This window comes from Lolium perenne, chromosome 5 (assembly GCF_019359855.2).
Source record: "Lolium perenne isolate Kyuss_39 chromosome 5, Kyuss_2.0, whole genome shotgun sequence".
Lineage (NCBI taxonomy): Eukaryota > Viridiplantae > Streptophyta > Magnoliopsida > Poales > Poaceae > Lolium > Lolium perenne.
In genome coordinates, this window is record NC_067248.2 from 370,063 (window position 1) to 441,911 (window position 71,849).

At 45.6% G+C, this 71,849-nt stretch overlaps 2 protein-coding genes, 1 long non-coding RNA gene, 1 other non-coding gene and 1 pseudogene across 5 annotated transcripts; 2 read left to right on the forward strand and 3 right to left on the reverse strand.

The window, feature by feature from the left end:
* The first annotated feature begins 23,622 nt into the window (after positions 1-23,622).
* LOC127319749 (uncharacterized) lies at positions 23,623-27,553 on the forward strand. Its single transcript, XM_051349715.2, has 3 exons — positions 23,623-24,900; positions 26,974-27,074; positions 27,198-27,553. The coding sequence occupies exons 1-2, from the start codon at positions 23,711-23,713 to the stop codon at positions 27,056-27,058; spliced, it is 1,275 nt and encodes a 424-aa protein (XP_051205675.1). The 5' UTR covers positions 23,623-23,710; the 3' UTR covers positions 27,059-27,074; positions 27,198-27,553.
* Positions 27,554-36,296: 8,743 nt separating this feature from the next.
* LOC127319745 (deoxyuridine 5'-triphosphate nucleotidohydrolase-like) lies at positions 36,297-37,232 on the reverse strand (annotated as a pseudogene).
* A 1,826-nt stretch (positions 37,233-39,058) lies between these two features.
* Positions 39,059-45,582, reverse strand: LOC127319765 (uncharacterized). Of its 2 annotated transcripts, none has more exons than XR_011745852.1 (3): positions 45,368-45,582; positions 45,129-45,220; positions 39,059-39,370 (listed from the first exon to the last, which is right to left on the reverse strand). It is a non-coding gene; the product is annotated as an uncharacterized lncRNA (long non-coding RNA). The 2 variants fall into 2 exon arrangements; XR_007862668.2 differs by having other exon boundaries at positions 45,129-45,224.
* A 448-nt stretch (positions 45,583-46,030) lies between these two features.
* On the reverse strand, positions 46,031-46,103 carry TRNAR-CCU (transfer RNA arginine (anticodon CCU)). The gene has a single exon. It is a non-coding gene; the product is annotated as a tRNA-Arg (tRNA).
* Positions 46,104-47,884: 1,781 nt separating this feature from the next.
* LOC127319771 (malate dehydrogenase, glyoxysomal-like) lies at positions 47,885-48,985 on the forward strand. Its single transcript, XM_051349752.2, has 2 exons — positions 47,885-48,120; positions 48,670-48,985. Exons 1-2 carry the CDS (start codon positions 47,905-47,907, stop codon positions 48,931-48,933), a joined length of 480 nt encoding a protein of 159 aa, XP_051205712.1. The 5' UTR covers positions 47,885-47,904; the 3' UTR covers positions 48,934-48,985.
* Positions 48,986-71,849: the final 22,864 nt, after the last annotated feature.

Genomic DNA, 71,849 nt, shown 5'->3' on the forward strand with positions numbered 1-71,849 from the left:
AGGACGAACAGCAAAATGGGGCATAGAACTATCAGCCTTCGACATCAATTACAAAGCTAGGACTACGATCAAATCTCAGATTTTGGCGGATTTCGTCGTTGATTGGACAGAAGCTCCGGACGCCAAACTTGAGCCGGAACCAGAAACCTGGGTCATGCACTTCGATGGATCCAAGCAGCATCAAGGTTCAGGAGCCGGAGTCACACTGAAGTCCCCTACCAGAGAAGAGTTGCAGTACGTTCTGCAGATTCACTTCGAAGCTACAAACAATATGGTGGAATACGAGGCTCTACTACACGGTCTGCGCATCGCTAAGGAAATTGGTGTCAAGCACATAATATGCTGCGGAGATTCCGACCTGGTGGCACAACAAGTAGCCGGAACCTGGAACGCTAGAAATTCTATCATGGTGGCTTACAGTGACGAAGTTGACGAGATCACCAAGTGCTTCCTCGGATATGAAGTCAAGTACGTCATGAGAGATGATAACACAGCGGCAGATATGCTATCCAAGCTCGGATCCGGCAGAAAACCCATTCCTCCCGGAATTTTCCTTGAGCACTTACGGATACCCTCGGTGAAGGGTGCTAACCCTGAGAACCCAGATGTGGCAGTGTCTCCGGCTAAGAAGGTGATGGTAATCACTTCGGCTTGGACCAAGCCTTTCCTGGATTACCTTATGGACCGCAGTAAGTTGCCAGAGGATGAAGTCCTCGCACGACAGGTCGTCAGACGAGCAAGATCCTACACAATAGTTGATGGACAACTCTACAAGCGAAGTGCAACTGGGGTATTTCTGAAATGCGTCTCAAATCAAGATGGCATTGAAATCCTCAGAGAGATCCATGCTGGTGATTGCGGGCATCACGCCGCTCCCAGATCCCTCGTCGCAAAAGCTTTTTGGCAAGGATTTAACTGGCTCACAGCTAAAGAAGATGCTGAGAAAATAGTGAAAACCTACCGAGGCTGTCAATATTACGCTACCCAACCAAATGCTCCAGCTCAGGAGATCAAGACCATCCCTATCACTTGGCCGTTCGCGGTCTGGGGGCTTGATATGGTTGGAAAGCTGAAAAAATCATCTCCTGGCGGTTTTGAGTACCTCTTGGTTGCTATTGACAAGTTCAGTAAGTGGATCGAGGCAAAGCCAGTGAGAAAAGCCGATGGTGCTACGGCACTAAAATTTGTCTGCAACCTCGTAGTGAGATACGGCATCCCACATAGCCTAATCACAGATAATGGTACGGACTTCGCACAAGGAGAACTGAAGGATTATTGTCACGACCTTGGGATCCGGCTTGACCTGGCATCTGTGGCACATCCACAGTCTAATGGCAGGTCGAGCGAGCCAATGGTCTCATACTAGCCGGGGTCAAACCTCGCCTTGAAGAACCGCTGCGACGCGCAGCCGGAGCTTGGGCTAAGGAGTTGGATTCTGTTCTGTGGAGTTTGCGAACTACCCCTAACAGATCAACAGGGTTTACCCCTTTCTTCCTAGTATACGGATCTGAAGCTGTGCTCCCCTCCGACATCATCCACGACTCCCCGCGAGTTTCCGCCTACAACGCAGATACAACTGACGAGGCCAGATAGCTTTCTGTGGACCTGATTGAAGAAGCTCAGAACTTAGCTGACCAGCGTTCCACTGTTTACCAGCATAAACTCCGATGCTACCATAGCCGTCGAGTTCGGAATCGCTCGTTTACGACAGGTGACCTGGTCCTCCGCCTTCGACAGGTGAAAGAGCATAAGTTGCAATCTCCATGGGAAGGACCCTTCGTCATCAGCAAAGTGCTGCATAATGGATCTTATTACCTCGTTGATTTCCGTGAGTTAAAAGATAGACCCGCCAATTGGCACCGGAAACGTAAACGGGAGGATCCGGGTGACATATACGATGAAACATACTGCCCTTGGAATATAGCACAGCTACGTCCTTTCCACACTTAGCAATTTTTACATACTTTGTAATAGTTATACATGATCAATGAAATAAAGCATATGGTTCGCTCTTTGAGTCTTTTACCTCCTTTAGTTGTTCATTTTTAGATCGTGTAAAGTTTTCCGACTAAAACCGCAGAGCTGGATGTTTCCGCCTAGGCGTGTATGAAAGTTGTGATTTTTCAAAATCGTCCTTTAGGACGTAAGCTTAAGTTTTCTGGTGGACAAGTTTTTCGTTGTGAACTCATGGATTCCTGGTAGCGACTTCCGGCACCTTGGCTGGGGGCTTGTTTCCGCGGTTATTGATGGATCGCCATTGGGCTTCGTCGCCGCAGGCGAGCGTTTCAGGCTAAAGGTCTTCCGGCTCGTGGAAGGTCAAGTGAGCAAGCCGGAAACTTAGAAACTAGCACTTGCTTTTTTCAGTGAAAGAAACATGCATTCATAAAAAATAAAGGATCGCAGGATAAGTTTTCCGCCCACATGCAGTTGTTTCGTTCCTAGCTACTTAAGAATATTTAAGTTATATTACAAACCCTCGATGGGGCCAAAATGATGCATTGTTTTCCTCCCGCGGGAATGATTTTTTCACTTCTTGGTTGGAGAAGAAGACGCATCATCATCATCGTTCTCCTCATCCTCTTCAGTCGGAGACGCTGTGCTGCCCTGGGACTTGTTTTTCTTGGCCTCCTTGGAGCTTGTCCAGGTGTAGTGGCTCCTGTCGCCGGATCCGGAGGGTCGCGCTTCCGCCTCATGTTCCTTCTCAAGTTCTGCTTCAAGAGGCTCATCAGCAGAAAGCACAACCTTATCGTAAAATTTGTCGTGGCGGATTCGTCTGGCGATCCGGGTGTCATAACCACTAACTGCATTCAGGAGTGCACCAACATCTGCAGTCGGAGGAACTCCGGTAGTGACTCTGTTTATATCAAGCTCCGGGTTATGAGCCAGGCACATGGTCAAAGTCATTGCAGCAGCACCTCGAGCTGATGAGGCTTGAAGATCAACAACCAGTTCTGGAAGAATATCCATTCTCTGAATAAGCCCGCGGACGTCGCAAGTACGGCTGTCCTTGAGTGCCAGATTATGGCAGATTTTTCGGCAGGTTGAGATCAAATCTTTGCAGTCCTCTCCGATGAGCTGGAGCAGATCATCGCGGAGAAACTATTTGCGGCGCTCTTCATCATATCCAAATGGCTCTGCATGTGATGATCGGAGACAAGCGTAAGATTGAATTCAAGGATAAGTTTGACTTGGAAAGTTCCGGACACCTACCAAAGACATCTGCGTCGAGAATGTCCCAAGCTTTCTCCGCGATATCCATATATTTCCGGAGCCCATTGACTTCCTTCTGCAGCTTTTGTATTGTGTCGCTATTAACCTTTCGCTTCATCGCAAACTCGCATTCCTTTTTGATGAGCTCAGAGTTCTTCTCCGCCAGCTGCTTCTCCGCACGCTATCGTTTCTGTTTCGCCTCCATGAGCTTTGTCTCTAGATCTTTATAAGAGGAGCGCAGGTTCTCTAGCTCGGAGGAGGCAGCAGCGAGGGAAAAAGAAGTACCTGTCCAAGTTAAGTTAAAAAATTAATTCAATAGTTGGAATCTAGACTAATGACAAGCTTGGCTGGAAACAAACCTTGGGCTTCTGCCAGTTGTTTCTTCAGTTCTGCATTATCATTCTTAGCAGCACGGATTTTCTCGGCCTGAGTCAAGGTGACACGGCGCTGCAAGGCAATGTTCTTGTGGAACTCGTAATGCAGCGCTTGTTGTTCCTATAACAGAAGCAGAGCAGGAATAAGTTCCGATTATGCTTTAAATATGTTGACCTTTCCGAAGCATTATTGCCGGAAACATTTCTGCCATAACGCTTGTGGGCTACTACATCACTTTAAAAAGTTCTTTCTTCAGTTCATTCTACTCTAAGTATCCAGGTGCTAACTTTTGCTAAGTTCCTGCCTAGATACTTGGGGGCTATTGGGAGATACCTTGCACTTGACGAGAAGCTTGTCGCAGAATTGTCCGACCTTGTCCTTCGTCTCCTTCTTGACTCGGAAAAAGAATTTCCATAGGCGGATGTCGGGGCGAATTCTGAGATGCCCTTCGCAGAGCGTCACAAAGTTTGAGAGGAGGAGGTAAGAGTTAGGACATATGTTGTGTGGTTGGAGGCCGTATGTGGAAAGGACGGAGAGAAAGAATTTGGAACAGGGGAGCGATAGACCGCGCTCTACCCAGGCCTTCGTCAGGACGCGTTCTTCCGGATCTGGTTTGGGGGTGATGGAGTCTTTCATGAAACTCCAATGCGAAGAAATCATACCCTCGTTCTGGAGGTCTCTAAGTTCTGAGTCTTTGACTTCGCATGGCCACCATTGCCCCTTTTCACCTTCGCGATTCCGGGGTTTGGAAGCCTTCTTCAGCTCTGCTTCCTGCACTTTTGCGGCCATCCTAGCTTGTCCTTCGAGTTCTTCTCGGATCTCTTGGAGAGTTGGGATCCGGCCTAGTGCGTTGCTGGAAGATGCGGAGAAAGGTTGAGCTAACCTAGTGTTGGAAATATGTGGTGGTAGGAAAGCTAATGGTTCCGGACAGCTTGGTTCCAGCGAACTTGGTTCGGGACTATTCGGAGAACTACCAGTACATTTAGGTGAATTAGTGGACATGTTTCCGGCTGCATGCATATGGCGAAATGATCTGAGTAGCCGAAATTAAGCTAATCTACACTACTTCTTCTTCTACGGGTCCGACAAAGCTTACCGTTAATGGTGTGGCGGTTCCCCGTCGCACCGGCGAAGTTGAGGTCGCCGGACTTGGCGTGCGAAGCCCCGGATGACCACGAATCGGCGGCGGGAGAGATTTCCCGATCAACCGCGCGTAGCTCTGGTCGAAATCGGCACTGGAGCGGTGGCGGGTGAAGCTCTCTGTGGAGGAGCTCGCCGGAGATGAGATATAGGGGGCGGCGCTATCGGGAGGAAGAAGATGAAGAAAGGATGCGGTGAAAAGAATGGAAGTTACTGAACGCGAGGGGTATTTATAGTCCCCGCGCGGAGATTCGTGAGCCGGATCCAACGGCGAAAACGGAACGGTCACACCGTTGGATGACCGCCACGTGTCTTAGGTTAAAGTGGTGAAATCGAGGCAGCGGTAACTTGAACTGAGCAACTCCGAACTTTCCAGCTGAAGATTCGGATCTCCGAAAATTTAGCGCGGGAAAAAAGGAAGTTTAGCGCAACGAAGGTGAAAAATCTGTCAAGATACCGTTATAGAAAGGCAAGTGATTTCCGGTTGATTGGAGTCGGAAATGAGAAAGTTTTGGAAGCTCTTCAAGATTCTCTTTGGATCCGAGCTAAATGAAGCCGGAGGAATGATGAATCTCGGAGAACTTTGGGGGCTACTATTGTAGGTATACTTTATGGGTATATGAACGGCATGGCCTAGATCCGGCAAGCTCGGGTGGCCCACAGATGGTGATGTGGCATGTGGCCCATCGGGCGGCCCACTTGCTGTAGATCAGAGAGGATGAAGTCCAGCCCAGGAGTAAGGAGCCGGATCTTAACCAACCTACGAAGGAGGCCGATCCGTGAAGGCCCATGAAGTATCTGGATCCAGTACAACATTGATGGAAGGCGGATCCTTGACGTGCACAGCAATGTAATGTTCCGTAGTTAGGCAACTTGTATTCCGGCTAGGACTCTCCATGTAAACCCTAGATCCGTGCGCCTATATAAGCCGGATCCCGGGAGCCCTAGAGGCACAACCGCAACTTATTGTAACAACGCGAAAGCGGCCAGATAATTCCAAACAAGCAGCAGTAGGCCCTGTCCTCGAGCAGGTGTTCCGAAGCTGGGTAAATCGTGTACCACCATCCCGAGGACTCTCCGCCCAATGGCCCCTACTTCTTCTCCCCCTCGTGAGGATCCCTCCTCCGAGGTACCGTCGAATAGGCAACATCATTTAGTGTTCACATGAAGCCGTGGTCACGCTCTAAGGAGGAGTTGTACGAGCAGCTGCGTCTGCTTGGATTCCATGGGCAGCACCAGGAGGAGGAGGCGGCCACTGATGACTACGCCGCGCATTACACAGGGGCGTCCTCGAGTTCATATCAGGACGAAGGTGATTCTTCGGCGTATTACGGAGGCACCACTTCTTGGCCTGCCTAGGATTGATCTACATGTAGGCCAAAAGCCTAAGCTTGGGGGGAGGTATACCGACATCTCACTCATCGATACATCATATTCCGTCGGAACTTTGTATATCCATGTTTCGCTTTCTTTTTGTTCTTGTTTATTTTATTTCTATAATTTCTTTTTTATTGAATCTTGGAAGTTGTTACTACTGTAATAACCTCTCCTTAGCTTATTTATTTCATTTTTATACCAAGGATAGCCTCTAATAGGAAGGAGGTAAGAATTGGGGAAGTTGCTGTCCAAAAATAGATTCTGTGCTGTCAGCGTAAAAATTCGTATTCCCAGCCAGAAGTGAATTTTGAGCTGCCAATTTTTGAGCATATGCCCCAGGTAATTATCTAACTTTCGTTAGTTGAGCACTTTTCGATTTGAGCTACAGAACATTTCGTAAAAATCAATCTTTGCCTGTTGTTCTGTGTTGGTAGATTTCTGCCACTAGTTGCATTTGCGTGTCTATGTTAGTTTTTCTTTCTTTTGTTGTTCTTGCTTTTGTTTCTACTTTCCAAAACACAAAAAGACTAAAAATATTTCTGTTGTTTCTCTTCATTTGCTCCTTAGTTTGTTTCATTTTCTCATTATGGTTTGCTATTCGAAAATCCAAAAAGATTTTGCTTTGTGTGTTGATTAAAAATCGAAAACCCAAAAACATTTGTTGTTCTTCTTTAGTTTTGTAAAGTTGCTGCAGGGTTCAACGGTCTTTCGTGACTCCATTGGAACTTGGTTATCATTTCATATTATTCAAGCCACACAAGTGAAGAGTAATAATGGCGGTCACGACAATTCGAGATGTGGTGAGAGGCTGGTATGAACTCTATTTGTTTTCATTTTTGTACATATACTCATTTATGTGGGCATGCTTAGTTTGTTTGTGTAAGGTGTATGCTACTTAATGATGCTCAGTATTTTATGCTCTCTCATGATTAGTTCCAATTTACTAATAGTAGGTAACATGTCATATAGATGTTTGCTTGCATTGCTCTATTCATCTAACAGTATGACATTGTGGTATCCTCCTCTGAATGCTTCATTTGAATCGACTTGGCACATGCTCGAGCATGCATAAGACTAAACAAAAGTCATTTAAGCCATGATGATTTATCTTGCCTCGGAGTTCTTGTATTAATTTTATGCTTCCGTTAATTTTGTCCGTCGCAAGCACGATTATGACAGCTACTGCTTTCTTGATTGTCGCTTCCCAGTCTATTGCTAGCTTTCACTTGTACTGAGTATGAGCTCTACTCGTGCATCCAACCACCAAAAACCAAAGTGCCAATTGTGTCCACCATACATACCTATACGTGGTATTTCACCGCCACTCCAAAGTGAATTGCTTGTGTGATACCTTTAAACCTTCAAAATTACCACATGTTTTGTGTTTTGTTTTAGCTCATGAGGAAGTATTAAGTGCTTTATTGTCCTTTCATGACTTCATACCATGACTAGCATGCATAATGTGCTGGTCCATAATATTGCAAAAAGAGCAAGGCAACCGGGTGCCCATCCCAAATAAAATATAAAATGAACAAATAACCAAATACTGCTCCGCACATTATGTACTGGAGAGATCCTAAATAATGGTGTGCATTGGAGAACTACATGGGAGCCGCTCTTGAGGTCACTATATGAAAGGATGATAAATCACTTAATGCCAATCGTTGACATAGACATGCATACCTCTCAAAATATATATATTCAACACTCCTATTGCATTTAAAATCAAAAGCTCTAGCACATGAGTAATCTTGCTTCCCTCTGCGTAGGGACAATCTTTTACTTTTTTATGTTGAGTCACCATCCTTTCTTTGAGCACCTTCTCGAAAGCATAGCTGTCATTCTTAGTGTAATATGCTTGTCCCGGAATAAGATTAATTGTGGTATAACTGTGATGCTTGAATCTTTCGATATTATTACTTCTAGTCTTCTCTTGAACTTCAGAGGTGCCCTGGCATTTATGTTTTGCTCCACAAATGAGGGCAAGCGAGATACCACTTTATCATATCATGTTATGAGCATTGCAATCCTGCAGATACTTATGTTTCATGTTGCTTATTATTGTGTTGGTATCTTTTCATAGCTTGCATAACTATTGAGTAGCCTTAGTTGCATACTTCTTATTATGAATTGCCTAAGTATTTGATCATGTAGTGAGAATATATACATCATATGAAGCAAATAGGTTCGTGAAAGTTCTTTTATGCACTCAGTTGTCACTGAATTGCTTGAGGACAATCAATAAGCTAAGCTTGGGGGGAGTTGATACATCCAAAACATATCTACTTTCCTGAACACTTTTGCTGTTGTTTGCCCTCTAATTTATGTGTTTTGAACGCAACTAACACGGACTAACGCTGTTTTCAGCTGAATTGCTCTGGTGTCTCGTTTTTGTGCAGAAATCCAACTTTCAGGAAAATTCCCGGAAAATAGAGCAAAGTTCATATTTCACCCGAAGACTCACGGAGCCAGAAGACGAGACGGAGGGGGCCACGAGGCGCCCACACCTGCCCCAGGCGCGGGCCAGGATTGGCCGCGCCTAGGGGTGGTCTGGCCGCCTCGGCCACCCCCTCGACCTCTCCTTGCGACTATATTAAGCCTCTGGCCCTAAAAACCGAGGGGGGTTCGACATTTTTCCAGAAAGAGTTCCGCTGCTCCGCCGCCACCAGATACCCCAATCCGGGAACCAGAAACTCCGTTCTGGAGCCATGTCGGGACGGGGAATTGGAGGAGATCATTGCCATCGCCATCACCGATGTCTCTCCATCAACCATCATTAGTAACAATTCGCTAGTTCATAACGATTTTAGTTCATCAACGAATGTGCAAAATCCGTCACGGAGACCTCATCCTGACGGTTTGCAGGACCGTGGCGGACCTCACGTCACAGATGGACCGGATGACGATTAGGGAGGCGCATCACAGATCCATGACGGCAGTGCCCAAACCCGAAGCCCACCCGGCCCGGTCCGTCGTGACGGACATATCCGTCATAGCACTGGTCCCCTCTGCCAGCGACCGTTGTGTCAGACTGTCAGGTCAATGATTAACATGTCAGTCCGGTCGGGTGACTGTCGTTTTTGTCGTCTCGCGAGGAGACCATGACCCAGCTTCCTGCGCGTGGACTAATAAAATGCAGACACGTGGCCCAGTGAAAGAGCAGCCACGTGGACCAATAAAAATTTGCATAGCTGCAACCTGCACCGTATGTGATGTCCATCCGGCTTTTGACACGTGCACCGATGTGGACGTGTCGCAACGCGACACGTGTCGCATGTGGAGGTGCCACATGGCACACCACAAATGGGCCATCTACGGCCCATCGGTCCAACTTGGCTATGATTTCCAAGGCCCATGTTACGGCCTTAACTGCTACAGGTTAAGCCAACCCATAAATGGTGGCCCATGATGTTGTCGGTTTTTATTGGGCCGTCTACAGGACGCCAAGAAAGGCCTATCGTTATTCTTGGCTATGATTTTCAAGGCCCATGTTACGGCCTTACTGCCATAGGTTACGCCAGCCCATAACGGGCAGCCCATGATGTTATCGGTCATTATTAGGCTGTCTACAGGTCGCCAAGAAAGGCCTATCTTTATTCTTCTTGTTGGGCCCATTATAACATCATGCGTCCACTTACAATGAGGCCCAAGCAAGGATTCGAGGGTTTACGGACCCAATTATGGGCTTGTACAGGCTAGTGGCCTGCCAGACATATAGCACCTGTTAAGGCCCAGAGAAAAAGTACTGGGCTAAATTTGTTTCAATGCATCCGATAACGGCCCAGTGGGCTTTACTTGACACCGTTACGACCTAGTCGTCAAAATGAAAATTACAAACGACATAATACATGACATAATTACAGGTATAATTATAGGCAAATAATTTAATCATAAAGCACCATTGACACTGTCTAAAACTACCTATTGTGGTGGACCATGGCAGGCCAGTCCGCAAATCGAAATAACAGTTATCTGGCACCAGCGGAAATACAACAGTTCAATTCTTGACCATGGCACCACCAGATCAACACGTTTCTGAGTTCGAATCACTAGCTTTGCTGCTATATAATTTTAATCAACGTATCAATTGTTCCTTCCATGTCTACCAGCTTTTTTTCTGCTTCTTGTACCTGGCTGGTCAGCTCAACCATTTGATCATGCTGGTTCTTAACAACATCTTGTAGCTTTGCACTACACCTCTTCTCACTCTCCAGTTCTGCAGCCATATTCCTTATTTTCGATCCAGATAATAAGTCCCACATTCCGAAGAAAGCCAGGTTTTGCTGTATTTTTTTAGAGGACCTCAGATAAAACATGGATCTCCGTCTTGCGTCCTCCATCTTTCTTAGGTATAGTTAGCTGCTTTTCCATCTCAGCCTTCATTTGCAATGAAGCAAACAGGTTACCACATACACCAAGATACATCAACTTAAAAAAGGTTGTAGAATTCAGTGGATGTCAACCTGATGGGATCTTGTGGCTTCCGGTATCCATCAACAATGATCTCCCACATCTCCACGCTGCAGCTGCGAATATGAGACTCCATGGAAGATTTCCAAAAGGAAAAGTGAGTTCCATTAAAATGGAGAACGTTCCCACTATGGTTTATATGAGGCATGGGTGAAGTGTTTTTAGGGTAGTCATGGTTAACTTGGTTGTAGGACTCCCTGATACGTCCCAAACGTATCTATAATTTTTGGTGCTCCATGCTTGGTTTGTTACAATTCTTATATGTTTTTTGTGCACTTTTCCACACTTTTTAGCATTTTCTGGGACTAACCTATTAACGCAGTGCCGCAGTGCTAGTTCCTGTTTTCTGTTGTTTTTGTGTTTCAGAAAAGTTGTACATGAAAGTTTCTCGGAATTGGACGAAACAAAAGCCCAGAGTCTTATTTTTCCGGGACGAAGACGGAGCCAGAAGGACACGCGCAGGAGAGCTGCCACGTGGTAGTACAAAGGGCAGGTGCGGCCCCACCCTTGGCCGCGCCTGGCCCATGTACTGGCGCCTCGTCGCCTCGTTTGCTCCGCCCTTCCGCCTATTTATTCCTCGTATCGGGAAAACTCCAGAGACGGGAGCCTCCATCCACGAACAGTTTCGACGCCGCCGTCAACTGAAACCCCAGTTCGGGAGGGTTCTGTAGTCCATCCTGGCACCCTGCCGGAGAGGGAAATCACCGCCGGAGGCCTCTACATCGCCATGTCTTCATCCGAGGTGATGCGTGAGTAGTCCTCCACGGGACCATGGGTCCATAGCAGTAGCTAGATGGCTGTCCTCTCCTTGTGCTTCATGTATAGATCTTGTGAGCTGCCTAACATAATCAAGATCATCTATTTGTAATTGCTACATGTTGGTTTGATGTGGATCCGATTTATAGAGAGATTGCTTTGGTTGAGATTATGTATTATGTTATTATGATCTTGCATGCTCTTCGTTTCTAGTGGATGCTCTGGCCAAGTAGATGCTAGCGACTCCAAGAGGGAGTATTTATGCTCGATAGTGGGTTCATGCCTCTATTTAAACATGGGAAGTGACCTTGTTCTCTACGGTTGTAGATGTGTTGTTGCTACTAGGGAGAAAACAGCGGTATTCTATTCAAGGGTAGTTTCATCGTTTACTTTACACACATTGCTTAAAGCGATAGTCCGTTGCTTGCAACTTAATACTGGAGGGTGTCGCAGATGCAATCCTGAAGGTGGATTATTAGTCATAGATGCAGTTGGATTACGGTCTATGTATATTGTTGTAATGCCCGCATACTTTCATAGCATGTATTCTGCACCAACCATTAGCGTAGAATCTCTGTTTATCAATTGCCCATCTGTAATTTGTTTACCCAGCATATTTATTTATTGGGGAGGCGCCTCTAGTGAACTGTGGACCCCGATCCTTCTTCTTTTAATTGCAATCTTCTACAGCATTTTTCTGTTCTGTTCTCTACAAACAATTCTTTTTCCACACGGTTTGTTTAATCCTTTGTTTTCAGCAAAACCAGTGAGCTTGACAACCTCGCTGAAAGTTGGGGACAAAGTACCTGGTTGTTTGTGTGCAGGTCTCCATGTTACTGCTGACGCCGGCAGTGCGCCCTGCCACGAGTTGGTTCGCAACACCTCGGGAGAGAACGTTTTTCTCCTACTGGTCGATAAACCTTGGTTTCTTACTGAGGGAAAACTTCCTGCTGTGCTCATCATACCTTCCTCTTGGGGTTCCACTCAACGTTGCGCATAAATTCTCCTTCATCAACTTCCTTTTGGAAGGGGCTCATGCGGATAAAAAACGATTTTTTTACTAAAGGATATTTTAAAATTGGTAATGGTACATCGACAAGATTCTGGGAAGATATTTGGTTAGGGGAATCCTCGTTAGCTAGTCAGTACCCATCTTTATATAATATTGTGAACCATAAGAATGTGTTGGTGGCTCACGTATTAGCACACGTACCACTGAATATTGGTTTCAGACGTGTACTATCTGGTAATAAGTGGACAGCGTGGTTACACTTATGCCAAAGATTAATGATGGTTAATTTAAATAATGAACCGGACTGTTTTATGTGGAAGCTAACAACTAATGGGTTGTTTACAGTCAAATCTATGTATGAGGATCTTATGAATGATCATACAACGTACTTGCGGAAATATCTTTGGAAGATGAAAATCCCCCTAAAAATTAAAATTTTTATGTGGTTCCTAAGTAATAAGGTGCTATTAACAAAAGATAATCTAGCAAAGAGACAATGGAATGGGTGTACTAAATGTGTTTTTTGCGGAGAACAAGAGACGGTGGAACACTTATTCTTATCGTGTCCCTTTGCTAAACTAATATGGCGAACTGTTAATTTCACTAATAATCTCCCTCCGCCAACCAATATTACAAATATGTTTGGAAATTGGTTAAACGGTGTTGACAAACAATCCAAGGTTTTAATTCGCATTGGCGTATCAGCCTTATGTTGGTCAATATGGAGATGCCGCAATGATATAATTTTTAACAACAAGAAAAATTTCAATTTTTTACAGGTGATCTTCTCCATGGTGCATTGGATCCAACTCTGGGCTCTCCTTTCACCGCAAGAGCAACAGGATGTCATGGCTTCTGGATGCACACGGCTCCAGATGGTCGCTCAGGATATCTTGTGCCGGGCTGGTGAAGCATATTAGTCGACTAGAGGATGCTTAGTCACTTTGTGCTGTTTTCCTTTTTTCGCTGGTTGATTTTTGTATCAACTTTAAGCGAACCTTGAGATGTAATAAGTACTTCTGAACAAAATATGCTGGATGTTAATAAAAGGCTGTGTGCATCATCACGATGCAGAAGCCGGGTTTATCCCTTTTCAAAAAAAAAAAAATCAACTCCGAGCTCAGCAAGACCTTTTCTGGCGCCGTTGCCGGGGAGAAAAGCATCTCTTCTGCGAGGGGAGTCTCTCACTCTCAACTCTTTTACTTTGTTATTGTTTTGCTTGCATACTTTATTTTTATCTTGTTTGCATTTTATATCGAAAATCCAAAAAAAATTAGTTTAGCTTTTATTTCTGTTGCTTGCATTATTTTTGTTCAATGGATAGTCCCATTACTATGTCGCCTGCGGGCATGATTTTCACTTTCAAGCAAGGGAGTGAGGAAAGTTTTAAGGAAGATTTGGGTAGAATTAATAACTATTATGATAATACTGAGCCTAAAATGACCTTAAGTTTGCTTCTTAGTAGCTTTTATTTTGGACTTGTTCTTCGTTATAGGTATGCTTTGGACACTGTAGTTGGAGGAGATTTTCTCAATTGTGATGGAGACCAAGCTTTTAATGGTGTTAAGAAATTAATTGCAACATATAGCTCACCTAGTGATTATGATTCGTCTCTTATAAGTATTTGTGCTAGGTTAAATACCCTCGAAACAAGCACAACTAGTTTGAAGGAATGTTGTGTTATGCTTAGTGAAAGTTTGTCAATAAATTCTAAGCCATCAAGCTGGTTTCCTACAATGAATGTTGCTATAAATAATAAAACTCTCCAAGCTCGTTGTGATATTATGTCTGAGTTTTGCCTTATGCCAAAAGATATTTATGAGTCCCTGAATCTTTGGGAATATTCTAAAGGGGTAGAAGAAGTTATTTTAGCTGATAATACTATTTTATTACCTCTTGGAAAAGCTGAAGGAGTACATACAAGTGTCTTGGGAAGAGTGGTATCTACTGATTATCTTGTTATTGAATGTGCAGGAAAAGGACAAATCACACTAGGAAGGTCCTTGCTAGAATGCTTGGGAGCAAAGATAAATGTGGGAAAAGGAAGTATAACTTTTAGCACTCCACCAGGAGGGTCTTATTGGTTCCCTACGAAGAAAAAGAGTAGGAGCAAGAGAGGTAAACGTAATGCGCATGCGTATGCTTTTGATGAACCACCTCTTGACAATACTTGATTTGCACCCTTTCTGCGCCTAGCTCAAAGGCATTAAAGAAAAGCGCTTATGGGAGACAACCCATGTTTTATTTCTGTTATTTTTGCTTTGTTGAGTCTTGGAAGTTATTGCTACTGTAATAACATCTCCTTATCGTTTTTATTTCATTTTTGTGCCAAGGGTAGCCTCTAATAGAAAGAAAGCAGTGTTTGGGGTATTTGCAATTCTGAAACAGATTCTGTGCTGGTCACGAAGAAAATTCTTAAAAATCTCCAGAAAGTTATTTTGAGCTGAAATTTTTGTGCTTATGCCCCAGTATGTTAGATAACTTTCGTTAGTTTAGAATTTTTAGATTTGAGCAACAGAACTATTTATTTAATTATGATCTCTGCCTGCTGGTCTGTTTTGATAGATTTCTGCCATGTTTTGCATTTGCGTCTTATGCTTCGTCCTTTTGAGTTCTTTTGTGAAAAATAGCTTTGGGAAGAAGTAGCTACAATAGCATATGTTAAAATGAGTGTTTGATATGTGCCATTACTGAAGCCTTGCTGGTTTGATATATTTTTATTTGCACTAATGTTGCTAATCAATTGTGCTGAGTTTTGTGTGAAGGAAGTTTTCAAGTGTAGGGAGAGAAGAATGATGCAATAAGATGAAGCATGGAAAAGAGCTCAAGCTTGGGGATGTCCCCTGGACCCCCCAAGAAATATCCAAGAAGTACAAGCGTCAAAGCGGACATCCCCTCTTCATCAACAAAAAGCACCAGATCATTTTTCAACACGCTATATTTTTATTCCTTCATGTGATATGTGTTATCCTTGGAGCGTCTTTACTTTTTGCTGTGTGTTTACTTTCAATAAAGTTGGATCCCATCATTCATGTTTACTTTGGAGTGAGACACGCTCCGGTGTTTTGCATGTTTATTTTGGAGTCAGACACGCTCCACTGTTATGCATTTTGCGTTGGAGAGAGACACGCTCCACTTTTACATTTATTTGAGTTTCAATAGCTCTCTGGACATTTACTTGTTTTTCATATATGAGAGTTGTTTGGTTTCATTTGGTTGGCGTTGGAAGCATGAAAAAAGTTTTATGTGTATGTGATGCAAATGGAAGCATTTTTAAACTGTGGCATAGTTATTTTTGCATATCTTGCTAGATGTTATTCTCATGATGAGCTTGTTAATTATGCTTTCATTATGATTAGTCTCAAATACTGAGAGTGTTTAGTGTGCCATTCAAGGTTTCATGCATTGTTTTTAGCATACAATAGAAAAGCATATTATTGTGGTATATATTCTCCTACGAATGTTTTTATTTGGGTCGACTTGGCACATGTTTTGCAACATGTTATGACTACATTCCAGTCAATTCTTGCCTCTATGATCATTTAGTTTGCAACTTGTGTATCACTTTATGCTTTGATTAATATATTTTGTCGTTGTGCATGATTATGGCCATTATGCTCTCTTAGTTGGTCGCACCCGGTCTTTTTCTAGCCTCCATTTGTGTGAGTATTTTATTCATGCATCCAACCACCAAAAACCAAATATGCCAAAGTGTCCACCATATCTACCTATATGTGGTATTTCATTGCCATTCCATAGTAGGTTGCTCATGTGCTACCTTTAAATTTCAAAGTATTATATTTTTGTTGCTCATGGGAAAGTAGTCAAAAATGATTATTGTGCCTAGCGTGTGTTCCTTGTGTAACCGTAGCTCTTTTAAGTTGCTTGTTGTGTGATAACCATTGAAATACTGGGGACACCTCAGCGTGCTTTGCCGCTGAATATCATGTGGGTTGCTATGCATGTTCATCTTGTCTGAAATGGAGGGGATTATCCATGAAAAATAGTTTGAGTATACATTTTTGTTAGAGAAGAACATTGGGCCGCTAACCGAAGCCATGTATCATGGTGGAAGTTTCAGTTGGACAAATCCTCAATCTCTTATGAGAAAGCTTCTAGCAATAAAAAATAAGAGGAGTCCATTTATCTGTTGCTCGTGTCGTCCCGGTATGGATGTCCCAAGTTGAAGATGCTTTAAAAATGAGAAATCAAAAGCAATGCATCTCCTAGGACCTTTGTACAGGAGGCGCGGGGGTACCCCTTTGTGATACTCGGTTAAAACAACTTGTATGTGATGAGAGCTAATGGTGATCCGAGGTGAGTAGGACGAGGTGTGAGCACTAGTAGCAATTATGCATGAGGCTTCCGATTTAGAAGTAGCACTTTTGCACAACCCATATGCTTTGTACTTACCGTTGACATCATCCACCTCTCAAAAGTGCATTTTATACTCTTGTTGTTTCAATAAAAAGCTCTAGCACATGAGTGATCTTACTTGCCTCTCAAAGAGAGCCCTTCTTTTACTTTTATGTTGAGTCTCCACCTTCTAGTTTATGCACCACTTATGAGAGGATAGTTGTCATTCTTAGTTTTATGTGCATGGTCCCAAGATTTTATTGATTGATTCATAATTATGGTATTGCTTGTTCAAACTTTTTGTTTCTAGTCATCCTTATAATCTTTTAAAGGTGTCCAAGCATTTATGTTTTGCTTCCACTTATGGGACAAGCTGAGTACCACTTTATTATGTATCTATGCTATGCTCTTGACAATCACTTTGCTTTCCATGCACGTTATACATTTTGTTTTGTTTGATTACTATTCATGTTTTAGCATGGTTATTAAGTTTCATTGTTTGATTATATCTATCATGCTTATGTTAGGATTCTATGATTCCAGCTATGTTTGCTTTTACACCTAGATTGATCAAAGTAGTGTGACAACATGTCACCTAAAAAATTATTTGTTTGTTATCACTTTCCTACTCGAGGACGAGCAGGAGTTAAGCTTGGGGATATTGATACGTCCCAAACGTATCTATAATTTTTGATGCTCCATGCTTGTTTTGTTACAATTCTTATATGTTTTATGTGCACTTTTCCACACTTTTTAGCATTTTCTGGGACTAACCTATTAACGCAGTGCTGCAGTGCCAGTTCCTGTTTTCTGCTGTTTTTGTGTTTCAGAAAAGTTGTACATGAAAGTTTCTCGGAATTGGACGAAACAAAAGCCTAGAGTCTTATTTTTACGGGATGAAGACGGAGCCAGAAGGACACGCGCAGGAGAGCTGCCACGTGGCAGTACATAGGGCAGGCGCGGCCCCACCCTTGGCCACGCCTGGCCCGTGTACTGGAGCCTCGTCGCCTCATTTGCTCCGCCCTTCCGCCTATTAATTCCTCGTATCGGGAAAACCCCAGAGACGGGAGCCTCCATCCACGAAAAGTTCCGACGCCGCCGTAGACCAAAACCCCAGTTCGGGAGGGTTCTGCAGTCCATCCCAGCACACTGCCGGAGAGGGAAATCACCGCCGGAGGCCTCTACATCGCCATGTCTTCATCCGAGGTGATGCGTGAGTAGTCCTCCACGGGACCATGGGTCCATAGCAGTAGCTAGATGGCTGTCCTCTCCTTGTTGTACTTCATGTATAGATCTTGTGAGCTGCCTAACATGATCAAGATCATCTATTTGTAATTGCTACATGTTGGTTTGATGTGGATCCGATTTATAGAGAGATTGCTTTGGTTGAGATTATGTATTATGTTATTATGATCTAGCATGCTCTCCGTTTCTAGTAGATGCTCTGGCCAAGTAGATGCTAGCTACTCCAAGAGGGAGTATTTATGCTCGATAGTGGGTTCATGCCTCTATTTAACCATGGGAAGTGACCTTGTTCTCTACGGTTGTAGATGTGCTGTTGCTACTAGGGAGAAAATAGCGGTGTTCTATTCAAGGGTAGTTTCATCGTTTACTTTACACACATTGCTTAAAGCGGTAGTCCGTTGCTTGCAACTTAATACTGGAGGGTGTCGCAGATGCAATCCTGAAGGTGGATTATTAGTCATAGATGCAGTTGGATTACGGTCTATGTATATTGTTGTAATGCCCGCATACTTTCATAGCATGTATTCTGCACCAACCATTAGAGAATCTATGTTTATCAATTGCCCATCTGTAATTTGTTTACCCAGCATATTTATTTATTGGGGAGGTGCCTCTAGTGAACTGTGGACCCCGGTCCTTCTTCTTTTAATTGCAATCTTCTACATCATTTTTCTATTCTGTTCTCTGCAAACAATTCTTTTTTCACACGGTTCGTTTAATCCTTTATTTTCAGCAAAACCAGTGAGCTTGACAACCTCGCTGAAAGTTGGGGACAAAGTACTTGGTTGTTTGTGTGCAGGTCTCCACGTTGCTGCTGACGCCGGCAGTGCGCCCTGCCACGAGTTGGTTCGCAACACCTCGGGAGAGAACGTTTTTCTCCTACTGGTCGATAAACCTTGGTTTCTTACTGAGGAAAAACTTCCTGCTGTGTTCATCATACCTTTCTCTTGGGGTTCCACTCAACGTTGCGCATAAATTCTCCTTCATCAACTCCGCGCTCAGCACTCCCCAGGGGTAGCAGCCCCATTAGTAGTCCCACCACTTAGATTCTTAAGCATGGCACTCATTTCTGCCATTTGGTTCTAGAGATCATCCTCTTTTTTCTTTTTCTCAGCTTCATATGCTAAGAATCTGGATTTCATCTCCTTAACCGAAAGGTTAAAGTCTTCATTTGCTCTGATACCAATTGAAAGATCAGAGATTGTAAACCTCGAGGGGGGTGAATAGGTTTCTACAAATTTAAATTCTTTATTTGCAGTATTAAGCTTTGCAGAATATAAATGTGAGCCTAATACAAACTAGGTGAGGCAACCTAGATGATAATGCAAGTAACTCAAGCACGAAGGCTCTCACAGGATATATAACACAAGTAAAGAGATAGGTTAGGAATAATCGAAAGCATGCGGAGACGAAGATGTATTCCCGTGTTCCCTTCCTTTGCAAGAAGGTACGTCACGTTTGGAGAGGTGGGGATCCCACGAAGGATTTCCTAATGCCACGAAGGCTCACCTTATTCTCCGAGCCTATCCCACGAAGGAATATCTCTTTCACTTGTGGTAGACTTTGAGGCAGCCTCCAAACCTTCACAATCCTTGTCGGAGCAAATCCACATCCCGGATGCTTCCGGACGATTCTGCCCACCTAGGGTTCCCAAGATTTGGCTCGGTGAGACTATAGATCAAGACCTCCTCTAGCTATTCCCTAGAGGGATTTGAGTTTTTGTGGAGGAGGAGGGAGATCTGAAGCTTTTGGTGTTTGCAAGAATAGAGTATGGGAGAGAGAGAGCTCAAGAACAGAGTATAGTGTAGTGCCTAACTGTTCTGAGGTAGGTGAAGGGGTATTTATAGTCCAAGTCAAAATCCAGCCGTTGGGGAAGTGTCCAGCTTAGCATTTGGTTGAGGTGGCCAGTCTGCCGGGCCAGGCGCCGGACCAGCCGGTGAGACGCCCGGTCGTGCAGGGCCCCATGCCGGGCCGGCCGGTAGCTGCCGGACGTGGTGTCGGGCAGACACCGGGCGAGCGTTGTTCACTTCCTGGAATGTGTCTGGTGTGCACCGGCATAGGGGCCGTCCTGCGCCGGACCGTCCGACGGGAGACCCGGTCCTGCTGGCACGTAGATCGGGACAGCCGGCAGCCGCCGGGCGAGGCGCCGGATAAGCACCGGGCGAGCGTTGTTGTCTTACTGTAAGGTGCCCGGTGTGCACCGGCGCCACAGCCGGCCTATGCCGGGCCGGCCGGTGCCACACCCGGTGCCGCCTGACCAGAAGCCGACTAGAGGAAGAAAACTGGTGTTCCCCTTTTCATCGAAGTGGGGGTCTTCCTTCACCTTCTTGTTCTACTGATACACCATTATGCTCGATGGACTAAAACCTAGGAATAATCTTGTAGGCAAGCATTAGTCCAATACTGTAGCTACGGTGTGATTGTTACCAAAATAATGGATAAGGGTAAAATACCCTTACACTTGCCCAACTATATTTTGTTCTGTGGATGAGTCTGATGCGGTTATATATCATGTGAAGTGGAGGAAGATGAAGCTGTGTTGACTGTCCTACCGAGGCATGTCCTGAATATTAGCGTGTGGAAGATGGCACTTGATCAACATCAACAGAAAAAGGAGAAAGGGTTGGGGATATAGTATAGAGAGTTTTATGAACTAACCTCCACACGTATTCGCTAGTTTCACTTCTACGTCAATACTCAAGCTGTAATAGATGGGCCTTTGTGAGATAGTGTAACAGGTGACAATTGGTGCCAGCAACGACCACTATGGCCGCGTGGAACTCCACACTGGGGAATAAAATGTGAAGAACTTTCCCCCTTATCCATACTGATATGATCATAAACAAAATTATTAGAAAACACGCTAGAGGGTAATTATAGGTGAGAATGAGAATTGTTTAATTATGGGAAGCAACAGACCATGGCAAACAACATTATGTAAAGTACAAATAGAATGGTTCGCAGATGCATGTTGGGGACACATACCATTTTTAGGTGCGTGAGTCCAAGGTCTTGGTTCATTAATCGCCTTTGTGCATCGATGCTTTTCATCACCATAATCAATTCATGTGGGAAGAAGTCAAAAAGCACTAGTATATGTCTAATCTTTGAGTTCATATATATGTTAATTAAGTTATTTGTAAATTGTGGGCGCAAATAACGTCGATGCTTCCTAGGTCCCAAAGCACAAAAAGGATAGTTGCTGACTCTGATTAAAATGCTGGTAACTTGAGATTGTAACAGAGAAAGAAAATGATGGCCGAAATCCTTCTGACACTTAGTGATTAGCATCTCACAAGAAAACACACGGTTGCTTGGGATAACAAAAGTTTTAAGCATTACACCCGGCCTCTGAATAGTTAAGATGCACACAGCCATCCAAGATCCAAGACACATCGAAAAGAAATACAAAAGATCGTATCTATAAGTGTAATCAAACTACACCGTATGAGGCAAAATCCTACGGTTATGCAGCCACCCATGTTGGGTAATAAACTCCTTGGCCATTTCCTCCAACTGTGTAGACACCTCCGTAAAGAGGTCGCGGTCCTCCAAACGCTGAAGCGACGACCATAAACGGAGTAAAGTTATACACCGGTAGATGACCTACATAAGAGAAGAATTTTCATTGTCAAAACCTTATCATTTCTACATAGCCAAAGCGACCATATAACAGCAATCGCTCCCACTCTGATAAGAGTCTTAAACCTAGCATCCACCCATTTAGCCAATTGCCAAAAATATTTGCAATGTTTTTTGGAGGGTATAAGTTAGAACCTATCTGAATGATTGACCATGTAGACCTAGCGAACCGACACTGGAAGAAAATGTGTTTTATTATCTCCTCGTCGTGACAGAAAACACATTTCGTACAACCATGCGAGTTGCGTTTTGGAAGGTTATCTTTAGTAAGAATAACACCACGAGGAAGGTACCATGCAAAGACCTTAGTTTTTAATGGTATCTTCATCTTCCAAATGGATTTATTATTAAAAACCGGCTGAATTGGTTCGATTAATGCCTTATACATGGACCCAACCGAGAAAACCCCATTTTTGGTAAGGCCCCAGTGGAACTCATCAGATCCCTGTAACAACTAGACTGGAGCTAATCTTTGTTGTAGCTCATTCCAAGAAGCCAACCGGGGTCCAATAAGGTCACACCTGAACGTCATAGACGGAGGAGATGTTTCCATCACCTTATGTAAGGTATCACCTTTATGACGTACTATATTGTACAAGGCTGGATATTGTTCTCGAATGGCGGTTGCTCCCAACCACTTATCCTCCCAGAACCTAATCTCAGACCCATGTCTAATGGAGAAGGAAGCATATGCAAAGAAGTACTTCTTAGTTGCCATGATACCAGCTCAAAAATGAGAATCCCCGGGTTTCCAGATGACCTGAGAGATTGCTTTTGAGCCAATATACTTTCTCCGCAACAAGTTCTGCAATATACCATCCTCAGTTAGCAACTGAGCCAGCCATTTACCTAGCAATGCTCTGGTTTTAACCTCTAGATCATGAACACAAAGTCCACCTTGATCTTTTGGATGGCAAATGACACTCCATTTTGTCAACCGATATTTCTTCTTCTCACTATCTCCTCTCCAAAAGAATCTTGATCGAAAAAAAATCAGGTCTTTTTTTCCTAGGCCTTCTTGAACGGCATAAAAAAATTCAGGTCTTTTTTTCCTAAGTTTGGTATAATATTTGCCCCCAACAACTTGGTTGATGCCTTCTGTTGGAGTAAAAATTAAAATTTAGACTACAAAAACTGAGATGAGCACTTGTTGGCAGAGCCGAAAATGATTTTCAGTGTTTTGAAGACTCATTCCAAACCCAGGCATTGATACAATTGATCTAGAGTCCTCTGTGACAACATTATTACAATTGACCAGAAAACTTCGATGCAGCACACCAAGCTTTTGAGGGAATTTCTCATCATGCTTTAGGTTTGAAAGATGTAGAGGATGATAGCACGTTACGGTACAACTTATTTTAAGTCCGTCAGTTCTTTTTTTACAAGTATTTATATAGTTTTATTATAGCACTCAAATTTATGTTGTGTCATTTGATGGAAGATGGCTTTGTGTTGTCTTTTGTTTGTGGATTTTTCCGTCCCGTCCCTCCCCCATGTGGAGGACCCGATGACTTCCACCACGTGCCTCCCTAACTCGGGGCAACGACGTTCTTTACCTACGCACCGCATCTTGCCGAAAAGTTGAGCCCTGCCACGGCGTTGCACGAACGCACTGTGCCCTCAAACACCCCCCTCCCCACCCCGGATTCACCTCACGCTCTAGTAACGAGACGCCTGATCGGAAGGAGCAGCTAGTGGGGCGCCGCATCCCTCATCCGACGAGAGGAACACTTGGAATATATGCGAAGCACGGGTGTTGTCCTAGTAATAATAAAAAATAAAAATGCATTCATACTACTACGTGTTACTCAAAGACGTACACCTTGGAAAAGAATGTTTTGTTTTTTATATATGGATGGATCGCACTGGTTCAAGCAACGGTCGTTGGTGTCCATACCAACCGAATCGCATCAATCAAACGTGTCAGCTCTCAGCTCTCCATAGCGATCGACTGGATCCACGTACGTATTGATCGTTGGCAAAGAATCCGTCGCGGCCACGTCTCACTTCCATAAATACCAAGTCTACCCACGCGGCCGGCCCTATTTATCTTCCTCGATGATCGCCCTGTACCGCCCCGATCAGATCTCCACAAACCCTAGCTAACCCCACGCCAGCCAGCCAGCCATGGACTTCTCCTCCGACGACGAGTGGATCGTCCTCGACGCCAAGAACCCCGCCGACTCCTCCGACGACGACCGCGGCGTCCTCGCCCTCGGCTCCCCCACCTGCTCCGACTACGAACTCGACCTCGACCTCTCCTCCGACGACTCGGACGACGATGACTCCGTCACATCCCGCCGCGCCGCCGTCCCCGACGACGACGACTACATGTCCTCCGATCCCTACGAGCTCGAGTGCGACGACGACGCCGACCCCTACGCGGCGCAGCCCCTCACCCGCCCGCTCTCCGGCATGTTCCACCACACGCCCTGGGACTCGGTCGCCTACGCCGCCTTCGACCCGCTCCGCGCCGCCAACTCGGCCGCCAAGCGCCTCATCCCGGACCCGGCCTTTGCCGTCTTCCCGGAGACCGTCACCGTGCTCGCCTCCACCCGCGGCCTCGTCTGCCTCCGCGGCAACACCTCCGGCCTCTACTACGTCGCCAACCCGGCCACCTTCCGCCGGGTCCGCCTCCCGCCCCACACCCGCGACCACCGCCTCGACGCCGAGCCCGCCGTCGTCATCACCTTCGAGCAGCCCCCCCATGCCTCCTCCGCCGGCTTCCACCACTACAGCGTCGTCGTCGCCTTCCAGGTCCACGACGGCGTCTGGGCGGTCGAGTCCTTCTCGTCCCGCACATGGGACTGGACCGTCGGATCCGACATCTGCGCGCCCGAGACCGTCATCGCCTCCTCGGGCGTCGGCGCACTCGGCCGAGCCTTCTGGCGCACCACCATCGGACACATCCTCTGCGTCACCCCCGAGACGGGCACCGTAGACCTCATCCCGGCGCCGCACGAGGTGGACGCCAGGCCCGACTGGGAGATCGGGGAGATGGAGGGAAACTTCGCCGTCGCCTGCGCCGACAACGCCAGGAAGGAGGTCGCAGCGCTATACCTCGTCGCCGGGGAGGCCGGCGCCACGCAGTGGCAGTGGGCGGGACAGTTCGACGGCGAGAAGGCCGGCTGCCACCCCGGGATGACCCTTCTCCGCTCCCAGGGCGCTGCCGAGGTCGTCGTCTGGGACTCGGTCGCCGATCTAGTCATCGCCTTGGACTTCGACGGCAGGCAGACGCGCAGCATCGGCCCACTCAACGGAGGAAACTACTACACCGACTTCATACCCTACATCGGCACGGACACCGAGATCTACAGGTATAAACATCGAACATATCCTCATATTCTCTCTGTTCTGTTACTAATAGCAGCAACGTGTGAGATTAAATTAATCATGACATGCAAAAGAACTGCGCTTTGCTCTGTTTTCAAGAACAGAGGATTTTCTTGTTTTCCGTCTGCAAGTCGATGTGGAAATTGTAGCGCTTTGCATGACTAGATAGCTGCAAGTTGAGATTAATATGTTGGTCATTGTTCTAGATGAATTTGGCTGTTTGTTTGGTAGGCACGCCTGAAAATATGCAGTCTTTGCTGCAAGTCTTTTGAGTCCTAGTCAACTTAACGTGTTAATTACGCGCTGTATATGGATGGTGATATCAGCATGCAATTGCATATTGACTAGACTTGTTGGAGTGTACTACATGTTTGTCAATTGGATCGTGCTTCTTTAGGTTTCATTGGTCGACCTGTCTATTTCCTTGTGGATGTGGATGGTATTTGTGTGTCTGCCTGATAATGACCTGTAATTTTTGGTTTATCTATTCTTTACCTTAAAGTTGATCTTACCCGTTGATCTTACCCTTTTCCAATAGCAGTGATAAGAAATAAGGGTACTGCTCTTTTGTGCATTTTCTGGTCCATTTGATAATATGATCGCAGTTTTCACCTTCCTTTCATTGCATGCTGAATTTGTCAGTATCAGAATTGAATGAAAAGATCTTTCTTTGTCATCCTAACAATTTTTTTGTCGAACTTGAATGCTGCCATCACCATCTAGTAAAACTGACTGAATTGGTCTTTGACCTAACTATGCTTGAACTTGAATGCTGCCATCACCATCTAGTAAAACTGATATGGACCTGTAATTTTTAGTTTAACTATTTTTTACCTGAAAGTTTATCTTAAGAAATAATGGTAGTGTTCTTTTATGCATATTCTGATCCTTTTAATAATAGGATTGCAGTGTTCATGTTCTATTCATTGCATGCTGAATTTCTTCCCTCTGTTCTGTTACTAGTATTGCACTATTAATCTGTAGTATCAGCAAACGTGTGAAAACAATTGCACTTTCCTCTGTTTTAAAGAACAGAGGTTATTCCCTGCTTTAGGTCTGCAAGTCAGTGTGCAAACTGTAGAATTTTGCATGACTGAATAACTACAAGGTTGAGATTAATATTGTGGGTCATTGCTCTAGATGAATATGGTTCTTTGCTCGGTAGACGTACCTGAAAATATGCATAGTCTTTACTGGAAGTCTTTTGAGTCCTAGTCAATTTAACACATTAACACGATGTGTATGGATGGTGATATCAGCATGCATACTGATTAGACGCGTTGGCGTGTAATACATGCTTGTCAATTGGATCATGCTTTTTCGTTGGTCGACCTGTCAATTTCCTTGTGGTATGTGGTGGTATCACTGTCTAGAAACATTCACTGAAAATCATTCTCCAATTTTTTTTGGACTGAAAAGGTGTTTGTTTGTCAGCATGATATGGACTCGTACTTCTTGGTTCATATTATATTGTTCCCTGAAGTTGTGTTCTCCTTTTTGCAAATCATAGCAATAAGATATTATAGGTTTGTATCTTCAAATTTAACTGTCCATCAGAACTGAATGAGAACGTCTTTGTTTGTCAGCCTGTCAATTTGCTTGTGGAATTTCAATGCTGCCATCACCATCTAGTAAAACTGACTGCTTTTGTTTGACCTCTCACCATGCTTCTAATTTTTGTTGCTTAGCCTGATATTGACAGTACTGTCTGGTTTATTCACTTACCTTGTTCGTCCTTTTTTCAATTACCACTAGTTGATAAGATAATGGGATTTCTATCTTTAAATTCATTCTACATTTTTATGAGGCTGTGTGATGTTGTAATATTACTGAAAAAACAGTTCTTAGGTCATGTAGAAATTTAACACGCCTTATGGTTCATTTAGCCTATCATTATTATTATGATCTATAATTGGAAAGCTGTTATATGTTTACCTCTTTGCTCTTAATATAGATACCTAAACTAGCTAACACTGATGCTTTTTTTTGCTGAATGTTTTTATGAGGTTTTGACTATCCAAATTCAGAGATGTCTAACATTGTTCTTTTGTATTCAGTGAGGAAGTTGGTGCTATGTTCATTACTGTGGATGCAGTTACCTACAGAATTCCACAGTCATCTGTCAAAGAAGAACAGTTCTGAGGTTCCAACTAAATCTGTAAGTATCAGCACACTGTGCTCGACACTGACCTGCAACCCGCTATATTCTTTTTTTTTCCACCTGTACATTTCTATCCTGCTCCATCTGACATATTTACTCTGCTGTACCCATCGTCGGCAGGAACCAAACAATGGCAAGGATTCCTTGATGATAGAGCAAGGAATAATGAAGCTTCCAGATCTTGTGCAGCATAAGGAGAGCTCTAGAGATAGAAGAAGCATCATTCTTTCGATGGATGTTTTTGCCCGCCTGCGCTATATAAGCATCTCTCATGCAGTTTATCTAGTTGTACAAACGGAACTATGCTATGTTTTCGTGTTATTTTTCTAAGGGACAGAACAATGCTCTCTTATTGCATGGATGTTTTTGTCTGCCTTGTACAAAGTTAGGTTTTGCAGACCATTTGCCGTGGGACACGTTTTTGTTTGCTGAATTGAACTACAATTCTGGTAAGTTTAGCGAATTTCCGGTTGTTCCTTTTGTTGCATTGATCAGTTCCTGCTGGATATGTTGCTTCTGCTGTAGCACATGATTGAAGACTGGCTGATGCATTTTTCATTATAGGATGATGGTATTTTTCAGTACAGCTTGAAGAAACTGTGCTGTGCGTGCTTAGTTTGAGATCGTATTGCCTTTGCGTTTGTTTGGTTCAGCTACTTTGCTTCCTGTGTGTTCTGAGAATTAAAGAAATGATGCACAGCTAGCGGTACAACTTTATGTTGGCGTGATCTAGGTGAATCTGAGTAAGAAAAGAGGGATACATATAGGGGGTGTGACCTAGCTATTTCCATTGGATCCCAGCTCCCAGTACTCGTAGACCGAATGTGGTCCTGGAGACAGACAGATGTCTGAACCTGAAGCAAGCATTGAATTTGAACCAAGCGGTGTCACTAGGAGCTCTTTTTCTGACTTTCACAACTTTTTAGAATTTCGTAGTGCAACATGAATAGTCAGATGTATCCAGATGACCATCTCTAATAATCTTTATCCCAACTCACCATGGATTAGTCAGATGATAAGTTAGTGACATATTGAAGATGTACAAAATATACATGTCAGGTCATTTTTAATTTTAGGTATCTCGAAGTCACACACATACATAAATAATGATACCATCTAAGTCCAATGCAAGTATAAATGATGTCACTGGTGATAGGGGCATGAGGTCACTGTCGGATACAATGAACAAGCGTACATAGATAGGCACTGATAAGAAATGAAGAACACCAGACTAATCAGTCAATGTGCTAGATCGATGGAAAATTCAACTGTTGACAGAACTGAGCAATTTCAGTGTGCTCTTTGCCCGTTAATACATGCAGACGAATAAGAAGTGATTAGATGCCAGCCCGTGCTCGGACGCTGGTGATGAATCAATAACATCCAACCAACCAATAGCATCTAGCAGTGTGAGTGACAGATTTTAGGTTCAGAATATTATAACAAGTAGCTGCAAGCATAGAAAGAAGGAGCAAACTCAACATAAAAGTACATCAGTAGTATAAAGTGAAATTCATTATACTGTAACTTCATCTTTGTAATCATAAGGTTGTCTGAACCTATGTCCGTCCTCCTGATGCTTGAGGCGTCTCTGCTCTGTACATAGCTTAGAAAAGTTTTTCGTTTATTAGCTTCTTTGTTTTTTGCTTCTTTTGTTTTTCTATTTCGGGCTGTAACTCACACCTTCTTTGGTGTTATCCCAAAACATGTCTGAACCTGAAGCAGCTTGTTGTGGATATACTTCATAGGTATATCATCGACATGGTCCGATTCCGGCAAGTCCGGATGGCCCACAGATGGTGGTGATGGCATATGGCCCACCGGGCGGCTCAGTTGCTGTCGATCAAGATGGAAGATGTCCAGCCCAGGAACAAGGAGCCGGATCCGAACCGGCCTACTGAGGTAGCCGGATCTGAACCAACCTACTGAGGTAGCCGGATCCCAACCGGCCTACTGAGGTAGCCGGATCCTTGGAGGTCTATGCCAGGAGTCAGATCCGTGAAGGCTCATGAAGGAAGCTGGATCCATGACGACAAGTTAGGCATAGGTGGATCCTTGACGTACACGGCAATGTAATATTCCGTAGTTAGGCAACTTGTATTCCGGGTAGGACTCTCCATAGAAACCCTAGATCCGAGCGCTTATATAAGCCGGATCCGGGGAGCCTTTAGGGCAGATCTCGAACTAGCAACGAGACAACCACAACTCATTGTAACAACGCGAAAGCGCCCAGATAATTCCAGACAAGCAGCAGTAGGCCCTGTCATCGAGCAGGTGTTTCGAAGCTGGGTAAATCGCGTACCACCGTCCCGAGGACTCTCCGCCCAATGGCCCTTACTTCTTCTCCCCCTCGTGAGGATCCCTCCTCCGAGGTACCGTCGAATAGGCAACGACAGTTGGCGCCCACCGTGGGGCCAGCGGCGTCTGGAGGCCGGAACCGGGAGGGTTCCGCCGTGGGAAGCTTCGACGACACCATCGCTGTGGGGCGTGTCTTGTACACCGGCAACTTTCCGATCGTCCCTCAGTACTAGTGTTGGATTCCGGCCAGGACCGACCCCGTCAAGCTCTCCATCGTCCCGATCGACGGGATACACATCTTCATCGGCGAGACCATCGATTCCGACGGAAACGCACTGGTAAGTAACGCAGACTCGACCGCCATTGAGCAGGACGCAGTCGCGAAGATACCATCCGAGTTGCTGGAGCTTCCCAAGGAAGAATCCGCCTTAGATCGAAATTTTAAATCCTAAATTTTAGAAGTCGGATCCGCACCTAAATTTTGAAAGTCGGATCCGCACCTAAATTTTGGTAACCGGATCCGCACCTAAATTTTGGACCACCTAGCATGCTCCGGCTAGCACGGCTCAGAATATACAACCGAACTACTGATTCTGTTTCATCGGCCGGACGAGGAACTTCCGCCTGCTCCGCCTACGCTCACATGCGAGCAGAGGTGGCAGACATCTACGTCGCCATCACAGGTGACCTCGGAACCAGGGGGCTCGACTTTACAACCGCGCGCGTGATATGGTCGAAGACAACTGTGGACGAAATAAATCCATAGGTCATCAATTTTTTTCCGCCTAGCTGGTTCGAGGCCGTCCGTGACGTGCTGACCGACGCAGCCATTGAATTCACGTCAAAGGGCAGATCGATCAGGAGGAAAAGAAAGATTGATGCAGCATGGCCCAAGTCCAAAGGAGGTGTCGTATTTTACAACATACTACAGTACTAGTTACGTTGGCTGCTGAATAAATCAAGGAGCTCTCTTCATGCTTCAGCTCACACGGGTTTAGATTGAAGAACATAATCATTGCGGTGTCGTGGTGAACGATGAGGATGTCGGAACTGTGACAAATCGGGCACCTCTGGTGCTCTCTTGCCGCGATCGACTCCGGCAACTCAAACATCGCATTCGCCTCTGCCTTCATCTGGTTTAGGCGGAAATTTTATAGGCTCCGTTGGTTCTTACAGTCGGAGTAGTAAGACCTGGAGCGACCATCACCAAAAGCCGTCCCGCCGGTTTAAGCCGTTAGCTGGGAGACGGCTTGCACTGCTACATCAATTTGGTATATGTTTACGTAAACTATGAACTTTGCCATAGTCGGATTCGTGTTGTCGCCACCATGTCCGGATTTGTCTCCGCCACGACCAAACATTGGCTCTGCTAAGAAACAGCTAAGTCTCTATTTATATTTAATATTTTAATATTTTGTGATCATGCGATTAAGATTGGTTCACTCACGTCTTGAGTCTTTTACCGCTTTCACTGTTGATCATATCTTTTTCACGATTTGCCTCGAGCTCGTGAAAAACTTTGTGCTGTTTTGCCACCTTACGGCTCCAGTACTTTAGAAAAATCCGCCTTCGGGCGTTAGCTTAAGCTTAAGTTTTCTGGCCTACACGTTTTCTGTTGTTTTATGTGTGGATTCCTTAGTAGTGACATATCGGTACTTAAAGCCGGCCTCTGTTTCTGAGGTTCTTGATTGTTTCACTATTAAGCGCTATCGCCTCAGCAGATGTTCTGTGTTTAAAGTTTGCCGTCTCGCGAAAAGTCAAGCATATAAACCAGAAGAACGGATAAACCAGCACTTGCTTAAAACATATAAATTACATTAACTGTTCAAGATAGTCGAGTTGTTTCCGCCTTGATAGTTTTATGTTGTTCAACTGCTGCATAGTTTCAGCTTTAAAACATTTGTTCAAAGGCCGTTTTTGTTCCACCTTACATTTGTTCGTTGAACATGATCAATGAAACAATTTAATACAAATATGTTTTATGTTTATGTTTATGTATCAGGTACACGACGCTTGGACTTTCAACAGTCCTCGAACTAAGGTGTTTTCAAGCTGGCCTAGCACTCGCGCGAAGCCCAAGGGAAGCTAGCCGGATCCATATGAGAGAAGGTTAGGCGGATCCGTAGCGTGTACAGCTGGAAAAGCAACTTGAGTCTTGATTCCGCTATGCTTAGCCGGAACCAACCCTCGGGGGCTGCGATTTGATCTTACGTGAAAAGTGTAATTTCCTTTCTAGTATCAGTGCTGGAAATTTCCGCCTAGATGCTTGGCATTTACGCTATTGCTAAGTCACATATAAAGATAAAGCTACTCTAAGAGCACCAAGCCGGATTTTCAAGTAAATTCACCTTGGCGCTCGGGGGCTACATCGATGAAGTTCTCTTTGGAGCAACAAGCCGAAAAATTTCCACCTTGACGCTTGGGGGCTAAGTTTCTGAGCATCGAGTCTCCTTGGAGCAAGCCGACTCAACGCTCGGGGGCTACATATGGTTATGTCAAGAAAATTTTCAAAGATGGCGAAAATCTGGCTAACTAGTCGGATCCATATCTATATTTGGTAGCCGGATCCGCACCTAATTTTTGGTAGCCGGATCCGCACCTATATTTTTGGTAGTTGTATCCACACCTCATTTTTGGTAGTCGGATCCGCACCTCAATTTTGGTAACCGGATCCGCACCTATATGAAGGAAGCCGGATCCACACCTCAATTTTGGTGGTCGGATCCGCACCTCAATTTTTGGTAGCCGGATCCGCACCTATATGAAGGAAGCCGGATCCGCACCTCAATTTTTGGTAGTCGGATCCGCACCTATATTGTGGCTAGTCAGATCCGCACCTACATTTTTGTAGTCGGATCCACACCTATATTTTGGCTAGTCAGATCCGAACCTATATTTGGCTAGTCGGATCCATACCGAAGATTACGTGAAGTAACCGTTGGATGGAAGCTCCGAAGAATCTGACCATTGGATCATGAAGTTTCCTACCAATACTTGGTTGGAAATATGAAGTTTGGAGTCCTTCAAGATTCTCTATTATTCGTTCCATCCAAAGGATGAAGATACATGCGCAAGCTAAGATGGACGGAAGAACGGTGAATCTCGGAGAACTCCGGGGGCTACTGTTGTGGATATACTTCATAGGTATACCATCGACATGGTCTGATTCCGGCAAGCCCGGGTGGCCCACAGATGGTGGTGATGGCATATGGCCCACCGGGTGGCCCAGTTGCTGTCGATCAAGATGGAAGATGTCCAGCCCAGGAACAAGGAGCCGGATCCGAACCGGCCTACTGAGGTAGCTGGATCCGAACCGACCTACTGAGGTAGCCGGATCCCAACCGGCCTACTGAGGTAGCCGGATCCTTGGAGGTCTATGCCAGGAGTCAGATCCGTGAAGGCCCATGAAGGAAGCTGGATCCATGACGACAAGTTAGGCATAGGTGGATCCTTGACGTACACGGCAATGTAATATTCCGTAGTTAGGCAACTTGTATTCCGGGTAGGACTCTCCATAGAAACCCTAGATCCGGGCGCCTATATAAGCCGGATCCGGGGAGCCTTTAGGGCAGATCTCGAACTAGCAATGAGACAACCACAACTCATTGTAACAACGCGAAAGCGCCCAGATAATTCCAGATAAGCAGCAGTAGGCCCTGTCATCGAGCAGGTGTTCCGAAGCTGGGTAAATCGCGTACCACCGTCCCGAGGACTCTCCGCCCAATGGCCCTTACTTCTTCTCCCCCTCGTGAGGATCCCTCCTCCGAGGTACCGTCGAATAGGCAACGACACAGCTCTTGCATATTTCAAGAATTCAGAGACACCATGATGAGGTCTAAGACCTAGGGTTTGGCCCAATCTTGCGAAATCGACCCGAAATCAAAAGGGGAGAGGTGGGAAGACGAAGAACACGAGGATGAACACAACAAACACACACTCACGCGCAACCCGATACAACGAATTTAAACTCCCGTGGCTCGATGGACCACGCCGATAGAATCACTCCGGGAGAGATCGCGAGATAGAATCCCGGGGTGAGAGATCGGGGTTGGAGAAGGATACCGGTGAGAGAGAGAGAGTGGATCACACTAGAATCTCTAACACAAGTAATCAATCCACAACAAGAGTAGCCTTGGATGAAACATAGGAGGAATTTCCTAGAGGTTTTGAGCTATGCTCTAGTTTTTCCCAAATCTATGTCTAAAGAGCAGGTATGGGCGCCCTGGGCACTTATATAGGGTTACAGGGCTTCTCAGGTCGAAAAGGTACAAGAATAACCGACCCAGGAAGATCTGGTCGAGACAGACCCGTGAAATCCGGTCAGGGGGCCGGTTCAACCGGGTCTGGGGCCGGCCATTCCGGTTCAAACCGGATGCTGGGCCGGATGGTGACCAGGTGGGGCTCCCGGAGCCCCTGGACTGCTTCCGGATGGCACCGGTCTGGGATCCTGTTTCGACCGACCGGATCCGGTGTGCCGCCCGGTCGGCCGGGCCTGGGACCGGGTGGTCCGGCCAGGGATCCGGTTGGCCGGGTCCTAGACCGGCAGGATCTCCTCCTCTCTTCTTTCCTTCTTTTTTCTCCTTCTCTTCCTTCCTTCTTCTTCTTCTCTCTTCCTTGCACCATGGGAGTTCCTTCTCTATTGGTCCCTGTCGACGTTGGCACCTAATGACACAACGATAATAGGCATGAGGTAGCATACCATTTAAGTTGGTGTTGAGATCGACCAGAGGATAGAGTTCACCTTGACGTATATAGTGGGGGTTCGTGTTGTCGGTCCACTTGGGAGACTCCTTGGCCATGGTGTAGTGTCGTCGTTAGGCGGGGCTACATCACACCATTTAGATAGCGAGAATTTTCAGATAACGGGAATTCAGGAAGAACGCATCCTGATTCATTAAACCAGCAGTTTCTTTTCACCATAACCACTAGCCTAAGCCACACACATGTCAAACTAGCTAACATATTCAGTTACTGTCATCCTGACTAACATGGAACACATCACACGGTACGGCCAGCAGTTCATTCACCAAACTCATCATCACGTATATCCATCTACCATGGCCAATCAGATCAGACCCTGTTGGACCCGAACCCGCCCTGGTCGCTGCTGCTTATTCACACGATACAGGAACTAGCAGACCAATCAATGTGCTAGATAAGGAAAAAAAAATCGATTGTTGATGGCACCTGGAGCCTTTTTCAGGTGTTAATATATACAGAGGAATAAGAAGTGATTAGATGCCAGCCTGTGCTAAAACCGTTATGAGTGGTGAGTTCATGCAAGGAATGACAAATGATGCTTGTGAGTCAACAACATGCATGCAACCAACCAGTAGCATCTAGCAGTGCGAGTGCAGCACATTTTACGTTGCAGAACAATAACATGTAGTCTTCTCCAAGCATAATCTCACCAGACCAGAGAATGATACGGTTTTCGAAAAAATGAGTATCTGACCATATTATGTATGAGAAGAAAAGTCAGAACCAAACTCATCATAGCATAAATGGTTCATCATACTTTAACTTCATTTAGGAATAACAAGCTTGTCTGAAACTGAAGCAGAGCAGAGACGTCTCTTTTTGCGAAGAATTCAGAGATGCGATCTAGATAAGTAGATAAAGGGCGTTTACTCGGAAAAAAATATAGATACCAGGAATTGAGAAGAGGAACACATCAGGATAAAGCAGGTGTTTCTTTCTGCCATTAGCCTAAGCCACCCACGAGCCAAACTAGCTGACATATCCAGCTTCTACCCTGAATAACATAGAAGTTCAGAAATGCGACGGAGTAGACATTAGCATCGCTGCTAAAGTTAGTACTTGTGGATGTCACCAAACAGCACGGATGCAAAGAAAAGATGGAGATGACCAGAGTGGCACAACTTGATGTTGGGTCCCTAGCGGTAGCTGAATCAGTTGGAGACCATGGAGAGAATTCTACAGCTCCTAGTACAAGCTCTCATCCAGGGGATCAGTGCAGCTCGGAATAGGCAATGTGGTCTTTGGAGACGGACAGTCTGTGGATCAAGTAGGCAATCTTCAACCAAGAATCATGTATTGCTGGAAAATTCAGAGATGCGTTGTACATAATCAGGATTCAGAATAACACATCCAGTACATGAACACGTGATGATTCAACCAGCAGTTTCTTTCTTCTCGCCATAACCATTGCCAAACTAGCTTGCATATTCAGTTTCTACCCTGACCTCGAAATAGGCTTTTGTCCCGCTTTATAAATAAAGCAACCACATCCATACAGAGTTCGAACACAACGAGATCAAGGATAAAACATCTGCTGGGGCAACAACACAACATGCCCGAAAGATAAAACAAGTGATACAGCCCTAGGACATAGGGCTCCTCAACCGATGGAAGGCGTAGAAAAGCGATGAGCCGCCACTAGAAAATCCTCCAACATGCCGTCCAGCCGGTCTATGTCCTGCTGCCTACATAGCAGGTACAACTGCTACAAAAAAAAGCCAAGAATTTGAAGATGGCGTCAGAGGCTCGTTGCAGAAAGATACGCTCGATCCCCATCTTATTACGCACATTCCATAAGGTCCAAGACATAGCCGCAAACAGTAACCAGAATAGGCTCCTCCTACTTCCAGTATGGTACTTGCAGCGCAGCAGCAGTTAGTTCAGCATGACCATTTTGCAAAGCTGCCGAAAGGAGCTCTAAATTAGACCACTTAAGAATTTCTGATCATAACTGCTTGCTATGACCATACTTTGGATCTTGGCACAGCTTGACGATGCTGGTGTGTCCCTAGCTGTAGCTGAATCAGTTGCTGTCGTGGAAACAGACAGACTGTCTGATCCTGAAGCAAGCAGCGACGGGCAATCTTGGACCAATAAATCACGGGTTAATGAAAAATTCAGAGATGCGATGTAGATAACGGGAACTCAGAACAACACATCGTGATTCAATCAGCAGTTTCTTTCTTTTCACCATAACCATCAGCCTAACAAATCCACACGCCAAACTAGTTTACATAGTAGTACTCCCTCCGTCGAGTCAATTAAAAGAGACCGGAGGGAGTAGTATTCAGTTTCTACCCTTAGGAACATGCATCAGAACGCAGGACACTTGACCTACGTCCATCTAGGTTACATATTCAGTTTCTAGCCTTACGAACATGCTTCAGAATACTTGACCTACGTCCATCTAGCATGACCGGTCAGATCAGACGCCGGTGGATCCGAATCCGCCGTCGCCCCTGATGGTATCCTCGAGGTCGTCCACCTCGGCGACCTCCGGTGTGGCGACCCGCTCGATTACCATCTGCGCGACGCGGTCCCCGGGCTTGACGGCGAAGTCAGCGTCGGAATGGTTGAATAGCAGCACACCCACAGGGCCCCGGTAGTCGGCGTCCACCACCCCCGCGCCCACGTCGATGCCGTGCTTCCACGCCAGGCCAGACCGCGGCGCTGCAGCAGCAAAAGCATTCCGTCGAATAGGTCAAGGGCATGAGGAGGTAGGAATAACGAGGAGGAAGCGGTGGCCGCGTGATCACGTACCGATGCGCGCGTAGGTGCCCTCGGGGACGGCGACGGAGAGGTCGGTGGCGACCAGGGCCCTGCCGCGGGCCGGGATCATGGTGTCGACTGCGCTGGAGAGGTCGTACCCGGCGGCGTGCGCGGAGGCGCGGGACGGGAGGACCGCGTTGGGGGACAGCCTCTTCACCTTGAGCAGCAGCAGTGGGGAGGGGGAAGCGTTGTCGGCGGCCGCGGTGGTGGGGGCCATCGCTGCGGCTGTGACGATGGTTCTTGGCGGGAGGCGGCGGGGGTGGAGATGAAGTGCGGGAAGAAGAAGAGGAAGGAGCGGATGGCGCCAACGCCGAGCATTCCCGCCATCGTTTTGCCTTTGGAAGAAGAGTACCCCTCTAAATATTCGCCCTTGGCCTGAGCGAATGCGACCCAAGGACTTTGATTTGAACTGAACATCATCAGGCAAATTTTGCACGGGTCGGAAATTAATAATTTTCTAATAGGTGATGTATTTTAGGCACCAAAATAGGTGATGTAAAAATTACACATCATAAAAAAGTGGATTTCATATCACATAGGGCACACGTGATATAAAATAGGTCACCTGGCACCTATTTTTCTTTGGACAGTTTAAACTTTGAATTCAACAGCATAAACTTCTAGTTCAATATTAACACTTCTAATACATTCCAACGGTTTAATATATTGAAACTCGACCCTGACGATACATACAACCCTAATCTTCGACAGAAACTTCGACACTTTGATGGCAACCCTAAACTTACACACTTCGATAGAACTAGACATCGATAACCTAAAACTCGACCCTATCTAGAGATCACCCCAGTCCTCGTCGTGAGAGCCGCTAAGGCTGCTCTAGAAATCCAAGTCCAACTTTGAGAAGGAGACTGATGAGACGTCAATGGTGGAGGAGCAAGCATCCAACCCCGCACCCTTTTCCTTCTTGGCGGCGTCTCTCGCCATGAAATACTCCAGCTCCATCTGCACGAGATTCGGCTGTTTCACGGCGGAGCTTCACCATGGCCGCTCCGTCGGACTCATGAGCCCTGATATGCAAATATGTGCGGCGATTCTCATGCTTGCGGTTAACGATGTGCACCTCTCGTGCAAGGAACTCCGCCTCCTTGAGGCTCTCGATGTCGGGGAAGTTTTCATGTCCGTGCATGGACGGACGAACCGTGGACGGTGTAGCGACCAGACTGCCACACGTCGAGCCAACTCATCGACGATTTGGGGCAGCGGTGCGGAAGCATCTTGACACGGCGCATGCGCAAATCGGCGGCGATGCGCGTGGAAACGATGGGTGAATGGCGTGGTTGGCCGTAGCAACGATGGATCTGGTGGTTTTGAGGTGGGGCGGCGGCGGGAACGACAAGAATCGACGGGGCTGCGGGAGAAGACCCGTGCATGGCTTCAGTGTGGCGGTTGAGCTGTGCGCGTGGGGGATTTGCTATACATCATTACATCACCTCGAATGCCCACGTTTCTCTCTCGCTCGGGTGCTCTGTGCCCCTCCCGCGACCTCCTCCTACTCAGCTCCCTCTGAATTTCATGTTGATGATAGTCTCCAAGGATTCCATGACGACCATGGAGCAGGTTTGGGAGGATGCTGGGGGACGGCGTCGCTAGAGGCTGGAGAAGGCGGTTGCTCGCCCTCCCTGAAAGGAGGTTGGGCTTCCTCTCGCCTTCAAGCGGAGGACCTTCGGCCTCTGCTTTTGGTGCTGGCGTCGGGCCAATTCGTCGCGGACTGCCGCGACTCTGTTCGGTGCTTGGGATGTGGCCACTCTGGCCATCGCGAGCGGGACTGCAAGGAACGACATTCAGCTGGTTCAGACCCTTGCCGCCACTCCCACGCGCCTCCAGCGCCTCGTCCAAGCAGCATGCATGCTTGCCAATGGCCTCTCACCTGTAGCGGCTCGCCTCCAGCCCCACCTCATCGACCTCGTCGCTCTTGGGCATCGGTTGTTGCACATCCAAACAACTCTGCGGCTGAGGGTGGTGTGCCCGCGGCTGATCCCGGCATGCACGCCGATGATTTTAGGTCGTTGCAGCCTCTCCTTGCAGCTTAGGTGGAGGCACTTACCGCTAGTTGCAGGCCATGTTCGCCGCCCGTTTAGAAGTGGTGTCCTAGCCTCTTTTTTTAGACGGTAGGCTCAAGCTGAGCCCTACTTTAAATTAATAAAGCCACACCGGCAGCATACAAAGGTCTTACAAACACAAACGATGAACGACACCACAAACACACACGAAAGAAACAGTTTCAGGGGTCTCCGACCCATCATCCATATAGGGAGCGCATAACTAGTAGAAAGCACACCTGGTAGCCCCAACTACACATGCGGCAAGAGCTAGGGATACATAGGGCAAACATAAAATCAAGCTGACGAAGGGCCCTCCCGAACTGCAGCGTGAAGCGCTTTAATCCGGTCCGCCGTCATCTCCAGGGCCTCTCAGTCGCATCTCCTAGCCACTGGCCTCCATACCTGAAGATACATGTACATTTTATATAGAACATCAGCAGGTTGCGAGGGGAACTTGCCCTCAATGGTAAATTTGTTCCTAGTATTCCATAAGGCCCACAGCAGGGCCACACAACAAATCCAGAACACGTGTTTAGTCTGCCCCGTCCGCGAATCAAGGAATCTACAGACATCCGCCGCACATGAGGGGGTTCTAGGAGCATGTCAGTAGCTCGTGGACCGCACTCCACATGAACTTTGCTAGAGTGCAAGTAAAGAAGATGTGGTTCGTGTCCTCCCACTCATCACACAGGGCACACCGGCCAGTGGATGGACCACGTCTATGGCGGATGTTGTCGCTGGACGGTAAGCGTTTCCGTGCCAGCTGCCAGAGGAACACCCGGATCTTGAGAGGAACACTGATCCGCCACAACGTGATATAGTGCCTCCTCGGAGTTCCTTGGCAGAGCTTTTTGTAAAGGGAACGGACGGAGAACTTCTGTAAGGGTATATTGCCCCTATGTGTGGTTTTGGTAATTAATGACAACCCCTATGAACTAATGTTTTCATTGAGTTTATATGAAGGAATATTCCATAGGTACTACTTGTATTCCATGTGTTGGTTTCAAGTATGGATGCCATGAAGATAAAGATATACCTTGTGTATTGGCATCAAGATCATCGATTTGAAGATATATATGTGATATGATCAAGAAGAAGAAATGAAGATGGAGTTCCTATGTGGAACTCAATATTAGCCATGCTCTAGCTTATGGGTTAAGCAATGAATGATCAAGATCTTGAGTGCTTGATTCCAAGTGAAGAATTCAAGTTATGGCTCTAAGTCGGTGTCATGATAGTCTCATAAGTTGAGCTATGGTTGACTAAGATTTAGAGCATGCAAACAAATGAAGAATTCTTTATACACCTCAAGATAGTATGATAAAGCATGAGAAGATACAAGGTTGACCAATACAAAGAGTGAAGAATAGATTCAAGTTTGGTCAACACATGAAGCATGAAGAATGTGCCACATGAAGTCATGTGGTATGGTAAGCCTTGTCAATTATGCTTTATGAAATAACCCATGATATATGTGCCCTTGTGTTGTCTATGTGGGTTAGGTATCTTTCCATGGGAATGCATCAAAAGTGAGATCTCATATAGCCCATGAGAGGATGACATCAAGTGGTGATCGTCATCAAGGTTGAGTTGGGCAAGTTCAAGTTGAGCATCTCAAGAGGATCATATGCCTGAAGCTTGCCGTCCATTGGATGATAATGGACATGTGAAGATGTGCATCAATGGAGCTTTCCCATCATGGTGTATGGGGGAGCATTTGTGAGTCTTCACGAAGCAACAATGATCAAGTGAGGCATTCCGGCTTGAGTGGAGCTTGAAGAGTTATCATCAAGATCAAGCGGGATGCGCAAGGCAAAGGTATGGCCTTGCTAGGTTTTCCTTTTACCGGTCTCAAGGTGGTTGATGGGAGACCGGATTATAGGATAGATAGCCGCACTATCAAGAGGGGCTTTCGGTTGGGTAACTTGATCACATCGTCTTAGGGAGCTCAATACTTTGCATACTTTGCATATCCCTATTGCTTCTTGGTGTTTCTCTGTGTGAGGTTCTTGAGCTTGTTGCTAGCTTTACAACAAGCCCAAGTTCATCGAAAACGGAATCCGCATGCATCTTCTATTGCGTTTTCGAGTTTGGACGACTTCACCGTTTCTTAACGGTGGGATACTCCCTCTCTAGAATCATCTATAATATTCTGTGAGGAGTCTCCATATTTCCAATTTTTGTTGGGGTTCTATTTGTCGTTATCTTTCCAATAAAATTGGTTTCATGTCAATCGGAGTTCGGGAGCATTTTCTATTTTTAAGAAAAAGAAAAGGTTTTTCAGAGTCCCAAATTCCGGTATCTGGCCCGGTACACCGAGTGCTGCTACCGGGAAAGTCGGTAGCCAGCTCGGTACACCGGGTGCTGCTACCGGACTACCAGAAGAAGCCGAAGCAAGGAGATTCCGGTAGCCAGCCCGGTACACCGGGTGCTGCTACCGGAAAAGTCGGTAGCCAGCCCGGTACACCGGGTGCTGCTACCAGGCAGCCCGGTATGTGGCCCGGTACCACCGGGTCAGCTACCAGGCAGCCCGGTATGTGGCCCGGTACTACCGGGTCAGCTACCAGTTTGGTCGACTCTGCCTCAAACGACTAGTTTAGCCCAACTTTTCCCCAACGGTTATATTTGCTCTTACACTATAAATAGGCCTTCTTCCACCTTGGGCAAGAAAAGTTCTTACTCTCTCTCTCCTCCATTGTCATCTTTGAAGAACTTGCCCTATCTCTTGATTCCCCCCATGATTCTTGCTCATTCTTGAGGGATCTAAGAGAGGAGATCTAGATCTACAACTCCACCAATCCATTCCTCCTCTTTGTGAGGGGAACTCTTGGGATCTAGATCTTGGAGTCATTTGTTGATTTCCTCTTTGTTCTTCCTCTCCAATCTCATCCTAGCATCTGTTGCTTTGGTGGGATTTGAGTGTGAAGGATTTGAACACCTTTGGTGTTCTTGCTTTGCATCATTGCATTGTGTTGAGCTCTCCACCACGATTAGTTCGAGTGAGAGCCCGTGAGCTTGTTACTCTTGGAGGGAGACCTCCTAGTTGGCTTGGCGGTTGGTGCTCCGGTGATCTCTTCAAGAAGATTGTGAAGATGCCCGGGCTTCTCCTTCGTGGAGCTTGTGAAGTGGTTGTGGAGCTTGCCATCTCCGGAGTGGAGGAAAAGCTAACCATAAGGAAAGGGCCATTATCCTTCGTGGGTGTGGCTCGGAGAATAGGGTGAGCCTTCGTGGCGTTGGGGAATCCTTCGTGGGACCTCCACTCCTCCAAACGTGACGTACCTTCTTGCAAAGGAAGGGAACACGGGAATACATCCTCGTCTCCACGTGCCTCGGTTATTTCTATACCCGAGCTCTCTTTCCTTGTGATAGCCATCGTGCTTGAAGTACATATATCTTGCTATCACTTGTGTTACATATATCTTGTGCCTATCTTGCTTAGCTCTAGTTGTTATTGTTACACTTAGTTGAGCTTAGCATATTTAGTGTTTGTGCTTGTAATCTAAACGTTAGTTTAATTCCGCATTCTTACAAGACAAATCCGTAAGAGTTTTTAATTGCCTATTCACCCCCCCTCTAGGCGATATCTCGATCTTACAACTTCCCCGACGGTTCCAGGGCCCAGGAGATGATATCCGGGTCCGGAGAAGGGTGGAAGACCCCAATCTCCCTCCTAAACTCGCCCCACTTCGCCAAGTCCGCATGTCCCAGGGCCTGATGAAAAGGGATCTGCCACATCCCATCTACATTCGCTCGAGCGATCGAGCAACCTTGATCAACCGCTAGTGCAAATAGGGATGGGAAACGATCTTTGAGGGGCCCCGACCCCTGCCACCAGTGTAGCCACATTCTAGTGGAAGCACCATTTTGAACCCGGTGTTTCGCCCCCAAGCAAAACACCGATTTCACCTTTTGGATCGAGTTCCAAAATTGTGACCCATTCCTGTGAGAGTCTACCAGCAGACCCCATGAGGCCCCGGTAGAACTCGTAAATGTGGTGTTGGATGAGTTTGGGGTCTGAGATCACGCCCCCCTCCGAGGTCAGTCTAGATATCGCGCACTTCCTTCTCCGACCATTCGCCATGGCGTGAAAGAAAGCCGTCTTGGCATCACCCTGGATCATCCAGTTCTGTCTACTGCGTTGTCTCCAGTAAAGCTCCTCAACCTTCGCAAGGTGAGTGAGCTGATGCTCCAGGTGGTATCGGAGGGCCATCCCTCATCATCTAACCCCTGGGAATCCGCCTTTAAATCCAGAGTCTGTATCTGGGTTAGGATGTTTTCTTTGAGCTCACGGTCCTCCTTTCCTAAGTTGGCCCCCCAGCCTTTCAGGAACTGCCGCAGGCCCCAAGAGACAAACTGCCATGCGTCGATCGGATCATAGAAGACACCCCCAAGCGCCTCGCGATCTCCCCACTTGAGATGAACCAGGTCCTCAAACTCTGGTCTCTCAAACCACCCTTTCTCAAAAAAGAAACGGGGGCTGCGCCGCCTAAGTTCCTCCTCAGAACTTAGCACAAGGGGTGCGTGGTCCGACCCAATGATAGTTTCCGCGATGAGGGAGCACATTGGGAACAGGACTTCCCAGTCTCCTGAGACGAAAACCCGGTCAAGGACACAACGAACCGGGTTCAATTGCTTGTTGGTCCAAGTGAACCTAGATCCGCCCCGACGAATCTCGCGAAGAGCCAGACCCGCAATGCAATCATTGAAGGTGTGAACTCTCGGCCAGCAAATATTGGCGTTGCTTTTATCCTCCGCACCCCTCAGCAGGTTAAAATCTCCTCCAACCACAAGAGGGAAGGGGCACGCCTACACCGCTTGCGAAAGTTCCCCCAGGAACTCCAGCGACTTGCGGTGGTCGGCCGGGCCATAGACGACAAAGAAAGACCATGTCTTCGTGTTGTCGAGCTGCAGCACGTCTACTCGAAACCTGGTTGCTGCTATGCAGGGAACTAATGGAATCTATCGGGGGCAGCCTCGCTCAGTTGTGCAGTTGATGTGGCTGGCTGCTCGTCTAAGTTGGGTGTGATGGCACAATCCGTTGATGATCCTCCTGCCCTGGACAATGTCATTCTCAAGGTGATGCTCTAAGGCGTGGAGGAGCAACCCAAGGTTGATGAATCTGGCAATGGCATGGAGCTGACAGAGGTAGTTTTGCCTGCTAACTAAGTGTGGAGGTGCCCCCATTTTTTTTTACCTCCAGAGGAGCCTGATGGTTTCTGAGCCCGACTCTTTGTTTTGGGGCATTGGATTGCCGATTGTTGGCTTCATCTACAAAGTTGGATGAGTTCCGGAGCAGCTTCACACTCGGTGCTCGATGCACATTCTATTTCACTGCATCTAACTTCGAGAGAGCAAATAGATAAGATTCTCACAAGGTATATGACAATGAAATGAAACAGTGTAAAGCTCCTGGCATTACTTCACCGAATATACAAAGTCAGAACCAATGTGTCAATACTCAGTACAACTATAGCAGGTTCAGAGTTGCTTTCTTCACAACTCACCACATCGTGTTTTTTCCTACTAATTGATGTGCTGGTCCGTGTGTCTTGCATTCCATCCCGTGCAGATTCCGTTTGGGTGATTCCGGTCTGGTCCGATGTGGACACAGGGTTCTCGTGGGCTCGTTGGCTACTACTAGCCTGATTCAATACGAGAAGCTGAAGGCCGGAGACCAAAAGAAACACGGACAAAATAGCCGGAAAGATGAGAGACGGCAGCGATGGCAGAGTTCTTCCCCACGGACGTCCTAGTCGAGGTCCTGCTACGGCTACCCTCGAGCGCCCGGCGGTGATCCCGCCTCGTCTGCCGGCTCTGGCGCGACACCGTTGACACACGCACCACCGAGATGCAGAGCTCCCGCCCTAGGACGCTCGTCGCCACCAAAGAATATGTATGTCTCACCGAGGACCTGCCATCATCGTCGGACGTTAGCCCTCCCGGGAGCAGAGACCTGTGAGCCGGCAACACCTTCAAGGGCATGCACCTAGCCTAGTTGACACCTGCAACGGGCTCGTCTGCATGTGCGACAACCGATTCAGACACCGGCAAAAGCCCGGTGGAAGCATCACTCTGGCCAATCCGGTCACCGGCAAGGACGTGATTTGTGATGTCATTGAACTGCAAGGACGTGAAGAAAAGATGGAGTCAAGCAGCACACCTTGATAATGTTGGTGTGTCCCTAGCTGTAGGCCTGTAGCTGAATCACCTGAATTCGACAGCTTCCACAAGACTGGAAACCTGAAGCAAATGCTGCCTTGGAGACAGACAGACTTTCAGAACCTTAAGCGAGCAACAGCAGGCAATCTTGGAGTAATAATCCAAGATTAGGGGCGGAACAGACATGGCAGGAAGAGGAGGAGGCCGGGAGCAACGAGGAGGAAGAAGTAGGGTGGTTACCGATGCGCACGTAGGTGCCCACCGGGACGGCGACGGAGAGGTCGGTGGCAGACGAGGGCTCTGCCGCGCGCCGGCACCACGGTTTCCACGGCGCTTGAGAGGTCGTACCCCGCGGAGGCGCGGGAAGGGAGGGTGGCGTTCGGCGAGAGCCTCTTCACCTTGAGCAGCAGTAGCGCCGGCGAAGGGGAGGGGGACGCCTTGAGGTGCTCGTCCTGGACGGTTTCGGCGGCGGCGGGGGCCATCGCTGCGGCCGTGACGAGGATTCTTGGTTGGAGACGGTTGGGGTGCAGAGGACGGGGAAGCAGGCGGGAACGAAACGCCGAGAATTCCGCCATCCTTTTGCCTCCGTTCGGGGTAGGCAAACAAGTTAAATACGGAGGTAAGACTGTACTCACTCGGTTTCTAAAAGAAAAACTTCTCAATTTTATCTACATATGGAGGTATATATACATGTTTTAATTATAAATACATCTTCTCAATTTTATCTATATATATATGGAGGTATATATATAGATATGTTTTAATTGTAGATGAGAATCTTTTTTATGGAACAGAGAGTGTACAATTTTGGACAAAATGGCACATCTTTTTCTGTGTAAAAAAAAAAAGATTAAGATAAGGGCCAGTAAACTGGACGGGGAATATGAATAAAAACAAGAATTGCGCGCCAGGTAGGGGTCGAACCTACGGCCTTCCGCTTAGGAAACGGACGCTCTATCCACTGAGCTACAGGCACTGTTCTGCCAACGAATGGTGCAAGCGTATATAATTGGTAGCCGATAGCATGCCCTTTTATTGTTTGCTAACCAAACGAAGAGCAGCCCTAGCATAGCACCTAAAAATACATTGCCTGAAATTTTTCTCGGTGTATTATAAAGAACGATGCTTTCATAGTTTCCCTCTTTTTTCTTTTTCTTGTCTTCATAATTATTTTCTTCATTTGTTAAACTCCATAATAATGCATTTCAAAACCATAAATTTTAACAACATGTTTTGGTCCATGCTAGCATCGGCGCGGCAAAAAATAAGGGCTGGAAAGAGGAGAGTGACGAAGCAGGTTGACGGAGGGCTTCAGCCGAGGATTTTTATGTGGGACGATGCACAATGAGATACGAAACACGCCGACTCTCTGTAAAATCTATAGACTAGACGAATAGTTCTTAGGAAAGATATATATGTAAAGCTTTTAAATAACGGGTTATTTTAAGAAAATGTGCTAGAGTGAATGTTTTTTTTTCCCTTATATCTCTGGTTTATAAGGAATAAAATGGGATATAAAGACTCCGCCAAAGTTTCTCTAACCGACTTATAAAATTTTATTGATCACGTAAGAAGATGCTGGCTATATCAATCTATTTTTCCAGTTTTTTTTCTGAATCGTGGAGTATTTGTCGACTCGAACTGTGCTGTTCAACGCGTCTTACCCGACCAGCACTATACAAATACAAACGGGTCCGGTGTTTGAATGCCACAAACAATGACCTTTGAAGGAAGACTCGAGCCCCCGCGTCGTCTCACCAGGACAGCGCGGCCGGAATCCAAAGCCTCTACCGCCACGACCCATCGTCGCCGTCGGCTCTCGTCAGCGGGCAAAGCCCACAAGCGTCAAGCGGCGGTGGGAGCTTGGCCTCGGGCGCAACTTGACATGAAGACGACGAACTATGCGGGAAGGTTCGGCATGGCGTGACGGATCTTGTCGGTATTCGTTGGGATCTGGTGGCTTAGACCCTGTTGGGTGGCATCGGCCTGTCTGTGGGTCTGGATCGATCTGGTGGGGCTGACTCACTCCAGCGGCCAAATTAAGGCGACCCCCTTGACCGTGGTGGCGCACCAGCGTGCGCGGATGGCGCGCTGGCGGCGCAGGGCCATGGTGCTGGCGGGTCTGGTGGTGGTGGTTCTGCGGCTGCTGGAGGTGGTGGTGCTAGTGCGGCAGGACGAGGTGCTAGCCGTGGCAGCGGGTGCTGTTGGCGCGAGGAGGCCCTAGGCAGGGCGGAGAAGCTGGGGAGTGGGCGGCTAGTTGTAATGTTGCCATCGAGCGTGTAGAGCAAAATGCTTAACAGAAAATTTCCCTAAACTGTCTATGTTGCCATTGTAATGGATAATTGGTACTTCTCTGATGCGGATTTCTAAAATTAGCCGATCAAATGCCAGCGGGCTGATAAATCATGCAGTTTTTACTAAATGTTTTGACGATTACTTGTCGACTAGGGGATATGATCAGGATCTACTGTTATTCGCAGATTCTGTGTAGTTTGAACCCTGTACTGTAGAACACATATTCAGTTAGAATGAACTAACTGACAAGCACAAGCATGCTATCTTATTATGATACTTTCAGATCAATGAGCTATCTAGCTGTGTAGTAGACTAAGAATCACACTTGAACTATTCTTAGCTGGAGAATGTATTGGATGTTGTAATGATAAATTGCTAAATTTAGAATTTCAGACTTAACCTCGGGTTCAGCTTCAGACATGCAGCAGCAGTTGACAAATACTGCTGGGCTTAATTTTTTGTTCTCCTTCCTTATTTTGTAGATGGAGGAGGTCTCCATCCTGAGGGGCTCTAATTGCCGTGCAAAAGGTGCGGCACCAGGATTCAAGTTTGCAGTCCTGGGTGCATCTGGTGGGATTGGCCAGCCACTCTCGCTGCTTATGAAGATGAACCCGCTTGTTTCGGTGCTCCATTTGTATGATGTTGCCAACACGCCTGGTGTCACGGCTGACATTAGCCACATGAACACTGGTGCTGTGGTATGCTGCTCGACCTTGTATTTATTTCCTGTTTATGCGAAGTTGCTATATGATATCAGTGAAAATTGATTCTGAAAGGATACTGTAGCTGCATGTTGCTAGGCCTCTAGTACAATTGCTCTCCATCTGAACTTTTTAGGTCATATTCATATGATACAAATGACGGCAAATTTGTCTTCTCAAGTGTATGTACTTGTGGCAAATACGCTAGAATCTTAGCATTAGCCTGCTATAACTATTATAAACTTATAATCCAGGAAAATAAGTAGCTAATTTCCAGTGATATTCGCATAGTTTTGTAATTCATGTTGAATGTGGAGCTCTACAGAGATCTCAGGAGAAACTTACCTAGTACCCTATCATTCAGCAGTAAATTGTGGATCAAACATATATAGCCTAGTTGCATTTTTCTAAAAGATATTGATTTGTGATTGTATTCCCACATATCTTTGACCGCCCTCTGGCATTCATATGATTATCATCCGATTTTCGAACCTTAAAGTTATTCTGATCATCTAGCACAATTATGATACAATATTATTTCTACAGGTGCGTGGTTTTGTGGGCCAGCCGCAATTGGAAAATGCTCTTACTGGAATGGATCTTGTGATCATTCCTGCTGGCATCCCTCGAAAGCCTGGGATGACAAGGGACGATTTGTTCAACATCAATGCTGGAATTGTCCGGACTCTTTGTGAGGGTATTGCAAAATGCTGCCCAAATGCAATTGTGAATATTATCAGTAACCCTGTCAATTCTACCGTACCAGTTGCTGCTGAAATATTTAAAAAAAGCTGGGACATACAATCCTAAGCGTCTGTTGGGGGTGACAACACTTGATGTAGTGAGAGCCAATACTTTTGTGGTATGTACTTCAAAACAGTTTACTGTTGGCCCCAACCCATACCAAATGTTGGGTGCAGCCTTCTCTCAATCTCTCAGTTCATTCTTAGTGGACACACGCACATGAGCAAGGAGAACAGAAGATGAAACATGGGAGAAACTTGCTTGAGCAACAAATGCTCTTTCACTATTATATAGCAACATATGCTACATCTCATACAAACTCAGCAACTAATGTCTTACGAGCAACACATACTTGACATGCAATAAATGCATTTATATGAGGAGCTACATCCCGCCACTAGCTTACACACATATATGTATGACACATATACATATGTGCTTCAACCTGACACACAGGCTTTCTACTACATCTTGGCTTGCAACTAGCTTCTCTCCATATGGGGTGCCTCTCCTTATATAGAGGCTTTAGGTCGGTGCTACAGTGACCGTGTGCTACAGTGACCGACCTAGACAACTAATGTCTAGATGGCTTCTACCGCTGCTGTAAGCAAAACCAAATTTGGACTACTGCTCCTACACTGGTGGAAAAAGGGCCTTTGGTCGCGGTTCGCAACTGCCATTAGTTGCGGTTGCGCAACCGCGACCAAACAAGCGCGACTAAAGGCCCCCCCTTTAGTCGCGGTTTCTTACGAACCGCGACTAATTAAAGGCACATCCACGTGGCCGCCAACAGTCCGTCGGGGCGGAGGACCTTTAGTCGCGGTTCTCCTGGCCAACCGCGACTAAAGGCCGCCGCAGGTTTAGGGTTTTAGCCCCCCCCCCCCCTAAACCTGTATTGTTTTATTTCTTTTGTGTTTTATTTTAATTTTGAAGGAGTTTCACATAATACATGCATATGAATGTACAATTTCAATCAAATTTGAAATTAGAACCGAAAAGAATTCAAGAGGAATATACAATATATATTCAATATCATCGGATGACCATATACAATTTTGAACAAGTTTCCATACATAATTTAATGCATATGAAGTTCTACGTCCTCTACATAGTGTTCTCCTTTAGGATCGACGACTTCCCTCCTGAACCATCCAGCTAGTTCCTCTTGAAGTGGTCGAAAGCGAGCTTCTGGACTAAGCATCTCCCGGAGGTTATTCCTCTTGACATTGTTATCAGTCGGAACCCGCTCAGAGGTGTATCTCCGGATCATCTCACAAACATAGTATCCACATAGATTGGTCCCCGGTGGCTGAATATCCCCAGTCCCAGCCACTGACCTTTTAAATTGTAGCTCTTTTTTGAATTCACCGACCTTTTCATTTACGAACCGTCTCCAAACCCTACGAGGCAAAGAAAATTAAATGAACAAGAGAGTTATTAGTTACTTGATATTAGGAAATGAACGAAATAGGCCGATCGATATAGAGCGCAAATGAATGAAAATAATTACTTCTACATCATTTTTCTAATGTTGGCCCAAAGCTTTGGATCCATATTCAGAGAGTCGTGGATGAGAACTCTGGAGTCGTGAAATTGAATTACTAGCAGAATCCAGTGGAACCTGCGGACACGATACATGCACAGTCATGCATAACTCATCGATTTGCCACATACCATGCATGGAGTAAACAAAAGAGAATGTGCTCAAGACAGAAACACTCACCCAAAATGGTAAGGAAATAGAATATCACTTTTGAGTTCCTGCTTTGTAAGAAACCGCCACAGGTCTTCCTCCACGTCGGCGGGGTGTTTTTCTAACACATATCCATTAACGATGTGTGGGTCAATGAACCCAACATCATGGATGTTCTTTACTCTGCATTCCTCAATCTTCATTCTGCATAATAGCGTACACAACAATATAGTTAGGACATATATATAGTGCAGGCAATGAACGAGATGGGGTAGAAATAAATCACTTACAGAACGTAGCAACTGATAATAGATTTGTCGAGCTCGCGCAGATTGAAAAGCTGGAACAATTCACTCATATGAATTGTTACATAGTAATGTTTGAAGTGATGCTCATGTCTAACTTCCGCATACATATATTCTTTGGCGTTTTTATTTTTTATGTAACCCTTGTACCAATTTAGCAGATTTTTCATTTGTTGAGGTAGATCCTCTTCCTGCGCAGGCTCGACGAGGGGCCCATTCAGCACATATGTAATTACTGGTTCACTCATTGGCGCCTCCTCAAGGCCTAACACTGCACGAAGAGTCATACCTAAGTTGGCCGCTTGTTCTCTGGCACTCGTTACAGTCAATCCCTGTGCTTCCGCAGCTGCTATGATATCGGGGGCATCCGGACCGGCGGCTTCCACTATGAGCGGGGCAATCGATTGTTTACTTTGTTCCCCGAGCTGTGCAACTTGTTTCCCGCTTTTTTTACTTGCTAATTCTTTCTCCTTCTTCTCCTTCAACATGAGTGCCTGCCTACGAAGTTCACGTGCATAGTCGTCAGGCAGATTCTTCGCGGCTTGGGACGGTGTGCTCAAAAATGACTTAGCCCACTTCTTTTGGTCATCAGAAAATACTGGCTTGGGCTCCGGCTCTCTTTTCTTCTTGCAGTCCGTCTTCCATTTCTCATAATCAGCAGCCGCGGCCGCGGCAGTTTCCTCGGCACTACGTTCCCAAGGCCTTGTGGGGAGAGGCTTCAGTGATGGCTCCGGTACCTTTGTGGTCTTAGGTACATAAGGGTCCGGGTTAATAATCCAGGACTGCTTCTGCTTCTTTGCCGGAGGTGGATTGGGGGGCGGCGTCTGATCACCCGCCGGACGAGGACTGGGGGCGGCGGCTGATCACCCGCCGGACGAGGACTGGGGGGTGGCGGCTGATCACCCGCCGGACGTTGTGGACTGGGGGGCGGCGTCGGCTGACGTGACGGAGGTGTAGGTGAACTTGTTGTCCTTGGCGCCTCGCCTGGAAACTTGATAAACTTCTTTTGCCATTGAATGAAATGGCGCTTGACATCTCCAAGTCTTTTCTCCCCTTCAGGTGTAGCAATGTCAATCTCCAGGTCCTCAAACCCTTGGACTATGTCCTCCACCGTGACACGAGCATAGCCATCTTGAATGGGGTTGTTGTGGTGGAGTGCTCCAGGTAAACATGGTAAAGCACTGCCGATGGCTACCTTCACGGACATGTTCCCGATAGGATAATACAGATGACATTCTTTCATCTCCTTTATATCGTCCACGGGGTAGCGAGGAGGCTCCGGTGCAGTAATTTCGACCACCAGAGGCTCCGGTGCAGTAATTTCGATCGTCGGTGCATCTGCACCAGCCGGTGGGGCCTCCGTGGAAGCCACGCTGCTTCTCCGCTGCTGGCTTCCGAGATCCGCTGGATGATCTTCATGCTGCGCCCGAGCTGCATCTCTTTCGGCTACTAGTACACTCACGGTTTTCTTCATCACATCCATTTCCGATGCCAACCGCGCCACAACATCTGCTTCCCGATCCATCTTTCTCTTACGGCTTCTGTAACCGTACGGGTCATCGTTCTGGGGGAACCCTATTTTCCACGGAATGTGCCCCATGCCTCGTACACGTCCTCCGTGTTCAGGATTCCCGAGGGCTTTTGTCAGCGCGTCGTTCTCTCTGTTGAACTTGATCTTCCCCTCTTGAGCATCCCTCATTGCGTCAATAAGGGCTTGGGTGGGTTTAATTATTTTGCCCCGGTAAACACACTCCCCTGTCTCCGGGTTCAGCGTTCCCCCATGCCCGTACCACCAGCTTTTGGCCCTTGGGTCCCATCCCTCCGTACCTGGACGGATTCCTCGCGCCCTCAGCTCGTTCTCCATCTTCTCCCACCTAGGCTCCCAAAGGCGATACCCTCCTGGCCCCATAATATGATTGTACTCCTTCTTAGCCGCATTTTCCTTATTTTTTTCGATATTTGAATGAACTGCTCCGATTTCTTTTGCTTCACAAATTCTGGCCAATCATGTTTCAGTTTCTCATATTGTCCTTTGAAATCCGGAGTCTTGTTCTGCTTGACAAAGTCATGGGCTAGATTTTGCTTGAATTTCCGGAATGCGTTGGCCATCTTATGAAGAGCGAACTGTTTGACTAGCCTCCTCCTCTCCTTGTTTTCCTCAATCTTGTTACCCTCCTCATCGAATTTGTTGTATTCTGGAGGTAGAACGAAATGTTCCATAAGCTTCTTTAAGCAATCTTTTTTTGTTCTCTTATCGACAAAAGTGAAACCAATTCGTGCCTTCTTTGGCTTATTCCACTCCTGGACGGTGATCGAGACGTTGTCTCTAACAACGGCTCCGCATTGGCTGACAAACTTGGTGGCGTTCTTGCGGGGCTCCAGCGGCCTGCCGGTTGCACTGTCGACAACCTCGATGGTGCATGTTTCTCCTTGTTTCATCGTCTTGGTTGCGCCACGCTTTGACAACGTACTCGATTGTTTCGACGATCCGGCCGAGGGCTAAAATAAGAAAGAGAGTCGCGCGCGTTAGTACACACATATTTATTCAAATCAGTTAGTTTGTATCACCAGAGGCTCAATGTATATATATACCTCGGCGCCGGAGGTGGTTGCTACTTCCATTTGAAGATCGTCGTTTATCGACGTTTGTTCGGCATCATCTTGCTGACGGCGCCCTTCATCTTCACCGTCAAGGTTCAGATAAGAAGAGATATCATCTTCTTCTTGTCCGGTCGGCACATATAGAATATCGCCGTTTATGATGCCGAACATATGGGCTTCACCGTCCGGATCATAGTTGTCCATAATCGGGTCAGCTCTATCGTCCGCCATTATGTCAGTCCTGAAAACATGTAGTAAAAACAAATTAATTAAGTGAAGAAGGGGGCCGGGGCGGTGGCGGTGGCGGTGGCGAAAGGGCGGTGGCAAAAGGAGGGGGCGAGGAAGGGGTGGGAGAGGGTGTCGCGGTAGAGCGCGAGACGGGGCGGCAGACGACGGCGTCACGGAGAGGGAGGCGAGGACAACACACATGTATAACCCTCGCCGCCCCCTCTCGATCCCAAAAAAAACACCGCGCGTATACGGAGGGGGCGATGAGGGGCTCGCTCCCCCCTCCGTATACGCGCGGTGGTTAAGTCAAATTTTGTAAGTCAAATTTGAGTTCTTTTTTAAGTCAAATTTTAATTAGTTCATTTTTTAGACAAACTTAATTTTAAGTGAAATTTTAGTTTTTTTGCACGGCGGCGCCTCTCTCCTCTCTCCACGGCGGCGAGCAGTACGCGCCGCGAACAAAAAAAACCCCGCGTGTATACGGAGGGGGCGGCGAGGGGGGTGGCGCATCGCCGCCCTCCTCGCCGCCCCCTCTCCGTATATGCGCGGGGTCGTGTACATTTTTTTAAAGCGGGATCATATCGTTGTACATTGACGCGCGGGGTCGTTGTATATATATTGATTATCAAGTTTTTTTTTGTTAATTATTAAGTTTTATATACGTTTTTTTTGTTAATTATCAAATTTTACGGTTTTTTTTGTTAATTATCAAGTTTTAAGTTATTTTACCGTTTTTTATTAAACTAATTAACTAGTTAAAATTAAAAAGAACAAAAAAAAAATCCGGTGGCCTCTGGCCGCGGCGCCCCTATCTCTCCACGACTCGCGCGCGGCAGTGTACCGAGGCGAGGGCGACGGGCGACGGCGGGCGGCGTCGAGGGCGAGGGCGCGCGACGGCGGGCGGCTCGAGGGCGAGGGCGACGGCGGGCGGCGTCGAGGGCGACGGCGGGCAGCGGCAGGCTTTCGGCGCGCGGCAGAGAAGAATCGGAGAAGACGAGAATGGAGGCGACGGTATTTATAGCCCCTGTCAACACCCGGATTTTTAAGTCCAGATGCCTATTATGCCATTCCTCACAATCCCAGGAATATTGTTTTTGCGAGACATAATAGATTGATATCACAACACATCATTCATTACATACCATAATCGTCTTACAAATAAAGGATCACATGATCCAGTCTTATTACAATAATAGAAGTTCTATTTATTCATTACATAACACATAGCGGAAGCGAAAGTAGCGTAGTAGTAGTCCATCTATTCCACAGGCAACTGTTGACGTCAGGAGTGATCCTAGTTGTCGTAGACGTCCTGCTGTCCTTCTTCCGGGTTCTGGTACTCGTCTTCATAGTCTGGCCATTTGAATAGCCAGGGACAAAGCCATGAGTACTTTAAAGTACTCGCAAACTAATACTAAGGTAAGTATTATCAACTATAGTAAGGGGGTGCTAAGCTCTAGTTTCATTTGCATAAAGCCAGTTTTATTTCGTAAACCCTTTAATAATTCAAAAACCTTCATTTGCTCAACTAACTCAAGTGGGAACATTAGTGTCATTCCCACAACTCAGTTGTGATTCAAAGTCAAAGTCACCTTTCATAATCTCCTTCAAACTCAAGTCACAAGTCACCATTCATATTTTTGGAAAAGTTCTGATGACGGAACAGTATGGCCTTTCCAACTGTCCATAACCGAGGACGCGGCTATTCGAATAGGTTTAACTCTGCAGAGGTTGTACACTTGTGCCACAACAATTGCAATAGTTCGTCAGGGGTAACTGGCCCTGATTTATCGTACGCAGTACGCGAACTACCAATCCTAACCTTTCATTTACATACTCTAGTATAGGGACCTCTCCCCATGAGCTTGGCCTCCCGGTGAAAACCGCAGTCAACCCGGAATCGCACAGGGCTTGGGCCGGACATTCACCTCATTTCACGTCATATCGTATCGTTGTGTTTGTTGTAGAGGCAGCCTTCGGCCTAACCCCGATGACGCTTGTTCAGAGGGAACCCATACTAAAGCACATAAATTTCTAGTTAAGCCCTTACCCATATTGGGTATTGTGGGGGTACTTGTAAAATTGGAATGGTATCGCATCCGAACCCAACCATCAGTGTTTTTGATAAAATTCACCAAGTCATTTACCAGTCATATTCACCTTCAAAATCTCTCAATAGAATGACTCATCATTCCAAGGTTTTCAAAGTCATTTCAAACTCACAAGTTCCCAACTAGAATAGTCACTTTTAATATTGAGCACTAGCAACTAGTCATGAGGGGTGCTAAGTATCTTGGAGCTTGCTAGGCTAAGTGTGATGCTCTTGTACTACTCTATAATTCAACCAAGTGAATCATAAATCAAAAAGTAACTTTGATAAATGAAATCAAGTAAAACTTGTAAAGTAAAAACTTGGGATAGGTTCATAAAGTAAAATGTAATGGTGCCTTGCTCTAGTAGAGCTTTGCACAAGGGAACCTTGCAAGAGTGTTAGCTTGCCTTGATTGGTGATGTGATCAAAGTTTTCTTGCTCTTCCTCTTGGTAGAAGACCTCTTCCTCTTGATAGTCTCCGGTACTAGCGTCTATAAATGAATACGAGGATACAATCACCAAACAACACTTAGGCAATCTTTCACTAGCCTTAATGGCTCACACAATTGATCTAGTATCACTACTTAACATCTATTTATACATTAAGCTAGGGTTTCCTTATTTAATAATAGGAAAATAATTTCCTCTCATTGGAAGTTGAAATTTGGGTTTCTCTTGGTTTGGAGAAATAATTTCCTCTCATTGAATCTTCTTAAGATTTAATTTCTCTTATGAATAATATATGACCTAGGTTGACCAAAATCAACCTCTTCATACTTATCATTTGAGAACGATGATTTAAATGAGGTTCCATACCTCATGCAATTAAATACTAACATGGTAGTGATTTAATGCCACCAAATAATTCAATATGAGATTATATAGACCATGGTCACTACCTCATGTTGAATTAATTGAGAACAAGATTTAAATGAGAGGAATACCTCTCATATGATTTAACACATAGTTGTAACTAATTTAAAAACTACTATTGAGGTGATTTAATATTCTCAATAACCAGGGATGATCCCATGTTGACCAAGGTCAACACTTCACACTTAGTATTTGAGAAAATGGGTTTAAATGAGATTCATCATCTCATGTGATTTAAATCACTAGTGCAATTTAAATACTATGTTGATTTAAATTCTACAAGTGGGCAAGTATGAGCCTAAGCATTTAAAGGTCTACACATTACTTCATATCACTTGTGAGAATGATTTAAATGAGGTGCTACACCTCATAGATTTAAATTCTAAAATTTGGAGATATTTTAAATGGGCTAGTATTGACTACATAGCCAATATTTTGATTCTAGCCCATGATCATGTACAGAACATATATCATATTTTTACATAATAAATTAGAGTTTGTTATATGTGAAATTTTGCAATTGGATTCACTGCAAAATTCAAATTGGTGGATTTTTAAGATTTATTTGAATACAGAAGAGTATCTGTTTTGTTATTTTTATCATTTGAATTTAATTACGAATTTGGACATGAGGCCAGTGGCATTATTTAGATAATTTCATGAGCTTTCCAAATATGTAAAATTTGTCCAAAAAGATGCAGTAGTTTGAGATTTATTCATTTTTGAATGGGGCACCAGTATTTGATTTGAACAAAAAAGATTAAATAGAATTTAAATTCGGGCCACGCGGGAAAGTAAACGGGCTAAACAGACTAAACAGACTGGGCCGGCCCACTAGTGCTGACCACGCCGCGGGCCACCTGACATGTGAGGGGCCACCCGTCAGTGGCCTTTAACTACCGAATCGGTACCTGCGAATGAGGGCCGTCGGATCAGGTGGACGATCGACGGTCGAGCGTTGTCGTCATCGACGGGGGAGGAGAGCCTGCTGCGCCGGCGAGGTAGGGGGTCGGAGGGCGCGCTAGGTCGCCGGCGGTCGAGGGAGGGGGTCGAGGCGTCGTTGGCGAGGGTGAATAGGCGCACAGTACGGTGGCGGAGCTTGGGGCGGCGTGGATCAACGGATTGATTTGCGGCGGGCTTGCGGGTCTCCGGCGAGAAATTGGAGCTTGCGTGGAGTAATCCGTGGGGAGAAGCGGTGGAGAAAGTCGAGGAGAGGTAGGGGAGCAGATGGTGTGAAGGAAGAAGGGGCGGAGGAGCGCTATTTATAGAAGGGTGAGGAGGCCGGCGGGTGCTGAGAGGGGTCGCTCATGGCGCGGCCGCTCCGGCGTGCGAAAGGTCGGGGCGAGCGCAGCATCTTGTAGGCGACGTCTAGGTGAGGCTCTGGGCGTAGCTGGAGCGTCCGGGGACGACGGGATTGCTCGGGCGCTTGCGACAAGGACGGTACTGGGCGGCCGGGTTGTGATCATGGCGGCGTCGATAGGGCGTGCGCGAGCTAGCGAGCATGTCTAGGAGCTAGCTGTAGGCATGGTGATTGCGCGTGCAAGAGGGCAAGGCGAGGGGAGGACGAGGGCGTGCAGGCGAGTGGATGTACTGCGGCGTCCAGGGTGTCGTGCAGGCGCGCTCACCGCGTGCGCTGGCACGTCCTGGGCTTGTCTGCGCGCGCGTTCTGGACTGTAGCGTGTGTCTCCTGGCTTAGGGCTCGTATCGGCGGGTTCATTGAGGAGCAGGCTAGCTAGTTGACATGGTACAAGGGGCCGAGGGAGATGGAGAGGATGAATGGCATGGTGGCCGGCATGGTGCACGGTGTGAACCTGTCTCTGATATTCTCCACTTTAAACGGTGGTGCAAGGACATGGCATTGATGCAGGGGTTGCAGAGGGGTGTGATCATCACAATCTAAAAGAGGTTTAGGCTAAAATCTAGTGGATAATAGCATGTAACCAGATTTCTAGAATATGCACACAAGGTGATCGACACAATGGCCGCAAGAACATTTTTATGGAATTTTGGATTTCTTTTTGGTGGAGCTCAAAGATATAATTAAAGAGAAAGAATGGTGGTGGTGGTGGTCAATTTGGTGAAGATTTGCAAAGTTTCAAAAATGCGGTGATCTTCTTCTCTCTCTCGGGTTCCATCTTTGCACACTTATTCTGGTCAACCTAGTCAACTTCAGCAGGGATGGTCAACATGAAAGTTGTTGACCTTGACATGGTCTTGGATGACATGGTCATAGTGGACCAAGTTTGGTTTAGGAAAAGTCAAATGCAGGGGTGTAAAGTAGGGAAGATTTGATAAATGGGTCATATGACCATTATCACATGTATGTGAGTTTTGAATTTTCCTTTGATTTGATTCTTGTTTCTTTGATGCAAATGTGTTTGTTTATCATATATAAGTATTCTACAAGCAAGAGATCAAGCAATGGTGGCCTTGGTTGAAGATTTGCAAAGTGGGCTAAGTGTATGTGAGTGAATTTTGGGGATTTTCTCACTATGTGATTTCTCTTTATTTGAATTGACTTTGGTTGACTCTAATGTGATTCTTATTGGTTTAGAAACATTTTCAAACCATTGAAACCAATTCAAATGGTCTTGTTCAAAGATTTGCAAAAATGGCCATAACACATAAGAGGTGATGTGTCACTTTTTATTATTTTTGTAAAGTGTTGATCTTGCTTCACTTGGACATGGGTTAGGGTCAATTTAGGGTTATAATAGGTTGAGAGATGGTTTCCCATCATTTGGTCAAGGTTTTAAGTCATAGGGCAAAAATTGGGTATTATGGCTACGTGCCACATATGCCTCTATGCATATGTTGCATTTCATTTTAAATTTGACTTGACTTGACCCCTTTGGTGTTGTTGAGTGTTGAAATGGTATATGGAGGTGATCCAACCATTCACAACAAGTCCTAGGGTCAATATTCTTAGTTTCCCAAATTTGCTATTTTACTCTCATATGCCTCTATGGCATTTTTAGTTTCTTTTTATTTTCTTTGGAAACCACTTGGATTAGGTTTGATAAGTACTAGGTAAAGTGTGTGAAGGTTTTCCAAACCTCTAAACAAAGTGGAAAGTTCTAGGGTAAAGATTTATAACAGTAGCCATAGGCACATATGCCTCTTTCTTATTTAATTTCCTTTTATTCTATTTTAACTAGGGTGGTGAAAAGAGGGATGAGGTTTTAGGGTTTAGTACATAAGCATAATAACACTCATCATGGCCAAGCACAAGATTTTAAACAAGATCTATATGTATCCTACTTAATTAATAAAAGTTTTTGTTGGTTCCAAAATTTGGAACTAGTGAAATTCATTTGTTTTATTTTGAAATTCTTGGGATGTTACAAACCCTTCCCCCTTAAACAAATCTCGTCCCGAGATTTTAAGAAAAGTTAGGTTCCTAAGAGAGATTGAGCGTTTTATTAACAGGAAGACATACTTGGCATGGTCTGGGGTGCTTCCGAGCTTCAAGGGCGATCATGTGGTAGAGACGGCCGTTGTTGTTGTTCTGGTTCCTTCTTCCGGCAAAGCGGCGCTGTTGCTGAGCAGGTGCTGCGGTATTGGCGGCAATCCTGGCAAGCTTTTTGGGGCACTCATTGGAGAAGTGACCCACAACTCCACATTCGTAGCAGTTGACGGTGGACTTGTCTTTGGGAATGACGGGGGTAGCATTGCTTCCAGTCCTTGGGGCAGTATTTGTGTTGTTGTTGTTTCCATGGTTGTTGCTGTTCTTGGGGTGGTTGTTGTTGTTGTTGTTGTTGCCTCCGGTCTTCGGGGGTCCTCCGTTGTTGTTGGTGTAGTTGGGGCGATAATTCTGGGTAGGGGGCTTGTTGTATCTTGGGGTGAATCCTCCAGAGGAGTTGTTGCGGTACTTCTGGGTATGGTGGGGTCCACTCTGGTTCATCATCCTTCGCTTGCGGTTCTCATTGGCTTGATGTAGCTTTCCTTCCATCTGTATGGCTGAGTCCACGAGGGCTTCCAAGTCAGCGAACGGAATGTTCACTAACACAGTTTGCATCTCGTCGTGCAGTCCGTTCAGAAATCTTTCCTTTCTCTTCTCATTGGTGTCGGTCTCATCCGGGGCGTACCTTGACAGAGTGAGAAACCTGTCGCGGTATTCCACCACGGACATCCTTCCTTGTTTGAGTTCGCGGAACTCGTCTCTCATCTTCTTGATCAGTCCTTGGGGCACATGGTATTTGCTAAACTTCAGCTTGAAGTCTTCTCAGGTCATCATCTGTCCCGCATTCATTGCACGGGCACTTGTCCACCAGGCTCTGGCAGGTCCCGACGGGTAGTGGGTGGCAAACAAGATTTCTTTTCTGCGGCTTCAACTCCCGCAACTTCGAGGTTGTTCTCCATGGTCTCTGGAGCCGATCATCAGCATCGAGGGGCTCTTCAGTCTTGTTGAACATCGGTGGGTTGGTGTGCTGAAAGTTCTTCAGCTTCGATCCAGGGTGATCGTGGTTTCCATGGCCTTGATTGTTCTGAGCTAGTTGTTGCAGTGCAGCAATGTTGGCTTGGCGTTCAGCTCTCTCGACTTCTCGGTCTGCTATCATCGTCTGCAGCAGTTGCATCATGGCATCCTGGGTGGCGTTGCGGGTTGGTGGGGCCATCTAAACATTGATGTAGATGATAAGATAAGAGGAAAATTTCTAGGGTTTGTTTTGTTAAGTTTAAAAAGTTCATAATATTAAAAAAACTTGAGTAGTGTTGCGGGGGTAAAACCAACAACACTTTTTCATTCATACCAAGCATCACATATTACAAATCTAACACACCGTTGGTTTGAAGAACCATTCATCGCTCTACGATACAAGGGGGATCCTGATACAACTCACACCTACTTAAGTGCTGGGGTGATACTATTCTTCCGGGTGGATTCTTCGTCTTCACGGGTGATGTGCTTGGCGAGAGGCGAGGGCGTTGTCCAAATCCCTGCGAGTTTTGTACTGCCTGAAGTCCTGAGGTGCTTCATAGGGGTTCATCTTGGGTTGTGGTGGGGGCATGGTCATCGATCTTCCCATGGAGTCATGTCTTGGGTAGTAGATGAAACGAGTGCTCTTGATCTTGTCCTCATTTTGTCCACACAGACGGAACATTGCTTCTTGCATAGCTTTGTCTAGTCCTTCCTTCCAAGTGTTTCCCGTTACAGAAAACCAGATGGTTTCCCATACCGGAGCATCAAGCTTCCTTCGTAGATCAGTAGAAACGTCCCACCGAGGTGGTTCTCCTAACTGAGCCTTGAGGGGTATTCCGAAGAACTCGGGATACGGGTGTCCTAGATATTCAACCAGTTGCTTCAAATCCTTTTCGAACCGCAGTTCTCCTCCGCGACCAAGCTGATAGAACTCCCATTGGTACTCCATCTGTGAGTAATGAGGATGAGTAAGTTAATGAAGTGATCAAGTGTGCAAAATTTTATGTACAATTATAAAGAAAAGTAGAGCATGGATTTATTCTTTTGAAAAGATCTTAAGATAAAGGTGAGAATAAGTTTTCAGAAATATTCACTTCCTTTGTTTTGAAACTAAGTTTTTAGGACGTCCATTCTAACTAGGGTCTCCTAAGGTCAAACAATGGCTCTGATACCAACTTGTCAACACCCGGATTTTTAAGTCCAGATGCCTATTATGCCATTCCTCGCAATCCCAGGAATATTGTTTTTGCGAGACATAATAGATTGATATCACAACACATCATTCATTACATACCATAATCGTCTTACAAATAAAGGATCACATGATCCAGTCTTATTACAATAATAGAAGTTCTATTTATTCATTACATAACACATAGCGGAAGCGAAAGTAGCGTAGTAGTAGTCCATCTATTCCACAGGCAACTGTTGACGTCAGGAGTGATCCTAGTTGTCGTAGACGTCCTGCTGTCCTTCTTCCGGGTTCTGGTACTCGTCTTCATAGTCTGGCCATTTGAATAGCCAGGGACAAAGCCATGAGTACTTTAAAGTACTCGCAAACTAATACTAAGTAAGTATTATCAACTATAGTAAGGGGGTGCTAAGCTCTAGTTTCATTTGCATAAAGCCAGTTTTATTTCGTAAACCCTTTAATAATTCAAAAACCTTCATTTGCTCAACTAACTCAAGTGGTGGGAACATTAGTGTCATTCCCACAACTCAGTTGTGATTCAAAGTCAAAGTCACCTTTCATAATCTCCTTCAAACTCAAGTCACAAGTCACCATTCATATTTTTGGAAAAGTTCTGATGACGGAACAGTATGGCCTTTCCAACTGTCCATAACCGAGGACGCGGCTATTCGAATAGGTTTAACTCTGCAGAGGTTGTACACTTGTGCCACAACAATTGCAATAGTTCGTCAGGGGTAACTGGCCCTGATTTATCGTACGCAGTACGCGAACTACCAATCCTAACCTTTCATTTACATACTCTAGTATAGGCACCTCTCCCCATGAGCTTGGCCTCCCGGTGAAAACCGCGATCAACCCGGAACTGCACAGGGCTTGGGCCGGACATTCACCTCATTTCACGTCATATCGTATCGTTGTGTTTGTTGTAGAGGCAGCCTTCGGCCTAACCCCGATGACGCTTGTTCAGAGGGAACCCATACTAAAGCACATAAATTTCTAGTTAAGCCCTTACCCATATTGGGTATTGTGGGGGTACTTGTAAAATTGGAATGGTATCGCATCCGAACCCAACCATCAGTGTTTTTGATAAAATTCACCAAGTCATTTACCAGTCATATTCACCTTCAAAATCTCTCAATAGAATGACTCATCATTCCAAGGTTTTCAAAGTCATTTCAAACTCACAAGTTCCCAACTAGAATAGTCACTTTTAATATTGAGCACTAGCAACTAGTCATGAGGGGTGCTAAGTATCTTGGAGCTTGCTAGGCTAAGTGTGATGCTCTTGTACTACTCTATAATTCAACCAAGTGAATCATAAATCAAAAAGTAACTTTGATAAATGAAATCAAGTAAAACTTGTAAAGTAAAAACTTGGGATAGGTTCATAAAGTAAAATGTAATGGTGCCTTGCTCTAGTAGAGCTTTGCACAAGGGAACCTTGCAAGAGTGTTAGCTTGCCTTGATTGGTGATGTGATCAAAGTTTTCTTGCTCTTCCTCTTGGTAGAAGACCTCTTCCTCTTGATAGTCTCCGGTACTAGCGTCTATAAATGAATACGAGGATACAATCACCAAACAACACTTAGGCAATCTTTCACTAGCCTTAATGGCTCACACAATTGATCTAGTATCACTACTTAACATCTATTTATACATTAAGCTAGGGTTTCCTTATTTAATAATAGGAAAATAATTTCCTCTCATTGGAAGTTGAAATTTGGGTTTCTCTTGGTTTGGAGAAATAATTTCCTCTCATTGAATCTTCTTAAGATTTAATTTCTCTTATGAATAATATATGACCTAGGTTGACCAAAATCAACCTCTTCATACTTATCATTTGAGAACGATGATTTAAATGAGGTTCCATACCTCATGCAATTAAATACTAACATGGTAGTGATTTAATGCCACCAAATAATTCAATATGAGATTATATAGACCATGGTCACTACCTCATGTTGAATTAATTGAGAACAAGATTTAAATGAGAGGAATACCTCTCATATGATTTAACACATAGTTGTAACTAATTTAAAAACTACTATTGAGGTGATTTAATATTCTCAATAACCAGGGATGATCCCATGTTGACCAAGGTCAACACTTCACACTTAGTATTTGAGAAAATGGGTTTAAATGAGATTCATCATCTCATGTGATTTAAATCACTAGTGCAATTTAAATACTATGTTGATTTAAATTCTACAAGTGGGCAAGTATGAGCCTAAGCATTTAAAGGTCTACACATTACTTCATATCACTTGTGAGAATGATTTAAATGAGGTGCTACACCTCATAGATTTAAATTCTAAAATTTGGAGATATTTTAAATGGGCTAGTATTGACTACATAGCCAATATTTTGATTCTAGCCCATGATCATGTACAGAACATATATCATATTTTTACATAATAAATTAGAGTTTGTTATATGTGAAATTTTGCAATTGGATTCACTGCAAAATTCAAATTGGTGGATTTTTAAGATTTATTTGAATACAGAAGAGTATCTGTTTTGTTATTTTTATCATTTGAATTTAATTACGAATTTGGACATGAGGCTAGTGGCATTATTTAGATAATTTCATGAGCTTTCCAAATATATAAAATTTGTCCAAAAAGATGCAGTAGTTTGAGATTTATTCATTTTTGAATGGGGCACCAGTATTTGATTTGACCATCATAGATTAAATAGAATTTAAATTACTGGGCCACGCGGGAAAGTAAACGGGCTAAACAGACTAAACAGACTGGGCCGGCCCACTAGTGCTGACCACGCCGCGGGCCACCTGACATGTGAGGGGCCACCCGTCAGTGGCCTTTAACTACCGAATCGGTACCTGCGAATGAGGGCCGTCGGATCAGGTGGACGATCGACGGTCGAGCGTTGTCGTCATCGACGGGGGAGGAGAGCCTGCTGCGCCGGCGAGGTAGGGGGTCGGAGGGCGCGCTAGGTCGCCGGCGGTCGAGGGAGGGGGTCGAGGCGTCGTTGGCGAGGGTGAATAGGCGCCTGGTACAGTGGCGGAGCTTGGGGCGGCGTGGATCAACGGATTGATTTGCGGCGGGCTTGCGGGTCTCCGGCGAGAAATTGGAGCTTACTGTGGAGTAATCCGTGGGGAGAAGCGGTGGAGGAAGTCGAGGAGAGGTAGGGGAGCAGATGGTGTGAAGGAAGAAGGGGCGGAGGAGCGCTATTTATAGAAGGGTGAGGAGGCCGGCGGGTGCTGAGAGGGGTCGCTCATGGCGCGGCCGCTCCGGCGTGCGAAAGGTCGGGGCGAGGGCAGCATCTTGTAGGCGACGTCTAGGCGAGGCTCTGGGCGTAGCTGGAGCGTCCAGGGGACGACGGGATTGCTCGGGCGCTTCTGCGACAAGGACGGTACTGGGCGGCCGGGTTGTGATCATGGCGGCGTCGATAGGGCGTGCGCGAGCTAGCGAGCATGTCCAGGAGCTAGCTGTAGGCATGGTGATTGCGCGTGCAAGAGGGCAAGGCGAGGGGAGGACGAGGGCGTGCAGGCGAGTGGATGTACTGCGGCGTCCAGGGTGTCGTGCAGGCGCGCTCACCGCGTGCGCGCTGGCACGTCCTGGGCTTGTCTGGGCGCGCGCGTTCTGGACCGTAGCGTGTGTCTCCTGGCTTAGGGCTCGTATCAGCAGGTTCATTGAGGAGCAGGCTAGCTAGTTGACATGGTACAAGGGGCCAGAGGGAGATGGAGAGGATGAATGGCATGGTGGCCGGCATGGTGCACGGTGTGAACCTTTCTCTCATTTTCTCCACTTTAAACGGTGGTGCAAGGACATGGCATTGATGCAGGGGTTGCAGAGGGGTGTGATCATCACAATCTAAAAGAGGTTTAGGCTAAAATCTAGTGGATAATAGCATGTAACCAGATTTCCAGAATATGCACACAAGGTGATCGACACAATGGCCGCAAAAACATTTTTATGGAATTTTGGATTTCTTTTTGGTGGAGCTCAAAGATATAATTAAAGAGAAAGAATGGTGGTGGTGGTGGTCAATTTGGTGAAGATTTGCAAAGTTTCAAAAATGCGGTGATCTTCTTCTCTCTCTCGGGTTCCATCTTTGCACACTTATTCTGGTCAACCTAGTCAACTTCAGCAGGGATGGTCAACATGAAAGTTGTTGACCTTGACATGGTCTTGGATGACATGGTCATAGTGGACCAAGTTTGGTTTAGGAAAAGTCAAATGCAGGGGTGTAAAGTAGGGAAGATTTGATAAATGGGTCATATGACCATTATCACATGTATGTGAGTTTTGAATTTTCCTTTGATTTGATTCTTGTTTCTTTGATGCAAATGTGTTTGTTTATCATATATAAGTATTCTACAAGCAAGAGATCAAGCAATGGTGGCCTTGGTTGAAGATTTGCAAAGTGGGCTAAGTGTACGTGAGTGAATTTTGGGGATTTTCTCACTATGTGATTTCTCTTTATTTGAATTGACTTTGGTTGACTCTAATGTGATTCTTATTGGTTTAGAAACATTTTCAAACCATTGAAACCAATTCAAATGGTCTTGTTCAAAGATTTGCAAAAATGGCCATAACACATAAGAGGTGATGTGTCACTTTTTATTATTTTTGTAAAGTGTTGATCTTGCTTCACTTGGACATGGGTTAGGGTCAATTTAGGGTTATAATAGGTTGAGAGATGGTTTCCCATCATTTGGTCAAGGTTTTAAGTCATAGGGCAAAAATTGGGTATTATGGCTATGTGCCACATATGCCTCTATGCATATGTTGCATTTCATTTTAAATTTGACTTGACTTGACCCCTTTGGTGTTGTTGAGTGTTGAAATGGTATATGGAGGTGATCCAACCATTCACAACAAGTCCTAGGGTCAATATTCTTAGTTTCCCAAATTTGCTATTTTACTCTCATATGCCTCTATGGCATTTTTAGTTTCTTTTTATTTTCTTTGGAAACCACTTGGATTAGGTTTGATAAGTACTAGGTAAAGTGTGTGAAGGTTTTCCAAACCTCTAAACAAAGTGGAAAGTTCTAGGGTAAAGATTTATAACAGTAGCCATAGGCACATATGCCTCTTTCTTATTTAATTTCCTTTTATTCTATTTTAACTAGGGTGGTGAAAAGAGGGATGAGGTTTTAGGGTTTAGTACATAAGCATAATAACACTCATCATGGCCAAGCACAAGATTTTAAACAAGATCTATATGTATCCTACTTAATTAATAAAAGTTTTTGTTGGTTCCAAAATTTGGAACTAGTGAAATTCATTTGTTTTATTTTGAAATTCTTGGGATGTTACAAACCCTTCCCCCTTAAACAAATCTCGTCCCGAGATTTTAAGAAAAGTTAGGTTCCTAAGAGAGATTGAGCGTTTTATTAACAGGAAGACATACTTGGCATGGTCTGGGGTGCTTCCTGAGCTTCAGTGGCAGTCATGTGGTAGAGACGGCCGTTGTTGTTGTTCTGGTTCCTTCTTCCGGCAAAGCGGCGCTGTTGCTGAGCAGGTGCTGCGGTATTGGCGGCAATCCTGGCAAGCTTTTTGGGGCACTCATTGGAGAAGTGACCCACAACTCCACATTCGTAGCAGTTGACGGTGGACTTGTCTTTGGGAATGACGGGGGTAGCATTGCTTCCAGTCCTTGGGGCAGTATTTGTGTTGTTGTTGTTTCCATGGTTGTTGCTGTTGTTGGGGTGGTTGTTGTTGTTGTTGTTGTTGCCTCCGGTCTTCGGGGGTCCTCCGTTGTTGTTGGTGTAGTTGGGGCGATAATTCTGGGTAGGGGGCTTGTTGTATCTTGGGGTGAATCCTCCAGAGGAGTTGTTGCGGTACTTCTGGGTATGGTGGGGTCCACTCTGGTTCATCATCCTTCGCTTGCGGTTCTCATTGGCTTGATGTAGCTTTCCTTCCATCTGTATGGCTGAGTCCACGAGGGCTTCCAAGTCAGCGAACGGAATGTTCACTAACACAGTTTGCATCTCGTCGTGCAGTCCGTTCAGAAATCTTTCCTTTCTCTTCTCATTGGTGTCGGTCTCATCCGGGGCGTACCTTGATAGAGTGAGAAACCTGTCGCGGTATTCCACCACGGACATCCTTCCTTGTTTGAGTTCGCGGAACTCGTCTCTCATCTTCTTGATCAGTCCTTGGGGCACATGGTATTTGCTAAACTTCAGCTTGAAGTCTTCCCAGGTCATCATCTGTCCCGCATTCATTGCACGGGCACTTGTCCACCAGGCTCTGGCAGGTCCTGACAGGTAGTGGGTGGCAACAAGATTTTTCTGCGGCTTCAACTCCCGCAACTTCGAGGTTGTTCTCCATGGTCCTGGAGCCGATCATCAGCATCGAGGGCTCTTCAGTCTTGTTGAACATCGGTGGGTTGGTGTGCTGAAAGTTCTTCAGCTTCGATCCAGGGTGATCGTGGTTTCCATGGCCTTGATTGTTCTGAGCTAGTTGTTGCAGTGCAGCAATGTTGGCTTGGCGTTCAGCTCTCTCGACTTCTCGGTCTGCTATCATCGTCTGCAGCAGTTGCATCATGGCATCCTGGGTGGCGTTGCGGGTTGGTGGGGCCATCTAAACATTGATGTAGATGATAAGATAAGAGGAAAATTTCTAGGGTTTGTTTTGTTAAGTTTAAAAAGTTCATAATATTAAAAAAACTTGAGTAGTGTTGCGGGGTAAAACCAACAACACTTTTTCATTCATACCAAGCATCACATATTACAAATCTAACACACCGTTGGTTTGAAGAACCATTCATCGCTCTACGATACAAGGGGGATCCTGATACAACTTACACCTACTTAAGTGCTGGGGTGATACTATTCTTCCGGGTGGATTCTTCGTCTTCACGGGTGATGTGCTTGGCGAGAGGCGAGGGCGTTGTCCAAATCCCTGCGAGTTTTGTACTGCCTGAAGTCCTGAGGTGCTTCATAGGGGTTCATCTTGGGTTGTGGTGGGGGCATGGTCATCGATCTTCCCATGGAGTCATGTCTTGGGTAGTAGATGAAACGAGTGCTCTTGATCTTGTCCTCATTTTGTCCACACAGACGGAACATTGCTTCTTGCATAGCTTTGTCTAGTCCTTCCTTCCAAGTGTTTCCCGTTACAGAAAACCAGATGGTTTCCCATACCGGAGCATCAAGCTTCCTTCGTAGATCAGTAGAAACGTCCCACCGAGGTGGTTCTCCTAATCGAGCCTTGAGGGGTATTCCGAAGAACTCGGGATACGGGTGTCCTAGATATTCAACCAGCTTGCTTCAAATCCTTTTCGAACCGCAGCTTCTCCTCCGCGACCAAGCTGATAGAACTCCCATTGGTACTCCATCTGTGAGTAATGAGGATGAGTAAGTTAATGAAGTGATCAAGTGTGCAAAATTTTATGTACAATTATAAAGAAAAGTAGAGCATGGATTTATTCTTTTGAAAAGATCTTAAGATAAAGGTGAGAATAAGTTTTCAGAAATATTCACTTCCTTTGTTTTGAAACTAAGTTTTTAGGACGTCCATTCTAACTAGGGTCTCCTAAGGTCAAACAATGGCTCTGATACCAACTTGTCAACACCCGGATTTTTAAGTCCAGATGCCTATTATGCCATTCCTCGCAATCCCAGGAATATTGTTTTTGCGAGACATAATAGATTGATATCACAACACATCATTCATTACATACCATAATCGTCTTACAAATAAAGGATCACATGATCCAGTCTTATTACAATAATAGAAGTTCTATTTATTCATTACATAACACATAGCGGAAGCGAAAGTAGCGTAGTAGTAGTCCATCTATTCCACAGCAAATCGTTGACGTCGGGAGTGATCCTAGTTGTCGTAGACGTCCTGCTGTCCTTCTTCCGGGTTCTGGTACTCGTCTTCATAGTCTGGCCATTTGAATAGCCAGGGACAAAGCCATGAGTACTTTAAAGTACTCGCAAACTAATACTAAGTAAGTATTATCAACTATAGTAAGGGGGTGCTAAGCTCTAGTTTCATTTGCATAAAGCCAGTTTTATTTCGTAAACCCTTTAATAATTCAAAAACCTTCATTTGCTCAACTAACTCAAGTGGGAACATTAGTGTCATTCCCACAACTCAGTTGTGATTCAAAGTCAAAGTCACCTTTCATAATCTCCTTCAAACTCAAGTCACAAGTCACCATTCATATTTTTGGAAAAGTTCTGATGACGGAACAGTATGGCCTTTCCAACTGTCCATAACCGAGGACGCGGCTATTCGAATAGGTTTAACTCTGCAGAGGTTGTACACTTGTGCCACAACAATTGCAATAGTTCGTCGAGTAATCGGCCTGATTTATCGTACGCAGTACGCGAACTACCAATCCTAACCTTTCATTTACATACTCTAGTATAGGCACCTCTCCCCATGAGCTTGGCCTCCCGGTGAAAACCGCAGTCAACCCGGGAACTGCACAGGGCTTGGGCCGGACATTCACCTCATTTCACGTCATATCGTATCGTTGTGTTTGTTGTAGAGGCAGCCTTCGGCCTAACCCCGATGACGCTTGTTCAGAGGGAACCCATACTAAAGCACATAAATTTCTAGTTAAGCCCTTACCCATATTGGGTATTGTGGGGGTACTTGTAAAATTGGAATGGTATCGCATCCAAACCCAACCATCAGTGTTTTTGATAAAATTCACCAAGTCATTTACCAGTCATATTCACCTTCAAAATCTCTCAATAGAATGACTCATCATTCCAAGGTTTTCAAAGTCATTTCAAACTCACAAGTTCCCAACTAGAATAGTCACTTTTAATATTGAGCACTGGCAACTAGTCATGAGGGGTGCTAAGTATCTTGGAGCTTGCTAGGCTAAGTGTGATGCTCTTGTACTACTCTATAATTCAACCAAGTGAATCATAAATCAAAAAGTAACTTTGATAAATGAAATCAAGTAAAACTTGTAAAGTAAAAACTTGGGATAGGTTCATAAAGTAAAATGTAATGGTGCCTTGCTCTAGTAGAGCTTTGCACAAGGGAACCTTGCAAGAGTGTTAGCTTGCCTTGATTGGTGATGTGATCAAAGTTTTCTTGCTCTTCCTCTTGGTAGAAGACCTCTTCCTCTTGATAGTCTCCGGTACTAGCGTCTATAAATGAATACGAGGATACAATCACCAAACAACACTTAGGCAATCTTTCACTAGCCTTAATGGCTCACACAATTGATCTAGTATCACTACTTAACATCTATTTATACATTAAGCTAGGGTTTCCTTATTTAATAATAGGAAAATAATTTCCTCTCATTGGAAGTTGAAATTTGGGTTTCTCTTGGTTTGGAGAAATAATTTCCTCTCATTGAATCTTCTTAAGATTTAATTTCTCTTATGAATAATATATGACCTAGGTTGACCAAAATCAACCTCTTCATACTTATCATTTGAGAACGATGATTTAAATGAGGTTCCATACCTCATGCAATTAAATACTAACATGGTAGTGATTTAATGCCACCAAATAATTCAATATGAGATTATATAGACCATGGTCACTACCTCATGTTGAATTAATTGAGAACAAGATTTAAATGAGAGGAATACCTCTCATATGATTTAACACATAGTTATAACTAATTTAAA

What these genes read in the sequence shown, in the direction of transcription:
- LOC127319749 (XM_051349715.2), top strand. Translation starts at nt 23,711, where the DNA reads ATGGACTTCTCCTCCGACGACGAGTGGATCGTCCTCGACGCCAAGAAC. An exon ending in ACGGACACCGAGATCTACAG is followed by an intron (nt 24,901 to 26,973) that starts GTATAAACATCG and finishes TTTTGTATTCAG; the next exon opens with TGAGGAAGTTGGTGCTATGT.
- LOC127319771 (XM_051349752.2), top strand. Translation starts at nt 47,905, where the DNA reads ATGGAGGAGGTCTCCATCCTGAGGGGCTCTAATTGCCGTGCAAAAGGT. An exon ending in ACATGAACACTGGTGCTGTG is followed by an intron (nt 48,121 to 48,669) that starts GTATGCTGCTCG and finishes TTATTTCTACAG; the next exon opens with GTGCGTGGTTTTGTGGGCCA.